Raw genomic sequence first — 72,089 nt, 5'->3', positions numbered from 1 at the left:
CTGCCTTTTCTGCAAATCAATGCCAAAGAGGGACTGAGTCCAGAAGACATAGGCCCCTCCACTTTCACCCAGGATGTGATTAGAACACACCCAGGACTTGATGACTCCCTGAGAAAAGTTCTTTTCTTCTGGCTTTAAACCCAGAAGGATGTGAGGCTGGAGTTTCTTCCCGAGGGAAGAGCCTGTCTGACTATGGGATGCACACAGTAGAAGGCAAAAATGAAAGTAAAGATAAATTATACCCTGATGAACCCCTAGATGCTACTGGGTCTGCAGTCCACTCTTCCCCTGAATGCTTCAGTTACACAAAATATTACTCCTTATTGTTTGTTTGAACCTGTTTAATTGGATTTTCTGTGATTTGTAAATGGAAGACAACAAACTGATACATTTCATAAACTCAGGACAATCTTTATTGTAATTTTTTTTTTGTTTTTCTACTATGTAGACTAGCATTTCTCTCCCAGAAGAAGGAAGGGAGGAAGAAGAAAGAAGAGTGAGTATTTGATAGAAGATTCTAGCTGAGCAGTCAACCTGAGAATGAAAGGGCAGACATAGATGATCTTACCATCGCCACAAAGAATGGCCACCTGCACTCTGAGTGGGATCACTCAGGAGATAAAGTGGGCTATTAGGATCATCTGTCTCTCCCATGGCACTTCTAATTAAATAACCACCTTTAAAAATCTTAGTATTTTGAAAGAAAGTACTTTAAGTAATTTAATTTAGATGGGAAATGACATGGACCAGTGGTGTTGGATAAATCAGGCTGTTCAAAATGCTGGAAACCCCTTTCTAAGAACCTAACATGCCTGAGATTCCATGCCTTAGGCCTCACGTGTTTTCCAGGAAAGAGGGCTGCTGCCCCACCATGGGGGACTTTCCAGCCACAGAGACTAAGCCTGAAGACAAGGGATGTGGTCACAACTTACGCCTGAAAACTGGGATTTTTGAGGGTTTGGACACACAGAAAAGCCACTGTAGGGCCACTCCCTTCTTTACTGTGACCTCACCTTGACTAACTCTGCAGCAACCTGATTCCAAATCAGCTCATATCCTGTCCTCAGGGGCAGCATGTCAACCTATCTTTGGGAAAAGACACAACCATTGCAGAGCTCTACCCTTACCCCAGAATTCACATTCCTTCCAGGCCCACATCCTGGCTCACTCTTCAGACTGTTGATTCACTCCATCTCTGGATGCTTCATGTGAGCCAGCACTGGGTGGGACATGGGTGAAACTCTTCCCTTCTGTAACCTGTAGACCTGGCCAGCACAACACCTAATGAGCTGCAAGCCCTGTCATGGAAGCCTGAGTTCTGGATGCCTTCTGGTTCTTCAGGTCTCGCAGCTCTCACACTCCCCTGCAGTCCCCATTGAAAGGAGCAAGGAAAGGGCCACCTCATCAGAAGGTTACATGCATCAATTCTACTCTCACCTAAGGTTAAAGAAGCAGTCCTTGGTTTTTAGTTTGTTTGTTTCTCACAACCAATTCAAGCTAAAATACACTAGTATCACTGTAGTTTCAAAACAAAATATGTTTCTAAATAATAAAAACAATATGTATACATAAACAAATAAATATAAAATAAAAATATAATATTAGATAGTTTTTTTCCTGGATAATTATCTTGTACATATTTCCTTTTAGACACAGTTCTAAGAACAAAGTTTCACAAATAAGACACAGATCCGGGCTGGTGATGTGGCTCAAGCGGTAGTGCGCTCGCCTGGCATGCGTGCAGCCCGGCTTCGATCCTCACCACCACATACAAATAAAAATGTTGTGTCCACTGAAAACTAAATAATAAATATTAAAAATTCTTTAAAAAAAAGACATGGATCCTACATTGCTACACAAAGTAATTAATGCACATACTAAGAGCTTGATATAAAACTTGGCATAGAGACTTAAATAAGTAGAGAACACCATACAAAATTATACCTAAATACTCAGCAGCAAATTTATAGTCTTTTAGTACATAAAGAGACAAGTTATCATAGTATATTTTATAACACAGTTGCTGCCAATATACAGACATAGAGATATTTATTAAGAGATGATTTTATGCAGATTTTTGGTTTAAAAAGGGAAAGATCAAATAATGTAGGTAATTTAAACCTGAGCAATAATATTTTTGTGCATTCAGTATCTTTTTCACAGATATATGAATTTTAATTAATTCCAACCAGTAAAATGGAGAAACAGTGTAAATATTATTCACCATGTGTAAAAGTACTTAAAAATAGTATCAAAACTTCCATTCCTGTCCAATGTTTATTCCTGACAAAAAAGACTGCTACTTTTGAGCCATTTCTATAGATATTATTTTTTTGTAATAAATATTTTTGTAATTTTTTTGCACATTACTTGATATATTGATGCTTCAAATTGTCTCTTTGGTGTAAAATATAGACCTAAGAAAGACTAAAATCTCTGTTGCCTCCTCTTCAAAGACTCTTGTCTTCCTTCCAGCACATGTGCCATCAACTTATTTTACCACCTATATTCTGAAAGAAAGAATTTCTAACTCCTAAACTCCCTTGATACCTCCTTGATATTTGAGCTATCTTTTAATTTAATGATAAGCTTATATCACTTCTATAATGAATATAGTGCTTTCAGTAAAGAATGGCTATTATTATGCACCTGGCTCATTTACAGGAGTTTTTCTTTAGGTTTTATTTAAAGTGAAGTTAAAAAAAAAAGGTTAATGTTGAACCAAAACACAAAGAAAAGACCACCAACTCCAATTTTAAATTAAATCAAATCAAGATTGTATTGTGTACACAAAAGCTGGCCAGGACTGTCTCTTACAAAATCCCATGCTAGAGATCATCACCCTGATCTTCAGAAAAATGTTTTTAGAGCACAAAAAGTTAAAAACAAGGTGGGTGTCTAGGGTAGTTACAGCTAACAAGATTTTGACAAACATAATACAAAGACAGATAGCAGGTTAAGGATCTACATGGCTAACATTACAAGGTAGGGAATAAATTCAGCTCCAGACATTAGAATTTATGAGCTGCCACTGAGATTTAGAGAGAATTGTTATTTGATCTGTGGGAGCCAGAATTTATGAGGCACCAGTAAGGTTTTAGAGAGGGTTGTTTTCTGGTAAGGGATAGCCAGGCATAGGTGAATTCAAAACACAGATAGAAATTCCAAGCAAGTTTAAAACATCAAAATATTGTCAGGCCAAAGAGAAATTTTAGTTTTCTTACAGAAAACAGAAATAAACTTTTTACCTCTAAAAGCTCTAAGAGAAGATTTTATTTTTTTGTATTTTCTCACGTCTGATGGCTTCTGGCATTCCTTTGTTTGTGACCCTAAATGCTTCTCTTCTGTCTTTATGGGGCTTCCAAAACAAACAAAAAATATATATAAGCCCTTCTCATACAGAAGATGTTTCTAACATTGCAAGTAACTACCCTTTAACTCCACAGGGTTTGACAACCATATTATAGGATATGGAAGACCCTTCATTATGCTTGTTCTTCCAACCATTATATGCAAAGATTGACAAAAGTCAAATTATTGCACAGAATGCATGAGGTGGGTCTCTGCTCTGCAGTCTAGAACAAGTGGTAAAAGAGCCCCCAAAGTGAGTTTAGGACAGGGTTTTACATGACATAGCTGACAAAATCCTAAAAACAAAAGAAAACATTAATTCAGAGAGAACCATACCCACATAATCTCATTTGACAGTTTCAAATTCATAAGAAGAACAGAGGACAGAGGCAAATCTAAAGGAATTTATCTATATTTTCTTTTTCTAAATTTCTACTAATGTATCCCACAATTATAGAGTTCTAAATCTCCTCAGTTACTCCTTAATCATTACCTTCAACCTACAATGCATGAGGCACACTGAATTTATCCTCATACTCATGTTCTTATCACTTATTTTTTTCTATAGAAATGCATATGTATATGAATATATTTTCCCCACATTTCCAAGATTCTATCCTAAAATTTTCTGTGATATCACTTCCCTGAAATGCATTTTCATTATTTTACTTCAGTTTATCTAAGTATTCCATATCATGTGTTGGAAAAGATGAGACAACTCTAAGACCCTTCTTGTTTGACTATTAATAAACTATTATTAAAGGTCAACCTCAGTACCTCCACAGAATTTAAGTCTCATTCATCTTTCTCATTCATAGTGCTTTATTTTTTAAGTAGGTAGCAGAAATTTTATTCTGAAGAAGAATAAATGATTTAAAGCCATTCAGGGTACTGTAGAGGATCACAAAAACCTATAGTTGTGGTTCTTAAACAACCTTATCACTGAAAGATCTGGATTACACTCCAGGTTAGACACTGATACTATGCTTCCATGGGAAATGGTTCCTTGGTTTTGAATATTGTTCTTTCCCTTTCCCCTATAGTTTTGGAAATGTGTAGATTGTGTGAATTTTGGAATCATTATTTTCAACACACTTAGCACAACCCATTTCATAATAGGAGACACTCATATTCTGAAAAAAAAGAAGACCCTTCACCAAGCCCTGAAGAAGTAATATAATAATCTCTGGAAAAAAATAACAGTCATTCATTTGATTATTTTTTAAAGATACTAAGAATAATTTAATTAGTAATACATTACTGTACTAGGAAAAGTGATATAAATGCAATTTTAATTTTTAAAGTTGTTTCTGATTACTACAAAGAGAGTATAAAAAGCTGTGTACATGGGCTGGAGTTGTGTTTCAGTGGAAGATTACTTTGCTAGCATGTTCAAAGCACTGAGTTTAATTCTCAGCAATACATAAAAAGAAATCTTTTTGTTTTATTTTTAAATACATGAAAGTGGAATGCATCAAAATTCTTATTACACATATTGAAAGAAAATTGACCACAACATTCAGAACAACCAAGAGATCTTTATTGCTGCAGTGCAACAGAGGAGAAAAGAGAGAAAGAGAAGAGAGAGAGAGAGAAAGAGAGAGAGAGAGAGAGAGAGAGAGAGAGAGAAAGCAAGAGAGATAGCAAGAGAGAGAGGGGGGACCAGCAGGAGGGAGTTTTTAGAGCCCAAATCTAATGAGGTCTCTGGGTCTGCAAGCTGCCTTGTTGGCACAAGGGGGATTATGTGTTTGGCCTTGAGCAGGGTGTTGAGTGTTCAGCCTTGAGTGGGGGCTTGGGCATTTGGGCTTGAAGCAAACAGGTGATAAAGAGCCAGACAGGAGGTTTGAGTGACCAGGTCATCCTGCAGCTAACTTTTTTTGGCATGTCCTGCAGACAGCTTACTCAGCCTGTCCAGCACCTAACACATCTAGAAAAATTTTTCATACCTCTGTTTATATATAAAGTATGTTCATATCAATTTGTGTCTTCATATATGTACTTTAGACAATAATGTCCATCACATTCCACAATCTTTGCTAATCTTTACACAACACTCCTACACTGACTACTTCACATAATCTTGCCTCAGGAATTTAATTCATAAATCAAATAGATTTTCTGCAGCCTATGCAGTGCTGTTGGAATGGCTATTATAAAAATCAAAAATTGTCATGTATGGTGGCATATGCCTGAAATTCTAGGAGCTATAAAAAATGATGCAAGAGAATTGTTAATTCAAAGACAGCCTCATTAACATAGCAAGGCTACAATAAACTTAGTGAGAGCCATTCTCAAATTATAACATAAAACGTAATGTGGATGTGTCTCAGTGGTGTGCATCCCTGGGTTCAATACTCAGCACCAAACCAAACAAAACCAAGCAAATATCTCATAATTAATAGGGATGCCAGGGTACACAAATATGTAAAAATGTTGGTGACAATATAAATTTAGTAAGTATATTTTTAATAAAAGTGTTAAGGTTCTTTAAAAGCCCAAAATAAAAATGCCACATAATCCTCTAGTAATAATTTGGGATAGCAGTGCAAGGTTGTACATGCCTGTACTCCCAGTAGCTTAAGAGGATAAGAGGTAGAAAACTAGGGGTTTATTCTCAAGTTAAAGACCAGTCTCAAGATCTTGGTAAAACCCTTTCTCTAAAATAAATAAATAAATAAAAGTGTTGGAGACTGGGTATGCAGCATACTGGTAAAGTGCTCCAGGGTTAATCTCTAGTATTTAAAAAAATAAAAAGATATACATAATAATTCTTGTAAAAAAATGTTATACAATCCACTAATAATAACTGTGGATATATATGTAAAGGAATTGGAATCCTTTTTGCTAAATATATTGCTACACATCTATTTTTATTGTATCTTTATTCACGGTAACTAATAAAAGGAAACAAATGAAGTGCCTTCTAGATAGAATGTATTTCAGAAAATGCCTTCCAGCTGCAAAGCATCCAATTAGTCCATCCCTTCAGAAGCTACACACTTAAAATTCAAACTGGTCCCTAGAAGACAAGACTCAGAAAGTGGTGTGTTCTAAATACTCCAAAAAAAATTGGAATCTCTTGGAAACTTGTTTCAGATATTCTAAAACTGAGAACTAGGTCATATGGAAGGTCAGAATGAGAACACAAGACATAGTAAATTCTTTAATTTGGAATCTTTACTCAGACATTGTCATAACCAAAAGCAGTGTTGGAAATAAAAAATAGATTTTGTTTCACTGATTTCTGGGTTATGGATTCAAGGAAAACATATATTAGAAAAAAGTTAAGGCTACTGGTTAAAATCTATGTAAAACAGGTATTAAAAATGTACCAGGGGCTGGGTGTGTTGGTGCAAGCCTGTAATCCCAGTTGCTGAAGAGACTGAGAAAGAAGTATCAAAAGTTCAAAGCCACCCTTAGCAAAAGTGAGGTGCTAAGAAACTCATTAAGATCCTGTCTCTAAATAAAGTAAAGAAAAATAACCCTGGGATGTGTCTTCATAATCAATGTTCCTGAGTTCAATCTCCAATAACCCCCATAAAAAATGTACCAGGCTAGGGCTGGGACTCAGTGGTAGCTCACTTGTCTGGCACATGTGCAGCACTGGGTTCAATTCTCACCTTCACATATAAGTAAGTAAAAGATTGAAGTTGGCCAGGCATGGTGGTGCATGCCTGTAATGTCATCTGTTTACTAGACTGAGACATAAGGATCATGAATTCAAAACCAGTCTCAGCAATGGTGAGGCACTAAGCAACTCAGTGAAACCCTTTCTCTAAGTTAAATACAAAATAAGGGTAGGAATGTGGCTCAGTGTTACAGTGCCCCTGACTTCAATCCCTGGTCTCCCCCCCAAAAAAAAAATGAGGCTGAGTAAATAGCTCAGCTTATAGAGTGCTTGACTTCTAAGCATGAGGCCCTGGGGTCAATCCCCAGTAGAGAAAGAGAGAAAGAGAGAGAGAGAGAGAGAGAGAGAGAGAGAAAGAGAAAGAAAGAGAGAGAGAGAGATTGAACTTTAAGTTAGTCCCACTTTTATTTTTTCCTGCGACACCAGAAGAAAAGGGTTTCCTGAAATGTTTGGAATGTTTCTGTGGGTTTTATTTATTTATTTATTTGTTTGTTTGTTTATTTATTTATTTTTATGTGGTGCTGAGAATCCATTCGAGGATCTTTCACGTGCTAGGTGAGTGCTCTATCACTGAACCACAACCCCAGCCCCTTCTGTGGGTTATTTTAATAAAATGATCTGACCATAACTAAATAAAGAAACAAATCAATTAATAAAATATAAACCCTCAATTGATGACCCATTACAGTTTTTAAAATTTCTTAATTGGGATACATAAACCTCATATAGGTGAGATTCATTCTTTTTAATGTCACCTAATTTTATTCTGCTTTCTTCTTGTGTGAAAATCTCAGAATGATAAGTTAAAATCTTTTAGAAATTCCCATCAGTTCTTGTAGAAAAACATAAGTGATGCATCCATTTGAAATAAAACATTGGAAAATAATGATTAATAATGCTGATAGTGGAGTTTTGAGATGAGCCAAAATTTCTCAGTTTGCCAATTGCATCTGGGTGCTTGTCTCATAAATTTTGAAGAAAAAAATCTAAGAATTAGAACTATAAAAGACAAATGTTAAGAGGGAATTATGTTGAAAATAAAAGCAGAATATTCAAATAAGACACTCTCCCTCCATCTATATATATATTAAATAAAAAACTAGTATGAGTGTCCCTTTGGAAAAATCATAAATAAGTAGAGAGATTTAGATATACTGGATATTAGTCTTGTCTTGAACAAAGTTCCACAATTACCATCATCACCTATAGTAAACAGAAATGTGAGAGAGGGGCTGAGGATGTAGCTCAGGTTTTAGAGCACTTGCCTTGTATGCACAAGGCCCTTGGTTCAATCTCTAGCACCATAAAAAAAAGAAAGAAATATGGGGAAATTGATACAAAAAATAAATGTGGTAATATATAGGATCCATAAAAGCCTTTGCAAGTGTTTCATCAGCTGTGATCAAGACACAGAAATACCAAAATATCAAAGGTGTCAATTTATCTCAAAAAACATCTGCCAGCATATTTTTCCAAATGCTGTTTCTGACAGATGAAGTTCACTCTAGCTTGTATTTTAAGTGAAATAGGGAGGAATCCAGTAAACTACTCTTTGCTTGAGTGAGATTTTAGCACTTCCTGAATCCTGCCCCAATAATAATAATGCCAGAACTAGCAATTTCTTCTGGAAAAAGTTTTTTTCTGTGTGTGTGTGTGTGTGTGTGTGTGTGTGTGTCTGTGTGTGTGTGTGTTTGTATGTGTGTACTGAATTTGTCAACTTTAAAATATTTTGATTACATTACTATGTCCTGAAGTTTCAAGCTCTGGAACACAAGATGACTGAGCTTATGTAAATCTTTGTAGATTACAAACAAATGAATTTACATTCTTTTCCCAGCACTTTTATGAACTATGATACCCAACAGTAGTTCAGAAAAGAGGTTAAAAAACAATGATCCCTGTTTATTCCAACAAATCTTTACAGAATAGTCCTATATTGGCTACTTTATATAAACTTTCCATAGGTATAAAATGCCTTTGATAGTTTCTATTTTATTGGAGTACAAGTTTTCAAATAATTTCTAATTATCTTCTGAGTTTTTATTGCGTCTGTTGAGATATTTCTTTTTTAAATCATGTATGTTAGTGTGTTAGAGTTTTTTCTCTTCTTCTCCTTATTAGTATGGCTAAGAGTCTGTCAATATTATTTATTTTTTAAAATAACCATCTTTTTGTTCTGTCAAGTTTTCAATCATTACTTTTGTTCAATTCCATTAATTTCAGCTTTAATATTATTTCCTGTCTTCTATTGCTTTGGGTATAGATTTTTTCTTCTTTTTTTGAGATATAGAGTTAAGTCATTCTTTGGCTTTATCTTTTTTAAGGAATGAACTATATGCAATGAACTTTCTTTTTAGAACTGCCTTCATAGTGTCCCAGATATTTCAAGATGTTGCATCTATGTTCTCATTCATCTCTAAATTTTTTGTATTCTTCTTCTAATGTCTTCTGCAACTTATTGTTCAGGAAGCAGCATATTATTTATTCTCCAGGTGTTGGATTAACTTTTATTTGTTATTTGATGATTGATTTTTAATTTCATTCCATTATGATATGATAGAATGCAGGGTAGTATCTTTACTTTTTTATATTTATAAGAGTTGCTTTGTCATATATTGTCTATTTTAGAGAAGGACCCATGTGCTGCAGAGAAAAAGAGTACTCACTTTTTGAAGAATAAAATATTCTCTATATGTCAATTAAGTCTATGTTATTGATTGCATTATTGAGTTCTATAGTTTCTTATTTCAACTTTTGTTTGGAACATCTATCCATTGATAAAAGAGGTATGTTAAAATCACCAAAAATTATGTGTTATCGTCTATTTGGCTCATAAACTTGAGAAGAGTTGGTTTGATGAACATAGATTTTCCATTGTTTGGGGCATATATATTTATAATTGTAAAGTCTTGTTAAAGTATGGTTTCCTTGAGCAATATGTAGTGTCCTTATTTATATTTTTATTAACTTTAGCTTGAAGTCTACTTCATATGTTATGAAGACAGAAACCCCTATTGCTTCTGCAGTCCATGTGACAAGTATTATTTTTCACAACCCTTCACCTTCAGTCTGTGGATGTCTTTACTCTTGGAGGCACTGTATTTTGGAGTCTTTTTAAATTCAATCTGCTAGTCTATGTCTTTTGTTTGGTAAGTTTTGGCATTAATATTCAAGGTTATTATTGAGACATGATTTGTATTTGCAGCCATGTTTGTTTATTTTTGGTATTTAACATGACTTGTTTTTTCCCTCTGATTAGGTTTTTCTTTAGTGTGATACCTTACTCTGCTGATTTTTATTCATGTTTTTAATTTCCTTTTCATGGAATACTTTTCTTAGGGTGTTCTATAATTCAGACTTTGTAAATTCTTTTAAATTTTCTTTATCATGGAAGGTTTTTATATCATCATCAAATCTAAAGCTTAATTTTTCTTGACATATGATTCTTGGATGGCATCAATTTTCTTTCAGAGCTTGGTATATGTTATTTTATGATCTCCTGGCTTTGAGTGTTTGGGTTGAAAATTTGCTGAGATATGAATTAGTCTCCCCCTATATGTAATCAGACTCCTCTCTCTTGCAGCTTTTAAGATTCTATTCTTATTCTGTATGCTACACATTTTCATTATAATGTGTCCTGTTTTAGATATGTTTTAATTTTGTACATTTGGTGTTCAGTAAGTGTCTTTTATTTGGCTTTCCAATTGATTCTTAATGTTGAAGGCTGGGCTCCAGTGGGTGTCTTCTTATGGTGGGATGGACTAGGGCCTACTGTGAGATTGAGTCTTGCATAGGCTGGTGTGGGCTCTGTAAATACTTTTAAATTGTGTATTTTCATATGTTTTATATATCTTATTAAAACTGACAGACTTCCTCCTTTGTTGGCTAACAGTAAGAAAAATGAATAAATTCTAATTAATACTTCTTCATACTTTTATTTTTAAATGTGTGGAGTAAGATAATGTCATCTAACTGAATGTTTAACATCAATAGTCTCTTTCATTTGCTTACTCATATGGCGCCCACTATTATGACGACAAAAAATACCTGGTAGTCACAAGAGAGCCATAAAACTTTTATTCCAAAATGTCATGGGTAGTGAAGGTAAACAATTCCAATTAGAGTTCACAGAGGAGAGGTAAGAAAAGAAACTTTGCAATCCTGAGTCCCCAAAGGTACACTAAAGAGAGCTGTCTTCATTCAAGCCTTAACAACAATGGCTAAGGCTAGAAATATTTTGTTGTTGTTGTTGTTGTTATTGTTTGAAAATTAATCCACTCATGATATGAACAGAGTGGAGGTGTGATACATATGTGGTTAACAAACCAGAACTTGCACTTCATCAAGATATGACATAGCCTAGGGTTCATGCAGAAATATTACTAGTTAAAATATACATTCAGTGTTATATAGTTAAAATCACTGACACTTGTGAAAATACTTATGAAGGCAAAAACTAGGCACTGATGTTTTCTGGGGTCTTTTGAAGCTCATGTGTAACACTAAACACAAATATTTGTGATGAATAGAAAATGTGACAGTATAACATTATTCACATTTCTTAAAGTTCATACAAATCTTACACTCTTAAAATAGGGGAACATAAATATTTCCCTACAAATTGATAAGTTGATTAAAACCAATACACAGAAAAACAGAAACAAACAGAATAAGTAATGATTCTGGAAAAAATAGAGAGTTCCTCAGAATAGCACACAAAATCTTCTAATTTGACACAAGTTATCACTTTGATATAATGTTTTTCACCTCTATTTCTGATCAAGCTCTACATCTTTGCTCACTGTCATTTTGTTCTTCTCAAGAGATTTACTTCCCCTCTGCCTACAAAAGCCTATCTTGAGTTAAGACCTGACCTCTTTCATTATCTCTACTAAATTTTTCTAATGTACTTAATATTCAATCTATTGCGGTGTTTGCAGAACATAGATGTCTCACAAAATTTCTTCCTACACTGAACTTACAAAAAACTTAAGTATTTAATAAAACATTCTGGCAATTTTTTTACTCATTTGATTTTTATTTTTATTTTTTTGGTAATCCTAGGAATTAAGACCATAAGAGTAGGAACTGTATATTTAAATAAAACTATTTAGCTTAAATTAACACTTGTTTACTTAAAATGAGTTGAATATTCATAACATGTGGGTTAGTGGTCAAATTATTTCTCTTGGCTTAAATATCTTGGGTTGAGTCACAGAATCACCTGGCCTCAAAGAAGATTGTGTCTCTACCAGAAATGGCACACAGTAAAAGGAGCAATTCAATTCTACGAACATAACAGTTTCAGAACCATAATCATCACAGACACACTAAGAACTAAGAAATAAAAAGAGGCAAGATTAAAAATCAACCAACCTAGACAATGTTGTTTAGAAAAAATATGCCACTTGATTCTTTAGTTTTATTTTTGTGTACTCTGTACAACCTAATAACAAGTGTCGTTATTTTTCAGATTCTCACTTTTGTTGTCCCAAAACCATTTAAGCTAAAGTGCTTTCTTAAGTGACATCTAGACTCACCCTGTAAAATCTACTTTACAAATATGATTTGAGTTTTATTCACAAAAGCAAACATGATTTTACATCATTCTATGGAGAATAAAAATTCTTATCCTTATTTCTTCAAATAGCTGTAGGGCTTCCTTCTCTGGGATAATTTATGTTAGCTTTGGGATAATTTATGTTACTTCAGAAGATGCTAATGTACCATCAGGGTCTGAAAACAGTCTTCAGGTTGAACAGATGAGTTTTTCCTCCAGAATTTTTATGCTGGCAAATTATTTCAGCTACACAGAAAGGGGAAAAAAGCACACACATTTGCATTTTCTCTCACAAAATGTAAATGATTTCCAATGGTAAAATAAATAGAGCCAATAACATTCTCAATGTGATTTCAATAGGAATTCAGAAACAGAATCTTTAAAATCAATTTTTAAAAAACGTGAAAAAATAAATTCAGGAACTATCCTCCTAAAAGAACATAAAAATTTGAACAACGTCAAAAGACTTTCCTTCTTATCTTGAAACAATTTAATTATTGCTTTCAGGTTGTAGTAAAATTTAGCCTTTGCTTTATACAGAAAAAAAAAAAAACACCTAAGTACGTTTTTGAAGGGAAGTTGTCTAATTTAGTGAAGACACCCAATTGTACATAGTTTCCTCCTTTCAGTCCACATCCTGGCAAGTTCTTAAATGGCATTAATCTCTTAACAAGTGTGTCTGTGTATTTATGTGTGTTGGGGTGTGTATGACAGGACATAGTTAGGAATTGAATTAAATTCTACATATATCTTCATAGACTGTTAGCCTGATAACATATTCCTCCTTGTTCAGGCTGGTTTGTTTTGAACTTTTAGAAGATCTACAGAGCTGAGTGTGTTCAAACTATAAGAAGTAAAGCTAGATTTTTGTCAGAGTGGGGTTTACCTACAAGTAAATGAAATAGTTCACATATGTTTAAAAATAGCAGAACATCTAAAACATTTTAAAACCATGATCAATCGATCTGTGAATTGTTCTCATGGCTACTTACAGTGAGCTCTTGCTTTTACAACATATACAAGACCCAAACCTATACCACTGATTATGATGGGCTGTAGTTACAGATAATTCTTGAATTTGATTGACACTAAAAATTCACTTTCTTCTTTGCATACGTAGCTAATGGCCATCATGTTAAAGCATATATACAACACTTCTTATTTCAGAAAATTCTGTTGAACCGCTTGTTCAACAATCAAAAAAAATCTGACTTCTAATAATTAAAAAGTCACAGTGATTACTATTCCTTATAAGTGTGGAACTAAAAATTTAAAAAAAAAAAACCCTCAACAATAGCCCTAAAGTGGATATCAGAGATCTAAAACAGAAAGATATATTCCACAGTTTAGAAAGCTGGAAGCGCAGTCTTAAAGTCAAAGAATAGATTACCAGAGTCTCAGTAATGCTCAGATCATAAGACTCATAAATCACAAAGCCAGAGGACAGCTGAATTAAAACTCCAGAAGCAAAAAGCCCAGCCCTAGATAAACTGGAGATCTAATCCACTCAGCCTCCTGCAACTCACCACAGCCTCAGCACACTATCAGTCTAAAAAAGGGGCATGGATTTTAGAAGTCAGAGGGAATATACCTTACTTCAGTCCCCGCTTGTATTTTATACACTATCTACTGCATGAATATTGCTAGACACAATAAGGAAGGAGCATGATGGTGTGACCCATGGTTAAAATCAGTAGAACCAGAGGGGCCCTACATATTGTAATTACTATACAGGCAGTTTAAAATAAGAAAATAAAAAGACATTATTTTAGAAGTAGATTTAAAAACATTCTTTAGAAATAAACACTACATGACAAGTTAAGATTTTATTACATTGTCTGCTCAGTAACCTGGACATAGCTGAGGAAAGAATTTGTGAACCTAAACTCATAATCAATAGAAAGTATTTAAAATAAAAAGAGAAAAAACATAGAGAAGAAGAAAAAAAAACATAAGATCTGAGATACAATACAGAAGATCAAAAAAGAATTATAATTAGGGTCTAGAAGCAGAAAGTGAGAATGGGGTCAAACAAATATCTAAGAAAATACACAGAGAATATTGACTAAAATATGCAATACAAAACCAAGAATTTAAGAAAAATGCAAAAAGAATACAAATGTTTAATTAAGTAAATCCAAGCATGTAAACATTCCACAATTTGCTGAAAATTAAAATTAAAGGAAAAATCATAGAAGTGCATTAAATAAATAAAGACATTATATAGATGTAAAAAATGATCTAATGTAACATCTAATACTTCAACAGAAAAAATGATAATGACAACAGCTATGAAAGATCAAGAAATGGAGAATAGATTCTTTACAATCTGAAGAAAAAGTACTGCCATGGGATTCTGTACCTAATAGAAACCTCTTTCATGTATACAAGCATAATAATAAACTTTTCAGACAGACCAAAGTGGAGAAACTCTATCTTCAGCACATCTAAACTATAAAAGTGTTAAAGCAAAAATTTTAGGCTAAAAGGAAATAAGTTCTATGAAAATAAATTGAGGGCAATAGAGAATTAACTAGATGTTTGTGATAAAAGGTTAAATATACTGCATAGTACTTATTTGTTTAACAATAAATAATTACATAGGCAGTAATTATATGGGTACATAGAAAATGTACCAAGTGGTAAACAGAATGTATTAAAATAGAAAAGTGGCATCTGATTAAATGATGTAAATATCCTCTACTTTGAAATTACCTAGAGACAAAAGTATCTCTACATAATGTATGTGAAGAATTTTCTGTCCCTATTTATATTTGTAAAATCATTTTGATTTTTGTTAAAAATACTGGGAGATGAGAATGGAACTGATTTCTCTGAGTTACTAAGTTAGTGCTATCACTTCTGTGCAGTTAATATCAATTCCTGAGCAAAGAAACTATCCTGATTCTTCACACAAAGTGAAAATTGATTAATATTCCAAATTTATAATAAAGCTAAATCATATATATCATCACTAATGCAACAATGATATTATAATTAAAACATCAATAAGTATGATGAGTCAGTTCAAACATTTAAGCTACTATGTAAATGCATAACCAAATTGATCTATCAAAGATAAATTTTTGTAAAATTTTAGTTTTTTTTTTTTTTTTTTTTTTTGCAGAGAGTACCAGAGATTAAACTCAGGGGAACTTGGTTACTGAGCCACATCCTCAGTCCTTTTTAAATTTTTATTGAGAGACAGGGTCTCACTGACTTGCACCTCACTTTTGCTGTGTCTGGCTTTGAATTTGTGATCCTCCTGCCTCCTTAGCCACTGGGATTATAGGTGTGAGCCACTGTGCGTGGAAAATTTAGTTTCTAATCACTAAAAACCCTACTTTAAAAATAAAAATTTCTCTAAGTCATGAAAATAACAATGGCTAATAAGTACTGAACATTTTCTGTGTTTCAGGTACCAGCTAAGTTTGAAATGCAGCAACAATTAATACATTTTGTTTAATCTTCAGAACAAACTCCATTTATAAATAAAGAACAAGCTCAAAAATTCTTCCTAAAATAAAAAAAAATTAATGTAGTATTTACTTCTAAAATAAATCAAAGGCAAAAAAACAATCTGTTGTGTTTTATCAGTAAAACCACATTTATAAAAGTAAAATTTTAAAAATGTAAAAATAACAATAAAATAACATTAGAATATCTTTTCCATTTGCTTTAGTGTCTAAACCTTTGGGAGAGGTTGGATTTTACCAAAGTGGAAAAGATAAATTGAATATCACTAGTGTATAGCTGACCAAAGGCAAGACAGTAAAAATTAGCATATTCTTTTTCCAGTTTATAAATTAACAAAGGCCCATATAGAAAAATAAGATATGAGTTCAAAGTATGATATCAGCTCTCACATTCTTGATTTAATAATTTTATTGATTCTTCCTGATTAGAAGGGTCAAAGAAAAATAAGGCAAGAAACATAGGAGGAAAAGAAATACAATAGTCTTTCTCATACTAGAACTGTAAGCTGACCCTGTAAAATACATTGAGCTTACAGAAAAGTCACACCCAGTTAGCATCACAAAACACAAGAGCAAACTTTAAAAAAAGTTTCGCACATAAAAAATATAATAGAAATAACTATGGTTCTGACTAAGAAATTTATCTTGTATTTGGCTGTTTTCTGGTATTTGTCAATTGGCTGGGATAACTTATGTTTGTTTCAAAATCTGTGTACTCTTTATTTTCATATAAAAATCATTTTTATATAGAATTCTTTTCATAAAATACAAACTCAACCCAGGCAAATAAAATACAAAAATTATTCACATTAAACACACAGACAACAGACAATTCCATTATAATTTTTTCTCTGAGGTCATATACCACAATTAAGCCATTTTTGTCTGAGTCTGGGCATACTTAGCTTTATAAATTTTTTATGAGATAATCACTTATCTTCAGGGAAAACTAAATGAGCACCCTACTGAGTATGACCTCATACTAAGTAATCACACTGATAATCAGTAATGACAACTTAAATAAAATTAAGTTAAACAACAACAAATAGGCTTTATAAGATTATTTAGATTTTAATCTATAGCATATTGTACTAGCAAAAAATTCAGTGTTTCGAGTTTTCACTTTTACAACACTGTAACTACCAAAAGAACTGTATGAGGTTTTTCTGAAAAAGAAATTACATTTATCAGTCATTTTACAATTTCACTAGTTTGAAAAATTATGTATGATCATAAACATATTTTTTAAGAATCCAGGAGTGAGACTATTCATGAAATCCAGGAGAACTTATTCAGCAAAGAGAAGATCCTCCTAGCTATGTAATCAATTCTAACCAAATATGCCTAAAATAAATATTGCTTAAAATTATCAATCTTATATAATCTTATATATGTATCAACAAGCTGACAATTAAAATAGCCTAATTCATAAAGTTAGCTTACTAACCTGATGACTTCCTGATGAAAAACATGGCTACCGTGTGTGCCTTCTGAATCTTCCTGGCCCGGGGCTTGTTGTAGTAATAATCACCACACCACATAGGCTTTGCATGACACTTCCTAGCACAGAGTGTTATCAAGAAAGACGACTGCCCACTAGTGGCCTGAGGGCTGGTTGTTCCAGTTGGTAGGCAGCTGGCAAGTCGGTCTCCAGCAGGAGAGAAAAGGAGGAACTCATGCAAGTGGAAGAGGAGAGCGGGGAATGTGTTGCACCCAAAATTAACAACAGTATGGGAATATGGGAAGACGGAGCACCTTCTAGTCCTTGATGCCAAAAGGCCCTGCTCCTTAACACAAGCTCTCCAATGGAGAGCTAGGGGTTTTAGCATCAAGGCTGAACAAGCATATGTCTCACAGCCAGAAAAGCCTGAGCACTTGTGTGGGCAGCTGTGGGGCTAGAGACCCCTTGCAACCCTTTATCTTCTAAAAGGGACGTAGAGACATTGCCTTGGCTAAATGCAGTTACACTTTTTGTAGGATTTCAGATGTCCCACGGGTACCTATATCAGGATGTCTTTATTTTGTACTTTTTCTCCTTTACAAGCTAAAACTTTGCAATTTGCTCAGTTCTGCCCATTCTGCCTTATTTTCCTAACCCCCTCCCTTCTCTTCATTACCCATTGTCTAATCTACCACACTTCTATTCTACATACTCCTACTATTGTTGGTTAGCTTCCCCATATCAGAGAAAATATTTGATCTTTTTTTTTCTTTTTAGAAAATGACTTAGCTTAAGGAAGTACGATAGTCTCCAGATTAATCCATTTAAGGAAGATAGCATAGTAATTTTGTTTTTCCTGCAGATTGGTATCCTTGTTTTAAATATTTTGTTTTAGTTGTAGATGTGCACAATATATATTTATTTTATTTTGATGTGGTGCTGAGGATCGAACCCAGGGCTCTGCATTTGCTAGGCAAGCACTCTACCACCGAGCAACAACCCCAGCCCATGTTATCATTTTTTAATCTACTTTTAAAAGATTTGTTCTAATTCTACCTGACAGCAGAATGCACTTTGACATATCATATATGGAGTATAATTTCTCATCCTTCAGGTTGTACATGATCTAGAATCACATCAGTCATATAGTCATATATGTATATAGGATGATAATGTCTGATTCATTCTATTATCCATTCTACCTGCCATACCCCTGAACTTCCCTTCACTCCTCTACCAAATCTAAAGTAACTCTATTCTTCCCTAGCCCCCCCAACTGTGATTAGCTTATTCATATCAGGGAAAACTTTCCACCTTTGGTTTTTTGGGCTCATGCTAATATCACTTAGCATGATATTCCCCAGCTTTGTCCATTTACCACCAATGTAATAATTTCATTCTTTTTAAGGATGAGTAGTATTCCATCATATATATGTATATGTATATATATATATATATATATATATATATATATATATATATATATATACACACACACATACATATATATGTATATACACACATATGTATATGTATATATTTTTATATATACTTCCACACACCACAGATTCTTTATTCATTAATCTGTTAAAAGTCACCTAGGTTAGTTCCATAGTTTAGCTATTATGCATTGAGCTGCTATAAACATTGTTGTGGCTGTGTAACTGTAATATGTTGATTTTAAGTCTTTTGGGTTTAAATTTAATAGTGGAATAACTGTGTCAAACGTTGTTTTCATTCCAAGTTTTCTGAGAAATCTCCATACTGCTTTCAATAATGGTTACAGGAATTTGCACTTTCACAAGCAATATGTGCATGCATCCTTTTCCACACATCCTTGCCAACATTTATTGTTACTTGATAATTGTCTTCTTGATAATTGCCTTGGTGGTTGGGATGGGATAAAATCTTACAGAAGTTTTGATTTGCTTTCCTCTAATTGCCATGTATGTTGATCAGTTTTTTCATGTATTTGTGGGTCAGTTTTATTGCTTCTTCTATGAAGTGTCTGTTCAGGTCTTTAGCCCATTTATTGATTTGGTTATTTGTTTTTCTAGTGTTAAGTTTTTGAGTTCTGTATATAACCTGAAGATTAATGCTCTATCTGACGTGCATATGGTGAAGATTTTCTCTCATTCTTTAGGCTCTCTTTTCACATTATTCATTATTTCCTTTCCTGAGAACATGCTTTTTAGTTTGAATTTATCCCATTTATTGATTCTTGATTTTACTTCTTGGAATGTAGAAGTCTCATTAAGGAAGTCAAATCTTAAGCTGACATGGTAAAGATTTGGGCCTATTTTTTTTTTTTTCCTATTAGGCACAGGGTCTCTGTTCTAGTACCGATGTCTTTGACCTATTTTGTGCTGAGTTTCATGCAGAGTAAGAGAGGGGTTTTTACTTCCTTTTTGTTATATGTGGCTTTCCAATTTTCCCTGCACCATTTGTAGAATAGGCTTTCTTTACTCCAATGTAGTTTTTGGCACATTTGTCTAGCATGAGATAACTGTGTTTTTGTGAGATTGTCTCTGTGTCTTCTATTCTGTACCACTCATTGGTGTATGCATCTGTTTTGGTGCTGATACAATGCTAATTGTGTTACTGTGGCTCTGTAGTACAGTTTAAGCTAAACTATTATGATGTGTTCCACTTCACTTGTCTTGCTGTGTGTTGCTTTTACTATTCTGAGTCTCTTATTTTTGCAAGTAAATTTCATGATTGATTTTCTAGTTCAGTGAAGAATTATCATTGGGATTTTTAAATTAATTGCATTAAAATTCAAGCCCAAGCACAGATTAGTTATAACTATGAAAAAGAATCCTGGCTTAACATTGACCTGACAGCTATCTGGTCACGAGTGTCTGTTGACCAAGGAGCTGTCCCCTGCACTCGGTGATGGGTAAGCTGTCTGCATTTCAGTATTAAAAGTGTCTTAAAGTTGAGTCTACAAAATCTGCATGTTGGTGCTGAGGTCTGGCTTCAGTCACACTTTGCCACCACACAGACAGGGATACTTTGCGGGGTTTTAATTGTGTTAGAATTTTGGGTTTTATGTGGTATATTCATTTACATATAAGAATGTAATTTTGTCATTAAGTGCTTAACAATTTTTGACCAAGGGTATTGTCATTTTGCAGGGGGTTGTTGTGCCACCAAAGTGGTCCTCTCTGTTGAGCATCTCCTCATGTCTCTGTGTCAAAGCACCTGGCGGCTTTCAGTTAATACCAGTTGAATGGGACTAATTCCCCCTGGAACCAGGGCACACCTTTCTGTATTTGTTCTCATATGCCCGCTGCTGGGTGGTATATGCTGAATATGGCTGTGGGGAGAAATCAAGGCCAGGTGCACCATGCCTAGCCAGTCTTAAAGTCCTGTTGGGCCCTCTGGAGACATTAACACAGTCTTCCTTCACAAGACCTGTATATTTTGACAGGAATTAGCAAAGACAGCTGCAGCAGTAACTGGAGGCCTTGCTGGAGCTACACTGGCAGCCTGACCGTCATCCTGGCTCACAAATCTGGTTCTGAAGATGGAGCTGACTTCTGCGTGAGGGTGAGGTAATGGAACAAGTTACACCTGGGGCCCCTGAAGGTGGTGTGCAGGGCTTTCCCACAGACACCTTGCTCTGCAGAGTATAGGTGCCCATTGGGCAGACTCTGAAGGGGCTCTTGGTGTCTTCCTACAGGAGGGTGAGTCATCAGAGCTCATGCGGAGTACCCTGAAAAGCCAGAACCCTTCTCCACGTGGCAAACCCAGCCAGGCAGGCACAAAGGTCTTTTTTCCAGCTCAAATTAGTCATCACAAGGTGAAGCCAAGAGCTTTCTTTCTTGGTGATAATGACTATCTGGGTTGCCTAGTCTGTTCTTTCAGAGATTGTACTAAAAATTACACAAGCAATGTCGTGTTTGCTTCCAGTAGCTCTGGTGGCTTGAATGCCTTCTGGATGTTGGCCCCTTAGGGGAGACAACATGGTGGGCCATGGAGTGGGGGAACATTCCAAGAAGCCCTTGTAGGCTGGGTGTCTTTGTTGCTCAGTTCTGGGTTCTTCTATCCTCTTTCCCTCAGATGGGCTCAAGAGGGTTCTCTTGGGCTGAAGGCTCATCCCTTCACAGTTACCTTGCAGCTGACAGGCTGGACAGTTTGGAGGACTGGAAATGGCCATCCTGAAAAACCAGCTGCTGAGTTGCTCACCTGGGGGGAGTTGAGTAACAAGCCCCTAGTTGCTATTTAGCAGCTGTAGCTCTGAGCATTGGTGTGTGTCCCAACTCACACATGCAGCCTCACGGAGCTCCAGTGAACATAGAAAATAGGCCCAGGAAGATGGAATAACTTGACAAAGGTTATCCAGCCAAGAAGCAGAAGAACTAGGACTTGAGCACAGATTTGGGCTCACTTGCCTCTTGGTTTTTTGGGGGTCATAGGGACTGGGGTGACTGGGGTATCATCCCACATACAGTCTTCCTTCCAGCAGTTGTAGCCACATTGGGGTGAAGGCCAGCTCGGGCCACTAGAACTAATGTCTCAGAAGAAGCCAGGAGTCTGTGTTCTTAAAATGTAAAATACTCTTATTTTAACCAAGATAGAATATTCTGAGTGGGTCAACCCTCAGAGAGCTCAGATGGTCTTGGAACATTAGTTTATCCTGGGTCCAAAATCTGCAGAGTGTCATCTCCAGAAGGACCCCCTACCCTCTCTCTGCCAGGCTCTAGGGGCTTCTCTGTTCTTTCTGTCTTTGGGGAAACTGCCTTTCCAGGTCCTCTCTGGATTCTACTGTTGTTTTGAGGACATCTAACTTCTCCTCTAGGTGACAGTCCTGTAGAAAAACACCCATGATCTTTGTAGCTCCTGCTCAAGACTCCTTGAGAAGAAATCAAACCTCAGATTTCTTCCTCGGGCCAACCTAGTACATCCCCTCCTGCCTGATTCTGAACTTCTCTCCCAGCCTGATCATCCCAACCTTCCTGCTTTTCCTCAATGCACCAGGCTAAAGGTTCTTTTCTTCTTAAAACTCCTTTATTTTGAACAAATGTCGAATGTGGAGAGAAATCACAGAAAGAGTACAGAGAGCCCCGCACACCTTCCTCTGCCTCCATGTGGCTGCTTCCTAAAAGGAGGTGGGCAAAGGCCACCTAGAGGAGGTGGCCCTTCAGCTGGGAGCTGAGTGATGAGAAGGAGCCAACTACTGTATGTAGAGACCCATGGAGGGATCAGGTAGTGCAAAGGACTTGTGGCTTCCTCCTTGTTCCTGGTGTGACTGGCAGAGGGCTGGAGACATGAGGACTTTTCAGCATGAGCTGCAGAGCAGGCTTCTCATCAGAGGTCAGTGCCAGCATCCCCACCCAGGACAATATTTGAGAAGATCAAATTAATGGCAAAAGATTTCACATGAATAGCTAAATTTATGACTTTGAAAATCTATTGAAGGGGCAGAGTAGTGTCAGCCTGTCCTTTTGGCCCAGGAAGACACGTGTGTTTTGTACAGAGGGGCACAGCTCCCAGGCCACTCGACTCTTTTGAACCCATCCAGCCTGCTGATGCCTTCAGCTGTGCCTATGATATCTGCTGATCAGTGACTCTGAGTTTCTATTTTCAGGGTGAGCCCCCTGGGTTGGTGGGAAACTATACCACAGAGGCCACTGGAGTGTAGGGGAGGGGCCAGGCTCCTGCCAGACTGCCTGGGTTCAAGTCCAGGCCCCACTCCACCCAGCTGTGTGACTCTGCAGGTTGCTTACCCTCTCTGAGCCTCAGCTTCCACATCAAAGGGAGCAAGTAATAGTACCTGTCGTTGTTGGGAGGATTCCTTGGGTTTGGTACTACACAGGGATGTGGCAGAATGTGCCATGTGAATGGGGAGGAATCTGGAGCACCACCCCTGGGGCATCCACAGAAGGAGGCTCCCTGCTGGACTTGGGTGTGTAAACATAACACAATAAGAGAGGTAAATAGGGAGCCTACACCATGGGAACAAATATTTACTCCTCACACTTCAGATAGAGCCCTAATATCCAGAATATACAAAGAACTCAAAAAATTAGACAATAAGATAACAAATAACCCAATCAACAAATGAGCCAAGGACCTGAACAGAAACTTCTCAGAGGAGGACATACAATCAATCAACAAGTACATGAAAAAAGCTCACCATCTCTAGCAGTCAGAGAAATGCAAATCAAAACCACCCTAAGATACCATCTCACTCCAGTAAGATTGGCAGCCATTATGAAGTCAAACAACAACAAGTGCTGGCGAGGATGTGGGGAAAAGGGTACTCTTGTACATTGCTGGTGGGACTGCAAATTGGTTCGGCCAATTTGGAAAGCAGTATGGAGATTCCTGGGAAAGCTGGGAATGGAACCACCATTTGATCCAGCTATTGCCCTTCTCGGACTATTCCCTGAAGACCTTAAAAGAGCCTACTACAGGGATACTGCCACATCAATATTCATAGCAGCACAATTCACAATAGCTAGACTGTGGAACCAACCCAGATGCTCTTCAATGGATGAATGGATTAAAAAATGTGGCATCTATACACCATGGAGTATTACGCAGCACTAAAAAATGACAAAATCATGGAATTTGCAGGGAAATGGATGGCACTAGAGCAGATTATGCTTAGTGAAGCTAGACAATCCCTCAAAAACAAATACCAAACGTCTTCTTTGATATAATGAGAGCAACTGAGAATAGAGCAGGGAGAATGAGCAGGAAGAGAAGATTAACATTAAACAGAGACATGAGGTGGGAGGGAAAGGGAGAGAAAAGGGGAATTGCATGAAAATGGAGGGAGACCCTCATTGTTATACTAAATTACATATAAGAGGTGGTGAATGGAATGGGAAAATAAACAAGGTGAGAAATGAATTACAGTAGATCGGGTAGAGAGAGAAGATGGGAGGGGAGGGGAGGAGGGATAGTAGAGGATAGGAAAGGTAGCAGAATACAACAATTACTAGTATGGAATTATGTAAAAATGGGGATGTGTAACCGATGTGATTCTGCAATCTGTATCTGGGGTAAAAATGGGAGTTCATAAATCACTTGAAGCTAATGTATGCTAATGTATGAATATGATATGTCAAGAGATTTGTAAGGTTTTGAACAACCAATTAAAAAAAAAAAGACAAAAACATAACACAGGACACTTGTATTCACTGCACTTGCAGAGAGGCACAAGCAAGAAGCACATGTGGGGAGGGGGATGCATTATCTCCCACCACATGCGTTACCTCTTGCCCACATGACTTTCCCTGCACTTGGAGACAGGCTCTGGATGTGGTTCTATCATCTCTGTGTTGGTAGACTTTGGCAAGTATTTCCATGATGGGCTCCCACCACTGGCCCCAGGGTCCACCTGGGAGGTAGGCATGGCTTCCAGGACTGGACCCCTCCATTTCCAGGGAAAGTGGGGATGGAGGTGTGAGCAAGGTTAGGTAGGGTCTAAGAGAATTGCTTTCTGAGGCACAGACAGGCACTTAAATCTGGAACAATTTGAGTACCCTACAGAAGAAGAGCCCCCTTCTGCATTCCCACCAGTGGAGCTGTGAAAGGCAGAGAGTGGGCAGGTCCAGCGATGGCTCCATGGATGTGATTTGACAGGCACAATGTTGAGCACAAAGGACCATCACAGACAGACACAGGGTAATGCTGTTTATATGAAGCACAAAAGTCTAAAAACGAATATTTAGCAACATAAGGAGACATTACTATGTGACAAAAATTAAAGTCCCCTGGGGTCAACAGGGAGCACATTTATGAGGAAGGTTTTCCAGGTCGGTGGTTGGAACCTGTGTTGCCACTGTGTCCCACATAACTCCTGTTAATCTTAGGTGTTGTGTATAGATTTTAAAATGTTTTGTTTGAATGAAAATACGCATAGCTAAAAAATAGGCCTCTAAGTCACTGGGCTGGATGCTCTACAATTTCCTTGCTGTACCTGAGACTCTAGGATTTCCTGGTTTTCCTCAGGCCATCAAGGTGACCCTAGGTTCAGGTTGGCCAGGTGGTACTGTGGTAAGGGAATCAGTCAGAAGAAGCTGAAGACCTGACTGGGTCCTGGTGGTTTCAGACAAGAGCTATGTTCCCTTGAGTGTCAGTTTCCTCTACTGTGAAATGGGGAGAACTTAGTCATTGATCTCCCAGAGCTGGCATTAAGGTATTTGGAGGTGATAGTGCATGGAGTGAGTTCAGCTTTGTTTCAGGGTATATGCCATATATCAAAGACTGCTGAGAACAGCACAGTGAGGGCCCAAGTAGAGGGCAGGAAGAGGTGGGGTAAGAAGGACATGGTCCTTCAAGAGAGGCCTTGCTTTGGTGACTCCTAGGGCTGTACATCAAGGAACCTTGCATCTCAAATTCAAGCCCAGAAGGACCAGCTGGCCTTGAAGCACATGAACTCAGAGCCTTCTTCTGTTCTGGTCATTTTGCAAAGCTTTCCTCGTTGGCCACAGGCTCACTATGACCCATCAGGAGCTCAGGGCTTGCTTTGACTTTCTGCTGACCTCCTCCCTTTTCTAGATGGCATGGCTTGGGACATTCCTACTCACATGGGGTGATGGTGCAGCCTGTCCCCCTTGGATCCATGCACTCCACCCTCTGCTGATGGAGGGCTGAACCCATAAGGTGGGGTGCCACTAATGGCAAGAGCAAGCCCAGGAGGCGTTTGCTGTGCTGGTGCAGTCAGGGCCCAGGAGTAAAGCTGTTTTGGGCGTCACTTATGTTCCTCTTTGTCATATAGTAGGGTCTGTCTCCTGTTGTGCTCCGGGTGCAAGGTGAATCCTGCGAGTCAAAGATGTGCATTTTGTGCATCTGTAACAAGATGGAGCAAGGGACAGTAAGCAGCCTGCCGGATGGGCTTTCTCGGGCTGCTGGCGCCAGGCAGGGTGGACTTAGCACAATGTTTGAGGAAGCCAGCAGCCCACATCTGGAACCTTGAAGCTCAGGAAGCTGAAGCAGGGCTGTTCTTCCAGCTAAAGAGAGTGTTTTATTCCCCTATTTGCTGGCTCCTGTGACAAATTGTCAGAAAGCTGGTGTCTTTAGAAAACAGAAACTGGTTTTCTTATATTCTGGAGGCCAGAAATTCAGAACTATGGTGTTGGTGGATTGGCTCCCTCTGAGGCTCAGGGAGAGGACTGGGACAGGCTCTGGTGTCGGCAGCAGCACTTGCAGTCCCTCTTGGTCTCTCCATCTACACTTGAGGCACTCTTGGGACTCTGTATGTCTCAAGCATGCTGTCAGTTCTCTTATGAGGACACTGTCATTGGCATTATGATGACTCATCTCAAGACCCTTAACATAAACACATAGGGAAAACTCTATTTCCAAATCAGGTCACATTTGCAGAAACTGGGGTTGGGACTTGGAAACAGCTCTTTGGGGAACTGCTGGGGCTTGAATGTATCCCCAGCATTCATGGGTTGGAAACTTGTTCCCCAGTGTGACTACATTGAGGGAAGGAATTTTGGGGGTTTGATGGCCACAGGGGCTGTCCCCTGAGCAATGGATTCATGTGGTCTCACTGGGGTGGGCTCCTGATAAAGGGAAGATTTTGACCATGTCCCCTGTCCCCATGTGTGGGAGTACACTCTTGTGCTTCCACATTCCCTATGAGGGACAGAGCATGTAGGTCCTTGCCATTTGTCAGCATCCTCATTGTGAACTTTCAGCCTCCAGAACCATAGGAAATAAATCTCTCTTCTTTATAAGTCACCCACCCTTAAGTATTCTGCTACAACAGCACAGACCAGATGAGACAGGGACATGCTTCCCCCCATTGCATGAGGAAAATCATGGTAATACCTTTCTGAATCACAGGTGTCTGATTCCAGCCACCACTCATGCAGGTCCTGAAATTTTGCATCCATCTTCCAGTCTGCTGTCCTCAGTGCTGTTCTCATCTTTAAGGCAGGAGGAACAGGCCTGGTACACATGTGAATGAGAGAGCTGGGGTGAGTGTCAGGGAGGGATGGGGCCTGTGGCAAACTTCATGGAGCAGGCACTAGTTAAGTGCAGTGACCAAGGCTGTCAAACTGTGGCTGCTGGTCAGGGCATTTATCCAGCTGGCTCAAAGCTTATTTTATTTTTACAGAAAACCCAGAAATATAAATATTGTGTGACCAATTTCATTTTTAAAAAACTATTGAGTAGGTTAAGAAAAAAAAACAACAACTTTGTGAGTCTGATGGAGTCCCCAGAGACTGCTTTTTAATCTTCTGGACAAGGTGTCCAGAGAAAAGTGGGGATGGTGGCCTGAATGTATGCCTGGGGTAATTCCCATGCACTCAGAGCCCAAGGAAATGCAGTCTTCTGTTTAACAATGACAAAAATGCCTTTAAAAGGAGAGAATATAAATTCTTTCCCTCCTTCTGGGTCTCTCTCCTCTGTTATAGAATTTATATTTGCTCTTTAATGATGTTCTAAATAAGAAAAATTAAAACCCTAAATCATAGCATAATATTTCCCATTCATTTTAAGTGTGAAATATAAACTTTCAATACAAATGTCATAGCAGTTAACTCTTATGTAAGTGCCTCAGATTTACACCATTCCTGCTCTGAAGCTCATGCCTGTGCAGGTATTTTGTCCCCACTGGAGCAACAGAAGTACTTCCCTGAGCCCATTCAGCAATTTTATTTGACGTCTCAAAAAGTTCCCATCTCACCAGCCTCATATCCATAGGTGGCCAATGAGTTGGGAATGAGTGGAAGCTAATGGCTCGGGGTTTCCCTGTCTCTGTTCTCCTCGTGTGTGACCATGTTCAGCAAAAGTGCTTTGATGCTGGAAGAAACATGGGTGGTAAAGGATGTGATGGGTTCTTTGGTTGTTGCAATTTTGTAGAACATCTTTGCCTTTTCTCTTCATTTGGAGCAAGCTCTGGTTTGAACAGCCAGCAGGGTTTCTCAAAGCAGTGGATTCCCCACTTTCTCATCATAGTTGCAGCACATTTTCTTGTAATCACTTTGATATCAGCAGCAAGCATGTGGCCCACTGCTCTTCTGCTGGTGGGCATTGTCCTACCAGATGTCACGCCCAAAGAGCATGTTCAAAGTCAAAGTCTTCAGAATTCAGAAGTGGCAACCCTATGAGCAGAGTTTAGGCCCAGCACTTTCCCTTCTGGTCAGGAGGCCCTGTGAGAATGCTCAGATCACAGGCACAGAGCTGGTGCTGTTACTGCCTCTGATATCAATCTTGAAGCATCAAAGGAGTGCTTCAGTTGGGATTGGCTTGCTTTGGATCCTGTGTTCTGAATCTCCAACTTGTCTTTCAAGTATAGTGCATCATCAAACTGCAAAGGCACTACTTTCCCACAGGGTAGCTGCTAAAATGTTTTTTGGACACAGCAATTCTTCTTTCTCTTTGCAGCCCCAGTGGTTTTGCGAGCAGCATTGGCTGGAAAACATGCCTGGACTTAGGATGAACAGGAGCAGCCAGAGACAGTGGACTTTGTGTTGTTCTGTACCTTGAACCTCCTTGTCTTCTTGTCAAAATAGCATCTTGATGATGCTTTGGGGGGCCCTCCCAAATTTTCAGCTAAGGGTGACTCCATCTCCAGGCTAATGAGGAGGGACCATGAATGCAGTTGAGCCAAACTGAAGAGACAATTTCCTGATCATAGTGATTGATACAGGGATGGGCATATGTTCCAGGCTGAGCCAATCAGAAGAAGCCATTTATTAGCCATAGTGATGGTTCAAAAATTGGCAGATGACCAAGACTGAGCCAATCAAAATAAGTCATTTCCTGACCATAGGGATTAGCCCAGGGATTGGGCACATGGCCCTCAGAGCCAATGAGAAGCCCTGATAATAGTTTTCCTGAGACTTTGGGGAACAGAAAGTTTTCCCTTTACTTCCACTTAGATTTCAAGGAAGCAAAATGTGAGCCTGGAGTTGCTGGTTCCACACTTATGTGGAAGTTGAGAATCAAGTCAGCTTCATGGATGATAGTGAAGAGTGATGATGATGATGCATCTTAAAAATCACTTTATTCTTTATTCAAATACACTTTCTGGTGTATTTGAGTGAAGAATACAGGACACACAGCAGCTTCATTCCCACACCCCTGTTCTGTGCTCTGACTTTTTGTAGCCAGAGCCTCCCCAGCCCTGCTCTCCTGCAACAGCCAACCCATTCTCCACCCATGCAGTTTTGAGTTTTCAAGAGCAGTACTAAAGGGAATATACATTAGGCAGCTTTTTGAGGTCACCCTCTTCTGCTCAGCACAATGTATTCGAGATTTAGCTTTGTCATCATAGGTGTCCATCATAGGCTCTACTTTATTGCCAGATAACCCACTCCATGGATGCACACAGTTTCTTTTGCATACATCCACCAGGATATTTGTGAACATGCACCTTGTTTAAATGATGAATCCAGCCAGGCCTGAAGCTTAGCCAAGCTGTAAACTCGCCAACAAACATATCTGCCCTTCTATCCCAGGTTTGTGTAGACTTACATGGTTTGAGTGTTCTTCGTGTTTAAGGAATCATCTTTTATTCCCCTAGTGAACTGATGAAGAAAGTCTCACTTGAATTAGTGAGAAGTCCAATGGCAAGGGGCTTTCTAAGTGACATTCCTGTACATCCAGTTGCATTGTAATGTGCCACATTGCTGGGTTACCTCATGGAGTGGCCTTGGAAGGTGATAGAAATTGACACCCCACTTGACACACAGTGAATTTGATTCTCAGTGGGGATGAAGTGACTCATCTTGAGAAATAACCTAGCAGTCTGGCTGCAGCCCAGGTGTCTCCCTGCCTCCTCTGAGCTCAGCTGCCTCCCCATCAGATGGCAGCAGAGCTGGCAGGATTACTTAGTGAATTTTTCTCTCTGATATAAACAACCTCCCAGGTGTTCAATTTAGAATAAATAGAAATAGAAATTAGAACAAGGTCATCAAAATTTCCTGTTGTTTAACAGCTGACAGTGCCTATAGGAACTCAAAATTACTGTCACTAAGAGGTCCATATAATCCATTTGATAATGCACATTCTACAACTGGGATGCACCAGAAATCCTTCACATTGGCTCAGCAGTTTTTTATATTTTTTCTGTCATTATTTTCTCCTTGCTAACAAAACAGTTTGCATTGAGAAGGAAGTGTGTAGAGGGTTTTGCTGCACCCCTCCCCTGACTCTGGCAAAGGCAAGGCCCTACTGAGGTGGATGGTGCAAGATGTCCATCCTCTGGAGGAGTGCAGAATGTTTCTGGGAATGGGAGGTTTGTTTTTGTATTCTTGTTGATAAGTATAGTTGCAACTTCTCATATGATCATTAAGTATGAAGAAAAAATATGACTTTCCCAATTAATGCAACTATTTCTAAAGAATAAATCTGTTTGCTCTAAATGCAACGATTCAGCTGTGGAATGTAGATTGTTAATGTTTAATGAAAAAACCCCCTGTAGGAAAAACAGTCAAGGAAGTTTTTGAGAAATTAATTTAAAATCTAGAGAAGAAAAATTAATGTTAAAAAGACAGATTAGTGCTTGGTACTGGGTAACTTGTTCTTGTTCCTGTGCACAATGATTTGTGCTCTTACTCTTGTTTGATTAAATTAGTAGCCTCTCTATCTAGTTAACCACTTGTCATAACCTCAGTGCCGGTTCTAGTCAGTAAGTCAAGAAAGAATACTGAAGGTATAGGCCAATAGTCTGGGACATTTCTAACTATTATTAAAAGCTAACTAAGCAGAAACAGCTCAAAGCAAAATGTGAACTGAAAGAAAAAATGCTTGCTTATGCATAAGCCAAGATACATTCTTCTTATGTAATCATAGCTATGTAATATTTTGTTTCTTTGATTAATGATTCCTGTCTTGTAATAACAAAATACTGTGAGCCTGCCAAAATGAAAAGTACATATGATTAACTTCACAAGTAAAGATTGGGATTCAGCACCTACACTTTTGTGTCTGTGTTGTTTCTCTGCTGCCTTTTCTGACTCCTCACCATCTGTTAATCTTCTGAGACACCATGGTAGAGCTGGACTCTGACAGGTTTTAGTCTTTTTAGTAGGGGCCTGATATGAGTGTCATCATGCGACCAGACCACGTGATGGCATGTGGTGGTTTCTCACTGATGGCTGTGACTGCTCCACCTGTGGCTCAGCACTACCTAAGAGGACTTCTTGCTCAGATCCCATGTGGGTGTGCATGTATGGCAAGCAGGGTCCTCCATGTGGGTATTAGGGACCCAGGCTGCTTCTAGGTAGTGGCTTTGCCATACTCTAGGGCCTCTGTGTCTGCAATTTGTCCCTAGTGGAATGTGACAGCAATTGATTCTGCCTTTCAAGTGATGTGTGACACTTGGGCTCATAGTTCATTGGCCAGAAGTAATCCTACGGCCACACCTGAGAACAAGAGAGGCTGGCTAGGTCCTTAGCTGTGGAGCTTTGAGCAGTGCTCTGCAGAGCAGGGGTTTGTGTGTTTATAAGTCCTGACAGGTGGCAATCTCCCTGACTGACGTGACTCCTCACTCTCTTTGTTCTACACTCAGAATCCAGTATTATTTACAAGACTGTCTATGCCTTGAGGTTCCTGCAGAACCCACTTACTCACCCTCAGCCAAACCTGGAGACAGTGGTTAGGGAAAATGTTCAAAGACAGATAAGAGCCTTCTATTGCACCATGATCTCAATCTCCCTCTCCAAAGTCTTCAGTTTTCTGTGATTACCTCTAGAACATGTGCTACTCTCCTACCTCAAGCATTTGATATAAAACTGTTGCTATAAATTAAAAATGAATATGAGGATTAGCTTATTTACCTGCCTTCTGTTTTTTTTTTCTTTTTTTCAGTTAGTATTTATCTATAAGTAACAGAATCTTAGGCCACAAAGCTCAACCAAGCAGGAATCTTTTTTCTCATGCTGTGGCTTGCTCCTCTGACTTCCTGCTTTGTGTTCTTATCATTTAATTCTGGTCTTCATGGTCACACAATGGCTGCTTTGTCTCCATCTCAATAAGAATGGAGCACAAGCATTCACAGTTGGACACCTCATATTTTTCAGTGGGTTATTTCAAGGGTTCTTTGGGAATAATTTATCTTTTTTTTGGAATGTCTACTGGGGATAAATATCAAATATCTTGCCTTTTGGTTAGGGTGTGGGCATTGGGATGGGTTCTTCCTGGAGAGGGGGCTCTCATCTACAGGATGTAGACAGTGCTTGATGTCAGCCCCATGTCCCACTCCTCACCTCATGGTATTTTGCCATAGTGAGTTAGGAACACTTCTGGAGGCCAGTGGCAGCACAGACCCTGAACTCTGCAGAAACCCCAAGTTACAGCTTGAGGTGGCCTCTGCTGCCTGCTCCCCAACATTCACCCACCTGCTTCCTCTCTTGCACATGTTGAAATACTTATGGGGATACACCAAATCTCTGAGCTTTTGCTCCTGGATCTCCCCCTTCCTTCCTGTGTCTCTGTGCTTTCAGGGGGATACCTGTGGTCAGGCTGCAGCTTATGCTGAGCTCCAGGTCTTTCATTATAGAGGTGACATGGAGCTATGTAGTTGGATGGAAAGAGCAACATCTGCTCCTTCTAGGAAACTATAAGATACTTGATGGGGGTCCTGTGGTAGGGAGTTGAGGGGCACTGCCACCCCAATGTGCAGGCCTCACCTCCAGCGGGCTGTCTGGGGGTTTTGGCTTGGGCAACTGGACACGTGATTCTAACATTGATTTGGAAGACAGAAGACAGGCTAGTCCAGCTGACAGAAATATAGTAAAGAACAGCAGTCCCTCCATTAGCCTGCAAAGGCTGCTGTCCCCAAGGTCACAGGCTGGAGGACTTCCACAACAGAAATTTGTTCGTCAGAGTTTGGAGGCTGGAAGTCCAAGATTGAGGTGTTGGCAGGCTGGTCCTATTGTGGCTCATACTTGGTTTCTGGGGGCTGCACTTCCTGGGTCCTAACACGGTCTTCTTGCATGTGTTGGTGTCCTCATAGTCCCTCTGTTTATAAGGACACCAAGTATTAACTTGGTTTCCTCTACAGAGTCCCTGTTCCCCCCATAAAGCTGGGCTCTGCAGGGCTGTGGGTGATAACTTCTTGGGAGAGGGAACCCCACATGGTCCCCAGCACTTTAGTGGTAGCTGTGTCCTCAGTGCTGCCCTCAGCCCTAGTGCATTCATGTGAGAATTTACCTGCAGATGAAGAAAGCTGGATGACTGAGCAGCAGGTGGGCCCCTTGGGTGACAGGACTCAGGGAAAAATCAAAGCCCCAGGAATCACCTAAAAGGGGAAAGTAAAGCCACAGATACAGTTGTCTAGCCACATGGGACAACAACCTCATGATCAAGGCAAGACGTACCCCAGAAATGACTGAGGAGAGCCATGGACATTCATGTTGGTGACCAGGAGTGGGTGGAAACTGGGCACTTGATGCAAAATGTTCAAGTTCCCTGGATTCCCAGCAGTGGAATCCAGCCACAGAATACTCAGCTCCCAGGCCCCAGCTTACATCAGGTAACAGGAAAAGCCCCTTTTGGCTCCAGACTGAATGTAAAGCTGTGGGACACCCACAACCACAGAGGCAGAGGCCATGTGTCCTGTGGGTGTAGGTTGGATGGTTCTGGCACATAGCAGTGGTGGCCATCACACTAGGGCACAGACCTGCTTTTGGTTCTCTTTTAAACTGTGCCTTTTCCTGTGATTGCTGGTGGAGCACCTGAGGCTTGGGCTGTGGCCTGTCTCCTCCAATCCTCAGTGCCATCAGGGGCCAGAGTGTGTGGTGTGGTCTGTGGTTAGTCAAGATGTCACTTGTCCACCATGCCAGGCCACACAGAAGCCCTCAGCTGCCTGACTGCATCCTGCTGCTGCCCTCTGCCTTCTGGTCCTTCCTGCTACAGCCTGGGCAGGCATCAGCCCAACTGGATTATTGCATTCTGTGGTGAGGCTGCCCTGGCACCCAGGGACTGCTGAGAGCACCCCATCCTTGTTTCCTGCTTCATCACAGGACAGTGTCCAGCCAATGACCCACATGTGGCCCTTAAAAGCCACACTCACAACTCGCTGCCATACTTACTGGGCTCCTTCCGTGTAGAATCTGTATAACAAGTGGCCTCTGGCAGCAGAACACAGTGGCTACCTGGATCTGAGCCATTTGGATCAACTACCTCCTCTGGCTATTGTTGTGAATGAGGGCAAGTCACTTAACCTCTCTGACTCTGTCTCCTAATTTATAAATGGGATGCTAATCAATCCCTCACAACTGAAAGACTGTTGAGATTGACAGCATTAATGCCTGTAAAGTTCTCATAACAGTGTTTGGTCTGTAATAATGATTATGCAAATAATGACTATAATCATGATAATGGTTTCAGTGCCTATCAAATATTCAAACCAATACTTTGTTGATGATGGTGGTTTTATTATTGCTTTCCCTTTACTCCAAAAAAGTGCTGGACTGTGGTGTGTCCCTGCCTTCTCTCTGTCAATGGATCTGCTGCTCCACATTTCAGGACCTGTGGCCAGAATGGGCTCCCCCTGACCTGATGTTCATTTATATGTGCATACACAAAGTGCTTACTATGTGCCCAGTAGGGTCCTTGAACTTTTAGAGAAGTGGTCTTCCTGCTGTTGTTCATTTGCATCAACAGAGGACCATAGGGACACTCAAGACCCATGGAGACCATTTGAGTAGTCTCTGGCCCTGAGTGTAAGGCATAGCTCATCCTGCAGTGAGAGGAGAGACCTGTTAAATAACAAGGCAGCTCTGATGTGTCCTCTGGGGTTTTCCTCTGTGGGGAAGCCTGTGGGAGTTCATCCTATTGTGCCATCACTGATTCAAGTTGTCCTGCTGTCCATGTCTGTTGAACTTGAATATGAGTAAACAAACCCCCCACTCTCCCTCATGCCGCCCCCATGGAGCTTCTACAGACTCTGGTCGCCTCTGTTCTGTCCTCAGCTCCATGGATGCACACCCAGGGGTCTTCCAGGATGGCAGATGCCATGCACAGACTATGATGGGCTCTGACATTCTGGGTTCCTGCTTCTGGTCTCAGAAGTCTGGCCTTGGAGGTTGCCCTTCAGATGCCCCTTAACACCATCATGTCTACTCTAGAGTCTGCATGATTCCTGCCGCAAAACCACAATTTATTTGTTGCATGACTTAAGACTTTCATGCCCCAGTTTCCTCTTCTGTTGGATACTGTGTGTGTGTTATTAAGTTTTTACTCTTTGCTCTAAACATGTCCTCTTATCTCTGATGTGCAATGCTAGGGCCATGACTCTGAGCCACCTTTCCTTTTGCCAGCTGTCCTCATGTAGGCCCTGCAAGTAGAGGACACAGGGTACTGGATCAGTACATGTTCTTCCCTTTTTCTTCCTGATTACTTCCTGTCTAGTTCTGTTTGCTTCCATCTAGCTCCTTCCTCTCTCCTCCTCTTTCTGTTTCTGTTGAGCCCCAGCTGGCTTCTAGGGCCACCCAGCCTGAGAGTCAAAAAATTTGGTCATGGGAAAAAGGCAGGCAGGCATCACCCTTCCTGCCAGTCACAGGCACTGGCACCCATGCTGGACTGTGGTGTGGCCCTGCATTCTCTCTGTCCAGTTTGTGTTACATGTGGCTGGAAAAGGAAGAAACTTATCTGACTGTTTCCATTTTATCTTTTAAACTGGCAGCATTTAAATTCAGTAGTTGATTATTTGAAGTTTTTCTCTTTTTGCTTTTGTAATGAGTTTTTCCAAGGCTGAGATATAGAAGGACCTGGCCTTGGGTGCCATGGGGCAGGGAAACCTGCTCACAGAGTTGGCTATTCACAAATGCAGGGTGGCCTGCAGCTGGCCTCCTTCATCCAAGGTTCAAGTTGCTGCACTGCTGTTCCTCCTGAGGCTCTGAGATTTGCAGGGGGCTTCCAGGGAGTAGCGTTTTCCTACACTCACTTTTGCCTTGAAGGTCTCATCACTGGCTCTTCTGCCAGCAGCTGTGCTGAGATGCTCTGAGACAGATGCACCTATTTTCCTGAATGACCTGGAGATCCAGGATGACAGTGGGCACCTTGGATAGGGGACACAGTCATCTGTGATTTTAGAGTAGTGAAACCTTCTGACTAGTGCAGGGTTCATGAACTTGGCCTTGAGCACTGAGTCCCAGCTCCTTCACTGTAGATCCACCAGGCCAGGAGAAACTCAGGGAATTGACAGAACTGGAAAGTTTTGGAGGTGGAAAGAACAAGTGTGAATCCTGACTTTGACTATGTTCAGATTGGAGAACTTCCCTGTGGCTCAGTTTTATCATTTTTTGAAAGTAGTTTTGAGACTACACATCTCAGAAATATGGTAATGGTCTCCTGACATGGCAGGTGTGTGGACCCAGGTGGACTGGCACCTCAATAGTGTGTTTCTCCTATTAATTGATATTATCCCTTTTTATATGAAAATTGCAGCACCTTTCTTGGCAAAACTGGTTGCCAGACTAACAACCCAGTGACATGATGTTGCAGAAGGAAATGAATGGCATGAGAATGCAAGAGGCAAAGGCTATGTTAGTGTAAATGGTGTCTGTTCACAACAATGAGAGGAATCCAGAGAGACTCAGAGCAAACACAGTATATTTATTCTCTCAAGCACAGAAACCTTGTAATCATAATTGGTGGACATGAATTCTATGAGCATTTGTTTAACTTCTACTAGGAAAGACCAGAGACCCAGCAGTAAGCAGGACACCAGTGTCACTGTTAGGGAAATCTGAGACCAGGGTGGAGCACTGTGAGAGCAGAAGGCATAGGACAATCAGGGAGGGGAAGGGTGACATGCTGTGGCTCTCATGGCCTCCTCCCTCCAGTCCTCCTACCAGAGATTTCCTTTGGCTGTATATGGATTATAGAGTGGGGAGTTGTGTAGACAGTTCCCTGCCAAGTAGAGAAGCTCAGAGGAGGGCTAAAGTCACCACCTCCAGGCTGAGGAAGAAGCCTGCTCTGCCTTGTGGTGGGAGGAGATTCCCATCAATTGGAGAGGATGGGAAGAGGGTGAGATGACAGTGCTGAGTGGGCTGTGGAGAAGAGGAACCTGGGGTTGGAGAGTGTGCAGATGTTCTAGTCCAGACCATCACTTCCACAATTTCTGTACCACCTGCCAAGACTTCCTTCCAGACACGGGCCTCTGAATACTGAAACATGGAGGGTAGTTGGCTCACAGTTCTAGCCAAGGCAGCAAATGGCCTTGTAGAGAAATCTTTACACACTCCATGCCACCCCAATAATCAGAAGGAGAAATTTCTAATAGTAGAAGTGTGAAGCCAAAGATTTGCCCTTCTTTTAATGATTCTGGATATATCTCAGCATCTGAATTTTGTCTCCTATGGAAAGGAAAGAAGCATGAGCTGCCAAGTCCTAGAGCTGGGTGGGCCCCACGTGGATCATGGGCATGGTGGGTTCTGTCTGGTCTGCAGGGTAATGAGCCATGAAGATGACCCCATGCTTGGATGTTGGGCTCTCTCTGTGAGGTTGAGATCTGGAGGAGTAACGTTTTCCCTTTGAGGAGGCAGCTGTGTGCATCAGGGCCATGGAATCAGTGACCATCTGGGCTCCTTCCCACTTCACATGGTTTTGGGGATGGTCCTGAAGAACATATTTTTGTGGAATTATAAGACTTTCCCTGTGGCCATCACGTGGCTCACTGGGTGGCAGGCAGGGACTCCATTGGGTCATCTTCTCACACAGCATAACAGGGTCTCACTCTTGTTTTGCTGCCCTCCTCACAGAGGTCAAGGGTCCAGTCACCATAAATGGCCTGCAGAGGTTCTCCTCACTGCCCACCTTCATTCCCTTCAGCTTGCACATCTCCAACTCCTTACTTGAGGAGGCCAACCAAGACCTCAGGTGCAACTCCTGCCTACAGCCTAGGGGGAGTCCTTCTTGATCCACAGAGCCTGGAGCCCCCTTCAGTCAGCACCAGCTATGGCCTGTTCTCCATGGAGCTCCTGCTAATTCCCATGGCCTTCAGTAACTTGGAGAAGTTTCCCTTCAACTGGGAGGTGAAGTCCCACATCTTCCACAGCTCCATCCACTCCAACAGACCCAAAATGCAGTTCTATGTCACTCACATGGGCTGGAATGACAGTGACCCTGCTGAGGATCTAACCTGCATCAAGATGTTTGCCATTCTTGAGTCCAGGGAGATGGTGGCCAGCTGCTGGCTGCAGGGGGGGCCCTGACTGTGCATGGCTGAGCTGGAGCTGCTGCATGAGTGGATTAGCTCCAAACTGGACCTGGAGCCCAAGGAAGAGATCCTGACCCTGCTGGGGGGCATGGCCATGGAGCTCTCCTTCAGCTTCTACCTGGCCAATGAGGCAGTCCAGCATCCCCTAGAGGAGGAGGGTGAGTGGGAGGACAAGATCCACTTGGGCCAGGACAGCCCCACACAGGTGCCTTCTGCCTGAGAGTGCATCTGCAGCATTGCAGTCTACCTGACCCAGGACAACCTGTAGAGGTCCCTGTTGAGCCTGGATGAGAACATCACCTTCTCTGTTCTGCTGAACCTCATCTGTGAAGGGGATACAACCACCTTTCAGATCTCTGACCAGCGGCAGCATGGCAGACCAGTTCACTCTTCAGTTAGAGGCTTTGCCATGTTGGGTTGAGTGGCAGTCAATTCTTAGAAACCCCAAGCTACAGGCTGATAGATGGTGTCCGTCATTGGCTGGGGTTTGTCATCAACAAACATAGCCAGGAATTAAAGTGGCCAGGACAACTTTTGTCTGGAAGGAGGGAGCTAAGGCCCTCACGTGTGTGCAAAGGTGGGCTGGGTATCAGAAAGGGACCATGAGGGAGGGGAGCACAGGAGTTGAGACAGAGAGGTGACCCAGCACCAAAGGTTTGTGGCATGGACCCAGTACCACCTCTGTCTACCTACACTAGCTGTGACCTAAGTTAGTGGTCTGTCCTCCTTTGGAGTCCAGAAGACAGAGCTTGTCCTTTCTGATGGTTCTCTTTTATGAAATTCTTATACCTTGCTCTGAGTTGTCAGTGACAGCTACATACTATTGCAAGCCATCATTAGAATATTCTCCAAGAAGGAGGGTTCATGGGCCAGTTACCACGTGTGCTTGGCTAAACAAGCAGCAGACCTTCCCTGCCAGGCCTGCTGGCATCATTCCAGGGGCCTGTGGGGTCGGCTAGTGCTGTGTGTGCTGACCTGTCCTGGGCTGAGAATACTGCAGTTCTCCATGTGTGGGGAGTGAGCCCCTCAGGAACAGGGGCTCACTCTGTTTTATTTTTGATGTCCATATTTTCTGAGCCCAACAGGTGCTTAAGTACTTGTTGATGTTTAATAGAGCAAGAGTGCAGAGGGATCCACAGCAAGAAGTAGGCAAGGTTAGATGACTGGAATGGACGAAAGGCCAGACCAAGCTGTGGTCAGCACATGCACAGGCACTGGGGTAATTGGTACTTTTGAATACTGGAAAGTGGCATACTGAGATTGAATTATTGTATGTATAAAGAATAATGTTGTAGCAATGACTACTAATAAAAAATGTCCGACATACTTGAGAAAATGAATAGATTCTGCTTGCCTTTGCACCAGAAAGAGTGATGATTTATTTGATCAACATTGGTCTTGTTTGAAACACATCTTGAGCTCTCTGAGACCTTAGGCTTCTTTAAATTTTATTTCTCTCGACAGGCAGTATTTGCAGGCTATGCCTAAAGACTATCAGAAGTGGTGGTGTACATTTTAGGAATCCGGAGCATAGGGTGGATACTGTCAAAGCAAGAGGGTCCTGAGCTTTTTTGGCTTGAACATTTAGAGAGAAGTTTTGAATATGAGCACCCAAATTGGTTCTCTGGGTTATTGAATAATTAAGAATTGTTTGGTGCCTGGTCTGTGTGCAGATGATGGACTTTGGCCTGGCAGGAAGGCCACTCAAGGCAATGTCAACCGGTGCTTGGTTTCCTTGGTCTTTGTGTGCCCCCATGTAGATTAGAACCACCACACTGTGCCATTCCTCAGTGATCTTTTCTTCTACTTTAGGCTGAAAGCTACTGTTGGTAACTTTTGTGGCTGCAGTAGCAGATATAGCTTTTATAATCTTGTTTGTAATCTTAGTTTGTAAATATCACAAACATTGTTGTAGATAGTCATTCATGGAGCTGCTGTGACTGGATCAGGTAGGACATTGGAAGTCTGGAGTAAAAAATGATAATCACTCTAAGAGGCTTATCCTTGAGATGGAGAAATACCTATCTCCATCTGTCTGTCCTTCTGTTTGACTCTATCCATCCGTTCAACTACCATCCATTTATCATTCATCCATCCTTCCATCTACCATCCATCTATTCATCTTTCCATTCATCATCCATCATTTATCCCTCTATCCACCCATTTATCTATCCATCCATCCTACACCATCCATCCTTCCATCCACCATTAAAGTTTTCTGTCAAGTGTGGTCTCAGGAGGTATACCTTAGACTGTAAAAATAGAGAAGAATTGTCCTGGAGAATAGTCAGAAGGACAAGGGCAGGAGCTTCTCTGAGACCACCTCTGTAGAGGGGGCCCCAGCTGCAGCTCTGCTGCCTAGTGGTGTGAACAACATGAGAATGGCAGGTCCTGTTGCCAGAGAGCTGCTTCCTTTCCAGGTTGAAAGGGGCCTGATGCCACTCAGAGGGGCAGCCTCTGGATCGAGATTTGTGAATGTGATCACCAGGTTTCCAGTCTCTACACTACCTGCCTGGCCCATGGAGGCACTGGAGATTCGTGAATGTGATCACCAGGTTCCCAGGCTCTACACTACCTGCCTGGCCCATGGAGGCACTGGATCTTCCCAGGGTTTAGGGAATGGGACATTGTGACCTAAGAAAATCCTCTGGCCTGTCAGGTGAGTATCAGAGCCCCCTTCTCACCCATGGCTGACCTGAAAGATCAGGAGGCATAGTGCTGAGGCTGCAGGGCCTGTGTGTGAAGATGACAAAAGTCCTATTGGTCTTCTCTTTCTCCTCTTTGTCCAGCCTCAGAACTCCGGAACTACCCACTGCCTTTGATCCCCAAGAGGATGCAGAAAATCTAGGAAGATATCTCTTCCAGCTTTATTTTAAAAACTAGCCTGACCAAAGGGGCTGAGAATCAAAACTGATTTGAATAATAGAAAGTTACAAAAATGATTTCTGAGTTTATGGCCTGGGAGACATGCCTGCTCTGGGCTTTTCTCTTCACCCAGGGACAGAGCTAGGGGCAGGGTGTAATGAGATTTCTACCCCTCTGAAAGACTGGAAGCATGTAGTGGGGATAGGGAAGCTGGACATGGTTGGAAGTGTGTCAGTCAGCTTTCTGTAACTGCGATACATTCCTGAGATGATTTCAACATATGGAGTCAGAAGGTTTATTTCAGCCCACAGCTTTGGAGGTTTCAATCCTAAGGATTGGGCTTGTTGCTGTGAACCTGTGGTGCTGATTGGTGAGGGATTAAAGCTGTTGCCCTTATGGCTGTGAGCACAAAGGAGAAAGAGGAAAGGGCTGGGACCCAGCTCTCCCCTCAAGGGCACCCCTGATGCTGGACTCCCTCCCACCAGGCCTCCCATCCTAAGAGTACCAATGCCTCCCAGTAGTTCCCCACTCCCAATGTCTTCCACGTGTGCCTTTGGGGGACAGGCAGATTTACACTAGAGCAGAAGGAGGGCCACGTAGGCATTTGCAACAGTCAAGGCAAGTACTGTGCTTCAGGTGTGTGTGAATGTGTTAATTCAGTGCCTGGGGGGGTGCCACCCACATTTGCATGCTTGTCCTCATCTTGTAGAAAGGGACATTGAGGTCAGAGAGACTGAATAAATAGCCTCAGGTTCAAAGGTCCAACAGGGCAAAGCTAGGCTTTGAACCTGGATGTCAGGGCTTGGGGACACTGTTTTTGGCCCTTCTGTAAGCTGCCTTTTCAGAAACTGTCACAGGGAGAGGGGTAAAACGAAAGCCTAGATCTCACCTCCAAGAGGGTGCACAGCTGTGTGGCCCTGGCTGGTTAACTCTTCCTGGGTCCTCCTGGCAGGGTCCTATTGCAGCCCGGTTCTGTATCAACCCTGGGAGATTGTGAGCATATGGATTGTTTCTCTGCTTCAGTCATCTCTTTTTTTGAAGGGCAAGTAAGGTAAAGTGAGACCACTTGGAAGCCTTCATGGTGGCTGCCTTGAGCCGCCCTCAGTGGTGGCAGTAAGGAGTGGGATGGGAGGGCAAGTGAATGCAGTCCTGAGGCCCTGAAGACAACCTCCATCCCTTCTCCCTGGCCTGCGTTTGTGCCCAGATTTGCAACATTGGCTCTAATAAGACTTCAAAAAGGCGTATCTCTCATTAGCAGCTGTAGGCCATGGGTGGCAGGGGGGCCATCATCCCCAAGCTGGGAGACCTGAGAAGTTGCCTTCAACGGCAGTTTGCCAACCTCTTCTGAGCAGGAAAAAGTCCAGATATGTCAGTCTCAGGGGCCCATGGCATTTGTTGTTTAATTTGATAATTGCATCCTGAGCACCAAGTGTGTGCAGGGCATGGTACCAAGTGGAGGGTGTGCAACAATTAGCAAGATGAGGACTCGCAGTCCAGGAGGGGAAACACTAATGAAGCATGCATGGTGGATGTAGCATGGTGGGTGCTCCGAAGGAAAGCAGTTCATGGAAGCAGCAGACAGCCTGATCTTATGCCCTGGGAGGGCTTTCTGGAGGAGGGACCATCACCTTGAGACTTGAAGGATGGACAGTGAAAGTCCAGACAACCAGGGGCCCCCAAGTGTGAGGGGGAAAGGCTCAGAGGGCCTAGAGTGTCCTTGCAAAGGCAGGCAGCAACTGGTGCACACTGAACAGAGCACAGTGGGGGGATTTAGCTAAAGGTGGGCCAGAGGCACCCATGATCAGGAAGCAGGGTGATTTACAGGAAGAAGGATGTCAGATGAGAGGTTCCAGCAGAGCCAAGTTCCTGGGGGATGAGCCCTATTATCTATGTAAATCAGCCTGCCTCTGTGTCCAGCCTCCCTTCACACTGGCTTCCAGCTAGTTCTGCCAGAAGGGGCATAGCACAGGCCCCAAAGCAGAAGACTCCAGTGTGATTTTGACTGTGGTAGGATGGCTTGAGCTCCAGCAGACCACCCTGAGGCTGCATGGGGTGTGGCTAGGAACCTGGGTGCTTCTGGGGACATGCATGGGAGGACAGTGGCAGGGAGCATAGGGACACACACATCCTATGGTGCCAGTCACTTGATGTGAGCAGCACCTTGAGACTACAGTGGCTGGTGAAGTCCACATAGTGGTTGCTGGTCATTTCTAAAAGGGCACAGAAGGGGGAGTTCTGTGTTTTTGTTTGGGTGGGTTGATCTTGAGTTTGGCTTGGGCTGTTTTATTTTTCTTGGAAATTCTAGGAGGCAATATTGGTGTTCCTTTGCCTATGAATTTGGTACTTGGAAGAAAGTTCTGTGCAGTTCTAATGACCATCTTAGTACAGATGGTAGGTGAGCTGTGAAGGTGTCACGGTAGGCGTGAGTACCCAGGTGTCCGACAGCTCTTCAAAGATAGGAGTGCCTAGAGCACCAGGGCAAAGCCCGAGTGTGTTTGAGTGAGAGAAAGAAAAGTGACAACATTTCACCCTGGCTCCTGGACTACTTTGAATCACCACAATGAAGTGGTTCTTTCTTGAGCATTTGAAAGTTTATGTCAGCAAGCATTATACAAAGAGCAGGTTGGACACAAAATGAGTTTAATTGTATAAAAGATCATATTGCTTTGCAGCTATAAATTGATTTTTTCTATCTTAGCTTTGTTTATTAATATTTATTCTTATTGTGATAAATATTGACAGGAGAGGCTCTCTGGCTATTTCCATGGATCCCGTTTACTTAATATTTTCTCTCTGTATTCACAGAAATGATTGGAACAATAAATACCCACTCACCATCTGTTTTATTTATTTATTTATTTTTAAATTTTACCTTGAATTGCAGGGCATACACTTGTGTGTGTGTCTTCTGTGGACCTCAGGTGGATTTTGTCTGGTCTTCTGAGTGGTGAAAATTTCAGTGCCTAACTGTTTTTGCTAGTGAACTTTCAATTTCAAATAGAATAAACCCAACCCAATGTGGCTTAAGGGAATTTTCTGGCACATATAACTGAAAAGCTCAAGGATAGCCTCGGGGCTTGCTGGGAGCCATCAGCCAAGTAGGTATGACAAATTCCTTGCCAGCTTACTCCCATGCTGTCTAGTGGAAGGACTTCTGAAAGGTGACCTTGCTCAAGGACCAGGGCAGGATCCGTGTTTAGGGTGTTCCCCCTTTAGAATAGGGCAGTTTAGCATAATAGGAGAGTAGGGTGTTTCCCCTTTAGAATAGGGCAGTTTAGCATAATAGGAGATTAGGGTGTTCCCCCTTTAGAATAGGGCGTATCCTGCTGCTGAGTTCCTCTTGAGTGCTTAGGGTCAGACAGTATTTTTTGAGAGACAGAAGCCCATGCGGTGGATTTAGGCAGGAGAGGATTTGGGCAGAGAACGGAGTGGATTTGGGCAGAGAACGTGGATTCCCCCAGAACGTGTTTGTAGACGGCCGGTGTGAGTTCGGGAATAAAGAATTGCTGTTTGAATCTACAAGCTGTGTGGAGACTCGTGATTTGTGCCCAGCCGAGAGACTGCGGCATCTGGTGGCCCGTACGCGGAACGCCTGAAGCTTGGGGGTAAGTGAAATTGCTCGCCCCTGAGGGAAGGCAAGAGAATGGGTGACCATTTCAAAAAACAATGTGTTCTCCTTTTGATTTATTTTGTTTTTGTTTCAAGCTGCCTATCCCTAGAAATTTCTCAGGCAAACTGGAAAAAATGGTTGACTAAAGGCTTGAAGTTTGTCGGCCCTGAGGAAGAGAAAATTGATACAACGATTTTTTATTCCGTTTTTGCTTCATTCAATTTCAGTTTTGTTTTGTGTTACCTTATTGGGTTGTGTTATCTTTATAGTAGATTAAAACAAACTGAAAAGATGTTAAGTAAATTGTTAGAGGTTCAGAATATGGTGAAAGACATTTTAGATCAAGCAAAAGAGAAGGTCTCTCCAGCTAGTCAGACAGAGGAAGAAAATTTAAAGGAAAAGGGGTTGTTAGAAAAAAGGCCACAACAGGAGGCTGTTACTAACTCCGTTTTATCACAAGAGGCTTTAATTCAACCAACAGCCCCACCGATAGAGACAGCTGAGTGGCCCTCAAACCCCGTAGTTGATAAATGGGATCCTGAGACAGGACCTCAAAGATTAGCATGTCCTGTACTTGAACAGGCAGGAGGGCAGCGAATTCACCGTGCTTTAGATTTTAAAACAGTGAAGCAGTTAAAAGAGGCTGTAACAACCTATGGTCCCCAAGCTCCCTTCACGGTGAGCATGGTCGAGTCTATTACTAACTTGGACATGACGCCAGCAGATTGGGCTAGCATGTGTAAATCTGTGCTAAATGGAGGACAATATTTGTTATGGAAGGTTGCCAATGAGGAATTTTGTACAGAGACAGCTAGGAGAAATGCAGCAGCCGGTTACCCTCAAAGAAATTTAGAAATGTTGCTAGGAAAAGGACCTTATGAGGGTCAGCGGCAACAAATTGAATATGATCCTGCTATATATGCACAAATTGCTGCAGACGCAGTTAGGGCATGGAAGACTTTACAAGGACATGGAGATTTACAAGGTCAGCTATCTAAGGTAATACAGAGAGCTAATGAACCTTGCGCTGACTTTGTAGATAGGCTAATTCAAACGGCTGCCAAAATTTTTGGGGATACGGAACAAGCAATGCCATTAATAAAACAACTGGCTTATGACCAAGCAAATCGTTGCTGCAGAGAGGTTATTAGACCATGGAGACATGAAGATTTAAACACATATATTAAATTATGTAGAGATATTAATGAACAAGGGCAAGTCTTGGCAGCTGCAGTACAACAGGCTTTAGATACCAGGCCAAAAACATGCTATGATTGTGAACAAACAGGACATTTTAAAAGGAGTTGCCCCATAGGAGGAGGATTTAACAAAACTAGGTATCAAAGAAATAGAATACCGGGTATTTGCCCACGATGCCGTAGAGGGAGACATTGGGCTAATGAATGCCGTTCTCAAACTACCATAGAGGGTACTCCCTTACCAAAAAACGGAAAAGGACCAGGTATTTACCCACGATACCGTGGAGAAAGGCATCAGGCTCCGTTGCCAAAAAACGGACAGCCGGGCCCAATGCTCCGGGGCCCACAACCACAAATATACGGGGCAGTGGAGGAACCCAGCAACACCATCAGAGTAGTGCCCAGGACACATTGTCCATTAAATCCCTCATCAGACAAACCCGAGGGAGCGCAGGGTTGGACATCTGCGCCTCTGCCAGAGCAGTACTAACTCCAGAGATGGGAGTTCAAATCATTCCCACAGGAATAAAAGGACCTCTTCCCCAAGGGACAGTAGGCTTATTATTGGGACGTAGTTCATCTACATTAAAAGGACTTATGATAAGTCCCGGGGTAATTGATCCCGATTATGTAGGTGAAATAAAAATTATAGCTAGTTCTCCAAGAGGTATATCAGTAATTTCACCTGGAGACAGAATAGCACAGTTGTTAATAATACCCAGCCTACATAATAAATTTCCTAGTCATAGTGTAAAAAGAGGTTCCAGGGGATTAGGCTCCACAGGTGTAGATTGGGCTATGTTGTCTTTAAATTTAGATTCTCGCCCAATGTTAAAACTAAATATTCAAGGACACGACTTTAATGGGCTACTGGACACAGGTGCAGACCTTAGCATCATATCTAGTAAGGAATGGCCAAAACATTGGCCATTACAACAAGCCACTCAAACGCTTCGAGGCCTAGGAGTGGCTACTAATCCCCATAGAAGTGCAATGATATTAGATTGGAAGGATCCTGAAGGTTGTGAGGGAACTATACAGCCCTATGTATTGGATCATCTTCCTATAAATTTATGGGGACGAGATGTCCTAGATCAATTAGGTTTGACGTTAACAAATAACATCAATCCTAATGCCCCCACTACTAGGGCTAGACAAGGTTTTAGGAAAGAAAAAAGATTAGGAAAACAAGGACAAGGTATAGCAGCACCAATTCAAATAGATCAAGGAACAGACAGACATGGGTTGGATTTTCAGAAAGGGCCACTGAGACAATCAAAATTACTTGGAAATCAGAAAGACCAGTGTGGGTTCCTCAGTGGCCCCTGACTAAAGAAAAGATACAAGTAGCCCATGATCTGGTCAAACAACAATTAGCGGAAGGACATATACAACCTTCCATATCTCCCCATAATACTCCCATTTTTGTCATTAAAAAGAAATCTGGTAAATGGAGATTATTGCAAGATTTAAGAGCCATTAATAATGAGATGGTTATTATGGGACCTGCTCAATCAGGGATTCCTCAATTGTCTGCTTTGCCAAAAACCTGGCATGTTTTAGCCATAGATATTAAAGATTGTTTTTTTTCAATTCCAATTCATCCCGAGGATAGTCCACGTTTTGCATTTACTATCCCTGCATTAAATCATGAAGGTCCTGATCAGAGATATGAATGGAAAGTACTCCCTCAAGGGATGGCTAACAGTCCAACTATGTGTCAAATATATGTTAATAAAGCAATCCAGCCACTTAGAAATCAAAATCCTGAACTACAAATATTTCACTATATGGATGATGTATTATTGGCACATAAAGATAAAAACATATTGCTGGAATGTTATGCCACACTTACAAACTTATTAAAAAATTATAATCTAGAGATAGCAATAGATAAAGTACAATTAAATTTTCCAATTAATTATTTAGGAGTTCTATTATCCTCAACCATGGTCCGTCCACCAAAAATTCAAATACGAGTAGATCAACTCAAGTCACTTAACGACTTTCAAAAGTTATTGGGAGACATAAATTGGATAAGGCCTTATCTAGGCATACCAACAGGAGAGTTGGGACCTTTATTTGATATTCTAAAAGGTCCATCAGATCCAAACTCACCTCGCATGTTAACTCCTGAAGCAAGAAAGGCATTGAAAATTATTGAAACATATATGGAAAATATACATTTGGATAGAATTGATATAAGTTTGCCTTTATTATTTATTGTACTACCAACAAAAAATATTCCTACAGGAGTATTTTGGCAAGAAGGTCCATTATTGTGGATACATTTATCTTATTCTCCTAACACTATTCTTACTAGGTATCCTGAGGCTGTAGGACAATTAATACTCAAAGGAATAAAAGCAGCGAAGGGAGTGTTTGGAATTTCTCCCAATAAAATTATTACTCCATATACTATGGATCAAATTGATGAGTTAGCTAATGAGTTAAATACTTGGGCAATAATCATGTGTAAATCTAATGTTTCATTTGATAATCACTTACCATCTAATCCTTTGTTGTCTTTTTGGTCTAAGCATCCTGTAGTTTTTCCAAAAGTGACAAGAAAAACCCCTATCATGAATGCTCCAAATATATTCACTGATGGGTCAAATAATGGTACAGCAGCAGTAGTTACCCCTGATCAAACTTTTACATTTTTAGTACCCAAACAATCAGCTCAAAAGGTAGAGCTTAATGCAGTATTACAAGCCTTTTTAATGTTTAAAGATTCTGTATTTAATTTATTTTCTGATAGTCAGTATGTAGTTAATGCTATAGTATCTCTTGAAGATGCTGGTAGGATTTCCCCTTCTTCTACTGTTTTCTCTTTGTTTTCCACTATACAAAGTCTAATCTGGGACAGAAAAGATCCATTCTTTATAGGACATATTAGAGCACATACAGGATTGCCTGGAGCCCTTAGTTTGGGCAATGATTTAGCAGATAAAACTACACATGACATACATATTTTCTCTACACTAGAAGAAGCTACGAATTTTCATAAAAAATTCCATGTTAATGCTAATACTTTACAAAAGCATTTTAAAATAACTAAGGAACAAGCCAGACATATAATAAAACAATGTCAAAATTGTGTGACCTTTTTACCACAAGTTAATCTTGGAGTCAATCCTAGAGGACTGATACCTAACCATATTTGGCAGATGGACGTCACACACTTGCCAGAATTTGGAAAATTAAAATATTTACATGTTACAATTGATACTTCTTCCGGATTTTTGATGGGCTCCCTTCATGCCGGAGAAAAAACTAAAGATGTTATAGCTCATTGCTTACAAAATTTTGCCACTGTGGGCGTTCCTAAACAGTTAAAAACTGATAACGGTCCTGGCTATACCTCTACCTCTTTTAAACAATTTTGCTCATCATTTGGTATTACTCATATAACAGGAATTCCATACAATCCACAGGGACAAGGCATAGTTGAAAGAGCTCATCAAACTATTAAAACGTACTTACTAAAACAAAAAGAGGGAATTGGAAAGGGGTATATATCCCCCAAAGATAAACTTAAAATAACACTTTTTACCCTAAACTTTTTAAATTTGGATTCATCAGGACTTAGTGCTGCAGAAAGGCATATATATCCAAAAAATGTGCATAAGCCTAAAGTTCTTTGGAAAGATATTCTAACAGGACAATGGAAAGGTCCAGACCCAGTGATTGTCTGGAGTCGGGGCTCTGTTTGTGTGTTTCCACAGGGAGAACAGCAGCCGATTTGGATTCCAGAAAGACTAACTAAAACAATTTCTACAAATCGAAAAGAAGATGATTTGACTCAAATCCATAACAGCTGATATCCAGAACTCCAGCTTGGCCATTCTTACATCTGCAACAGTGATTAACAAGGATGCTTTTTTCAATATCTATTTTATTATTGCATTTTTCCCACATCATAAGGTTCTATTTTTATTTTTTGAGCTCACACAAACCTAGGTTAATGTTTTTCTGATCAGTTTTATTTTTTTTGACTATAGAGTTTTCAAACATTGCAATGGAGATTTCACCTAGGTAAAGCTACAAGGCCTTTATTATTATCTTATGTGTTGTACGTTTGTTTGCACATTTGTGTTTTGTGTTGTATGTCTGTGTGTGCGTATTTCATATATGAGGAGCGCTCATGAGAAAATGGATCCAAATTATTATTATTATTTTTTTTATTCACGTGATTTAAATGGCTTAATTTAAATTAAGTAAACAGCTGTTAAAGATTCTTTTTAAAGGTGGTTAACAGATCTGCTTGTTTACTAATTTAAATCAGGTAAACAACTGTTAAGGATTGTTTTTTAAGTAGGTTAACAGATCTGTTTGTTTACTTTCACCTTTCCTTTTCATTATATTTAATAATTCTTTTCAGGTTAATGTCTTTTTAGCATCATTGCCAGAATTCCTATCTTCATCCCAATGAATATAACTCAACAAGTATGCTCAATCAAGGAGTCAACTTACTTTGGGAGGAAACGGACTTTGGGAGGAGACGGACAGATTGATAGATTCCTCCCCTTTGAACTGCTTACAGAACTTGCCTGGACTATGTAACTACGTTTAGTGCAGCAAATTGTGGTAATGCTGGCATATCTTTGCTGATGGTGTCACCAGTGATCTTTGCTGATGGTGTCACCAATGATGCAATTTTTCCAAAGGAACTGTCAATTGGCTTGGTGTCGTGGCATTTCTGTATCCTCCTCCCTTCTGCTAGTGATGGTCTAAATTTGGGGGCCAATGGCTATATGCTGGACCGGCAGTCAGTGACGGGTATGATCCAATTGCAATGGTATCAACCTAAGACAGGAGGCTGACGCCTAAAGGTCAGTTGCCTAAAGGTCAGTTTTTCCATGACGGGTAAGAACCATATGTTGAATTGGACAACCTACCAGGCGCGGTCCTTAAGCCACATTAACCTCACTCCCCCACTGGCACCAAGGCCAAATTTGGGGGCCAACAGAGGTGAGGCAAAGAACCTCACCCCCCCACTGGTGCATAGACCTATCCACAAGTATGGCTGTATGCTGGACCGGTAGTCAGTGACGGGTATGATCCAGTTGCAATGGTATCAACCTAAGACAGGAGGCTGACGCCTAAAGGTCAGTTACCTAAAGGTCAGTTTTCCAATGACGGGTAAGAGCCATATGTTGAACTGGACAACCTACCAGGCACGGTCCTTAAGCCACATTACTTGTTGTTTAATTAATCAGAAGGGGGGAGATGCTGGGAGCCATCAGCCAAGTAGGTATGACAAATTCCTTGCCAGCTTACTCCCATGCTGTCTAGTGGAAGGACTTCTGAAAGGTGACCTTGCTCAAGGACCAGGGCAGGATCCGTGTTTAGGGTGTTCCCCCTTTAGAATAGGGCAGTTTAGCATAATAGGAGAGTAGGGTGTTTCCCCTTTAGAATAGGGCAGTTTAGCATAATAGGAGATTAGGGTGTTCCCCCTTTAGAATAGGGCGTATCCTGCTGCTGAGTTCCTCTTGAGTGCTTAGGGTCAGACAGTATTTTTTGAGAGACAGAAGCCCATGCGGTGGATTTAGGCAGGAGAGGATTTGGGCAGAGAACGGAGTGGATTTGGGCAGAGAACGTGGATTCCCCCAGAACGTGTTTGTAGACGGCCGGTGTGAGTTCGGGAATAAAGAATTGCTGTTTGAATCTACAAGCTGTGTGGAGACTCGTGATTTGTGCCCAGCCGAGAGACTGCGGCAGGGGCTGGCTAGATCCAGGTGTTCAGAGATATGGCCAGAAAGTGATCTATGTCCATCTGTTGCCTTTGTGTTCCTCTGTTGGCTTTAGTCTCTGGCAGGTGCTGGATACTTGGAGCAATCAGTGCTTTGTAGAAGGACAAATGAGCTCAACAATTCCTGACAAGTTCTGGTCACCTGTCTCTTTGTGAGTCAATCAACTGTGGCCAGAAGATGAAAAATCTGATTGGCTTGGGTGATTGCACAGTTCCTTCTTAGACCAGTCTCTCTCCATAAAGATGTTGTGCTTTGGCCACACATGTCAATCCCAGAAGCTGGAGTACAGCCGGCCCAGCCTGAGCTGCCTGGAATGCACAGGGTGCCCCTCCCCTGGGAAGCCTTGGTGCTGAGTCGCTGGGTGTGGGCAGGTGGCACTGTTCCCAAGGACCCTCTTTATGGAGAGACACAGAGCAGGAGCTGTTGATGATTCATGAGAGATTCTCTCCAGGTCTGTGTGTCCCTGAGGCAGGGTGGGACTGAAGGTGACTGAAGTGTGGCAGGTGGACAGGAATGGCTTCTGAGGGGGCAGTTCCTGGACCTCATCACCTATCACCATAAGCCTGTGTGGTACAGATTGCCTGGCAGAGTCTGCAGTAAGTTCTTTGCACATAAGATCCTGATCCTTGCAGAGATGCTGAGAGGTACCTGTTGCTTCCAGCATCCCAATTTTACAGATGAGGCATTGCAAGGCCAGAGGTGTGGTAATTTCTATGGCTTTATGCTGGAGTCTGACCTCAAGGCAGGTGTGTGGTCCCAACTTCACTAAGCTACCCGGGTGCCTCTGGGGATGGCCATTCCCACAGCAAAAAGTAGGTAGTCAACTCCTGGTGTGTAGCAGGGTCTTGGTGAATGGACATCAAAGTAAAACACATGGTTTAGTGTTGTTCCTGAGTTCTTCCGAGCTGCACCTGCCATATTTGACTTTCTCAGATGGACAGTTAGGCTGAGTGGTAAGACCAGAGCTGACAGCCCCTCCTAGGAGCGAGGGCACTTTTGGGGGTTCTCACCTGTACCCAGATCCCTTCCTGCATTACCCTGGAGCTGTGCTCTGGCCTATCCAGCTCATCTTTTTGGCAGATGCATTTTCTCAGCTCCCGTGGTCTGCTGGTCCTCCTGGTCCCTTTCCAAGTCAGAGGCAAAAAATTTACATCCTCAAGGTTCTCTGCTTCCTGGGAAGGCACCTACAGAAGAAAGATCCACTGGGCCAGGACTTCCTGGCAAGTGTGAAGAGAGATCTCCCCGCCTGCTCTCAGGGCTCCTTACTCTGTCCTATCATCTTTCAAGTTTATATCCCATTTTGAAAGGCACACCCGGCAGGGCACACATTGCCAGCCTCCATATCCCTATTGGGATGCAAGGGGCTCTCTGCTAATTGATCATAGGCAGAGTGGTTGGCCAAAGAGACAGAATCTGTATGCTCCCCTTAACCAGAGCAGAGGCACTGCGCCTGGGGCTGGGCTTAGCTCTGGGGCTGTGAGGTGATCTCACCTTCCTCCCACATGATGGGATTCCCTTAAATGTGCTCCAGATCACACTGCCTGGTGAGGGCTGCCAGGAGCCCATGGCAGAGTCACCCCCTGAAGCCCATGTGTCCTCTTTATCAGCTCAGTCTCAGCTCTGGAGGGTGGGCACAGAACTCTGAAGTATCCCTGGTGGCACCAGTGATCCTGTGTGCTTCTGAATCTGAGGATTGCTGGTCCATGGGATCCCTCCCTCCCTACAGTGTTGGTGACATTCCTTACTGGGGCCTGGGGGGAGGGCTCAATGGAGGTGATGGTCACTGATTCCTGCCCCAGGTATGTGAGGGCAGCCCCTGGAGGCCCTGAGACTGAGAAGAGAGGCCAAGGCTCAGGATTGCACAGGGAGGACCACTGGGGCACATCCTGCTGGGACCATCATCCTGGGCACAGCAAGCCTAGTGGGTCTCTTAAATCTGAGTAAGAAGAAGGGCTGTCTACATGTTGCTGGTGCATGGGCAGGGGTTTCCAGGGGGCACCTGGTCCAGGTTCTTGGCATCCCAAACAAAGAATGGAGTAAGATGTGGGGCTGGTGGGCAAAGCTAGTGGGGGTTGACGAAGGGGAAAGTCCACACTGTGGCCCCAGAAAAGGCTGAGCATGTAGCTCAAGGCCCATGGACACAGTGAGCTCCTCTGTGCTGGAATGTGCTGGATCCCCTTTCCCCCCTAGCAGATCTGGGGATAATGTGCACTGATCGATCACTTCCTGAACTTGATGTGAATGCTATAGTGCCCATGAATTTTCCCCCAGCAAAGGCACAGGAGAGGCACATAGCTCAGGGCTAACCATGTATATACAAGCAAGCTGCAGGTCAGTGCCTCGGGCCATGTCATGCCCAAGATAGGGACCACCCCCTGCAGGGTATTGACTTGAGGGTCATCATCTGACTTCCTCCCTTAACCACAGATGCCTCAGTTCCCCTCACAGGAAGATTCTAGCTGGGGAAGGGGGGTCCTGGCCCTGCCCATCCCCGTCTTCGACACCACAAACAGGACTGAGGTGCAGGTGACTTCTCTTGACTGAAACCCACCTCAGATCACCTTAGGTAAATGTCAGACAGTCAGACTCATGCCTTAGCAAGGCTGGCAGCAAACTCCACCCAGCACACAGTGGTTTTGTCAGCATTTATGGTGCTGAGAAATGACCTATGTCAGTACTCTGGAGCAACCATGTTGTTATGTCTCCACATGTCATGTAAGCTGAATCCATAAGGTGACACCTACCCAGACATGAAGGAGACTAGGGAGTGAGCCCCACATGCACCCATGGGAGAGTATATCTGGAAGAGGGAACAGCATGTACAGAGGCTCAGAGGCAGGAAGGAAGGTGCTATTTTGGGAAGGAAGGGAGAGTTCTTTTCTTCTCCAAGATAGAATATTCACATATTTTCACACAAAAAATATGCATTTTCATGAGCATTGCCATTCAAAAATAGAAGGGTATTATGGGAAATTATTCTGTACCCAGAGAATATTTGCCTAATTAAAATGGAAACCAAGATTTCACAAGAATTACAAAAATTAAAAAATGAGAAAAATGTTGATTGGGTGTATTCCTTGAGAAATGAAATTCAGATTATTATAATAAGTTTACTTGATCTTATGTTAAAGAAAACACAGGTTTAATAATTTGCATGTTCTAATATGCAGAACAAAGAATTTATAGCATGCAGATCATCTGTGACTCTTCTTCAATTTTATATTGTCACATAATATTGAATTTTTAACTTCACATTTGACATTGCCAATATGATCATTGAAAGGGTCAATTCAGCAGAAATATTCAAGGGCTTCAGCAGTCCCCAGCAGCTTCACTGTGCCTGGCAGTATAAGCTGCTCTCTTATAAAGCACTGCTCTCCTTGGTCTTCTCCTCTCCACTTGTTAACTGTCAATGACTCTCCCTTGAGGAGTGACTATAGACCTTGCTGCATTCTTGTTGCCAAGCACCCTCCTGGCATGTGTCAATCCTCCAGGATCACAAGACTTGCAATAAAGATGCACTGCATGAATATTTTGTTTGAAGCTGCCAATAAGCAGAGCCCACACAACCAAGATGGCAGAGATGTCAGAGTAGTGGGTGGGATAGATCCTGCTGTTGTCCAAGGACAATGGCTAAGTGAGGGCAGACATTCTTCCTTCCTTCCATCCTCAACCCCCAACTCCATCCTCCCTTCCTTCTTTCCTTTCTTCATTTTTCTTTAAAAGAAAATTCTTGGAATGGTGGTATAAGGATTTATAAGAATTTTTTATTATAATGGAAGCCATGTTCCTTTTTTTGTGTGTGCACCAAATGTGGGACCATATGCAGAGACTTGAGAAATTACATGTAGTTTTTACTTTAATGATGCCAGGACATATTTAACAGATGACACCGATTGGTATTGAGTTCTTAGCAGGGAATTTTTTTGAGAGCATTGTAGTACTTTCTAGTAGTTTCATTCATCCTGACAAAGTCATAAATGCATGGGATTTGATTTCAGCTCATAGACTCCCTTCCCCCCTCCCTTCCCCCATTCTACTTTCTCCACTCTATAGATGTTTCTCATCAATTTATTTATATTGAGTGGTTCTCTGTACTTACATATAAAGTTGAAATTTCCTGTGGTGTACTTATATATGCACATACATGGTTTTTCAGAATTCACTCCCTTGTCCTGCCCTTGACCACCCCTACTCCCTCTCGGTCTATTTCTACTCCACTGACCTTCCCTGGACACTCTGCTCCCTCTTTCCTTTATTTCACTCTAGTTTCCACATGTGAGAGAAAACATTTGACCTTTGATTCTCTGAGACTGGGCTCATTTTCCTTGGCACAGTGTTCTCCACTTCCATGATTTCATTTTTTCTTATGGCTGAGAACAACTCCATTGTGGGGCTAGAACACATTTTCTTAATTCATATATCTATGACAGGCATCTGTGTTGATTCCATGACTTGGTTGTTGTGATTTTTGCTGCTGTAAACGTTGATGTACCCACATCATTGTAGTATATTGATTTTAGTGTTTTTTGGATAAATACCAGGGAATAGGATAGCTGGGCCCATGGTGGTTCCATTCCTAATTTTTGAGGAATCTCCATCCTGCTTCCCAGAATAATTATGCTAATTTGCAGCTCCACCAGCAATGTGGAAATGTGCCTTTTCCCAAAAATTCTTCTGAGCATTTATAATTCTTTGTGGTCTTGATAATTGCTATGCAGATGGAAGGAGATGAAATCTTGATGCAGTTTTGGTTTTCATTCCTCTGACTGCTAGGGCAGGTGAGCATTTTGTCATATATTTATTGTCATTTGTTTTTCTTCTTTTGGGAAGTGTCTGTTTAGTTATTTTGGCCATTTACTGATTTGGTTATTTGTTTTCTGGAGGCAGTTTTTTGAGTTTTTATGTGTTATGGGTATTGATCTCCCTCACAGGAGCAGCTGGCCAGGGTCTTCTGCCATTACATAGGTGCTCTCTTCACACTCTTAATCATGTCATTCGCTGTGCAGAAGCTTTTAATTTGATGTTACCTCACTCACTGATTCTTGTTTTATTTTGGGGGGTGTAGGGTTTTTTGAGAAAGCTGGTGCTGCATCTGTATGTTGGAGTATTGACTGTATGTTTTCTTTGAGAAGTTGCAAGGTTTCTGTTCTGATTCCTAAGGTTTGGATCCATTTAGACTTGACTTTTGTGAAGGGTGACAGAAAGGGCTCCAGTTTCTTTCTTCTACATATACATATCCAGTTTTCCCAGCACAATTTGTTAGAAAGACTATCTTTTATCCAACATAAATTTTTGGAAACTTTGTCAAGTATACAATGGCTGTAAGTGTGCGGGTCTATTTCTTTGTCTTCTAGTCTATAGTATTCGTCTTCATGTCTGTTTTTATGCCAAACAATGCTGTTTCTGTAACTACAGTTCTGGAGTATGATTTGAAATCCTCTACATCATTGTGATGCCTCCTATGTCACTCTTTGTGCTTAGTATCACTTAGACTATTCTGTGTATCTTATTCTTTCAAATGAATTTTAGGGCTGTTTTGTCAATTTCTGTGAAAAAAAATTGACATTTTAATAAAGATAACATTGAATGTGTATATTACTATACTGGTAGTATGGCCATTTTGACAGTACTAATTCTGCCAATACAAGAACATGGGAGGTCTTTTCCATTTTCTAGGGTCTTCTTCAATTTATTTGTTCAGTGTTGCATGATTTTAATTTTAAAATCTTTCACCTTCTTAGTTACATTAGTACTCAAGTATTTTATTTTTTTGAGGTTATTGTGAATGGGATGGTTTTCTTGATATCTATCTTGGCTGAATCTGTGTTGGAGTCTGGGCTTAAATTGCTCAAAACAAATATAACCTAAATTGAAGGAAGATTTGGACCAAGGACTGTGATTAGGAAAAAAAATAACTTGTGTTAAAGAAAGGTGCAAAATGTCAATAGTTTGGCATCAGGCTTATACTTTTGATACACAGCACTCCACTTTAATTATAACTTCAATCTTCTTTGAGGAGCTTCTCTTTGATAACCCTTCATGGATGATTAAAATGGGATTAACTTTGCCCTTGGTGCAGGAATAAAAATTGTATACTCAATAGGATTCATCTCATAAAATTTGGCTCCAGAATTTTTGTTATGGGCAAGAGAGTTATGCTTTCTTTCTTTATGGATGTCGGTATAAGATCTGGAGCTGTGGCAGGCACACTTTGACCATGAGAAGCCTCAGGTGTAAATTTAATAGGATCAGCTGCCTGAAAGAAATGGAGGCATCAATTAAACCTCAGTAGTGAGCTGCACTGAAAATGGCTCTATGAATAGAACTTGAGCAGTCATGAAGCAGAGTTAGTGTTTGTGTGTGTGTGTGTGTGTGTGTGTGTGTGTGTGTGTGTGTGTGTGTGTTTACAATTGCAACCACCATAAAATTACTGCGAATTTTCATATATGCACTGAGGTCTTATGGGTCCAAAGGTTTCAGAGTTTAATGTTCTCTAGAGCAAAATATTTTATGAAAGAAGTGGAATTGCCATGCCAAAGTGAGGAGTTTTCCCTGCCTTGGTGTGTGGGAAGAATTTTCTGCCAAGAAACATGAGGTGGATAAGGAAATCATATCTCGACAGCAGGTGGTTGGGGTGATGCTGGGGTTTTAGAACAGTTCCCAGAGGACCTCAGGGGAGGTGGTTGGGATGCTGCTGGGGTCTTAGAGCAGCTCCCAGGGACTTCATAGAGGTAGTTGGGTGCTGACTGGTGTCCTAGAGCAGTTCCCATGGAACCTCATCAGGTGGGATCAAGTGCTGAGTTTGTCCTCTCTGGGGAGTATCTGGAGGTTCATGTTCAGAAAGTATCAGTAATTAACATGGATCAGTTTCTAATACTCCACGCAGGGCACATGTGTGGCTCATTTAACATTCATCATGGCAAGGAGGGTGAGTGTCATCACTTACTATTCATGTACATGGATGCCAAGTCCCAGCAGCTCAGGTACACTGCCCAGGTCTCACTGGGAGTCAGCTGAACCCCAACCTGCTCCCAGTGCCTCTGTGATCCTCTCTGGCCCAACTGCCTCCTTCATCCTGCATGACTCCTGCTGTCCTGGGGGCTGGTGGATGGCGTGTTTAGGGCTTCTTAAGCCTCCACGGCAAACTCATATCATTCATTCCTCCTCACCTGCCATGTTGTATTATTTGCATAGTTGTTGTCCCCTAGAAATTCTTGACACGTCCTCTGTGCATCATATGTATAATAACATGCATGCCAGGACCTGCCCTCTACCTGTTCTCTACTTGCACCACACCTGCCCTGCCCACATCTGCCCTCTTCCTGCTCTGCACCTGCATCCCACAACACCATCGTAGGACTTCATGAAACAGCCCTGCACAAGTGGCCTTCAGCTACCACACCAATGACCAAGGAGGTGGTGGTTAGAGCAGTGGGGATCTGTGCTCTGGGCATGGGGTGCCAAAACTCACAGTGCAGATGTTGTGGGGTGGAGAAGGTGCTCCAGCCTCTGCTCTTCATCTTATCCATGACTCTGTGTCTTTTCCTGTTTTGCCTCAAAAAGACACGACTCCCTGGACTCAGCACCCACACTAAAACAACAAGCCTCCTCTGAAGATCCTTAAGGAACTCCAGGGGTGGAGGACCCCCCCTCTACATAAAGCCACATCATGGGTGCTGGGTGGATGTGGGGTTGGGGAGCTCTCCAGACACCACTGCATTTTACTCTCAGCACTTTCCATTACAGTCTTAGCTACTGGCAGAGCCAGGGCCTGGGACTGGCCCCTGTGTGGCCAGCCATGCTCTGCCTCCCAGGGGAAGTGTCTGGGCTTTGGCCTGCTCTGCAGTAGGTGTACTTTCTGGTCATGTTGCTTGGCTCCCCAGGCTTCTCATCTGGGAGGCCAGATAATGAGTCCTGTTGCTGTGCTGGAGGGGTCAGCCTGGTGCAGGCAGGGCCTGAGGCAGTCTGTGCAGAGCCCACTGGTTTGGCCATGGCCCCCATGGATTTTGGTCCTGGAAGCTACACAGACCCATGAGAGCCCTGTGGGCCTTCAGCTGCTGCTGTCCTGTTCACACTAGACATGGTGTTCTCACTTGTGACCTGGGTTGGTCGTGGTGCCTTTGCATTTGAATCATGAGTGCTTTTCCCGGGGGTCATGGGGCCTTGATCTAGTGGATGCACTGACTTCACTCTCCTGCCTATTGGCTACCAGTAGAGATGGTGGCATCTGCTCTCCAAATATGAGCCATCTTTACTTTTGCTGGCTAAAGTGGACAGTTTTCTCTTTGGCCACCCACATAAGAGCCCGTCCAGTGACACCTCAGCAGTATAATTACATGGAAAATGGGAGCAGAAAGCATGCCTGCCACCCAGTGGGATGAGGGTGCCATGGATCTATGAGAGTCTTCAGGCTGAGTGGCCTGTAGCAGAAGGCCAGAGGCATGTTGTCATTGGTTACTAAGTCATTTTCCTACTGTTAAATTGGTCCTGGGAATGTGTGTCCATGGTCTTGGCCTGTGGCCCATGCCATCTGAGACTCACAGTCCAACCTTAGCTCTGTGCCTTCTTATTTCCTTGGGCTATGTGCATAGCACTTGATCCCAAAAAGTTCTTAAGTGTCAGGGGATGTTGGAAACAGTGAGTGGGAGAAGGTGCTTGGCAGCCTTGAGCATCACTGAGTCCTGGTCAAAGGCTTCCTAAGTGATCCCTACCTATGGCACATAGGGACCACTGTACTCACCCACTGGAAAGTTTGGAGTTCTTGCCACCTGTGCACATTATTAAAAAAGCCAACAGGATACAGAAAAAGGGACAAAAGAGTCAGGGAAGATTTGTGAGGGTCTCCAGTGGATGCCATCTCTCCTGGCCGAGGTTTTTCAGAAAATGCCAGAAACAAGAGATGGCAGCCAAGCAGCTGGGAGTCTGGGGACAGATTTGTCAGAGAGAGAGGGGGGATGCAGAAGAGGGGGCATAAGGAAGAGGGAGGCAGGAAAGAAGGGCAGCTGGGGAGGGATCCATGTCAGTAAGGGGACAGCAACAGGAGTGGAGGGCAGCAGGACAGGGAGCAGCTGGAGGGGACAATACCGCATTTCCTTTTTTTAGTTAGAGAGGCACACCTGAGTCCCCAGTCCCACTGCAGGGTTCCCTGGGCAGGCAGCAGCAAGAGCTTCATACCACCCCCAAGCTCCATCCTTCAATGCCTCAAATTCTGCTACAAGAGCATTGCTCACTGGGGCCATACAAAGGTTAGGATTTTGACAAATCCTTTTAGAAATTTTTTAAAGTTTCATCCACATGGAATTATGGTGGGTCATTTACCTGTCCCCTCCGCAAACTTTTTTCTTTTTTGAAAGATTGAGTCACAATTCATGTAACCTAAAATTAACGACTTTAAAGCCATCAATTCAGTGGCACTTAGCACATCACCAAAAAAAAAAATAGTTTGTACCCACTAGCTAAACAGTACCTCCCAATTCCCCTGCTGTTCCTAGACCCTGGAGACCACTGATCTGCATTTCTGTCTCTGTGGTTCACTTTCTGTATGAATCATACCACTCAATATGTTCACTTTCCCACACTTCATAGAATATTTTTTTGATGGGCATTGTTGGAGCATGCATCTTTCTTCAGCCATTTAAACAGCTCAGTAATACTCCAAGTTCATGAATGAACCATGCTTTAGTTTTTCCTCAACAGTAGATGGACATTTGAGTTCTTGCCCACTGTGCACATTATAAACAGCACTGGCCAGGTGGTGATGCACAGCTTTAATCTGGGTGGCTTGGGAGGCTGGGGAGGAGGATTACAAGCTCAAAGCCAGCCTTAGCAACTTAGGAAGTCCCCAAGCAATTTAGCAACCCCTGTCTCTATACAAAATTTAAGAAGGGCTGGGGATGTGGCTCAGTGACTAAGTGCCCCTACATTCAATCATTGGTACCATAACAAAACAAATCAAAAACCCCAAACAAACAAACAGTGCTCTTGTGCACGTTTGTATGTGTATTTTACTGAGTTCCTGTTTTCAATTCTTTGGACTCTAAGCCTAGGAGTGGGATTGCTTGGTCCTGTAGTCATTTTATAAGAAACTAATTGTTATACATATTAGGGGACCTCTTGCATCCATAAGTATGCAAACATGATTTGGTCCAGTTCATTCCCCACTCTCTCCTCTTCTGGTTTTTCATCTATTTTCATGAGACCCTCCCCAGATTTTTTTTCCTTTTTGCTTTCTAGTTTCGTAACGAGGGAAAGCATATGTGGGTCCTACAGTAGTTCTAGGTTAACGTTTTGAGAAATTGGCAAACTGTTTCCATGGCAGCTGTGCCTTTTATATCCCCACCAGCAACATGTGAGGATCTGATCTCTCAGTACCTTGCCACCTCCTTTATGTCATATTTTAACCAGTGAGTGAGTGTGGAGTGGTGGCTCAATGTGGTCTTGATTTGCATTTCCCAATGACTGACGATGCTGGGCATCTTCTCATGTACCTGTTGGCCATCTGTATGTCTTCTTTGTAGAATTATGCAGTCAAGACCTTTGCCTACTTTTTCTTTGCATGATTTGTCTTTTTGTTATTGATTTGAAAGAACACTCTGCATATTCTGGATATTAGCTCTTATCAGATGATCTGTAGATCATTCCTCCCATGTCACTGTCTACGATATCTTCACTTTTGCTCATCTTGTTTTAACCAGCAGCACCTTGGACCGTATGTGGTCTGATGATTAATCTTGAGGGGATCTTGGCTCCCTAGGTCTCAGCAGTGCTGAACATGAACTCCCTATGCATGTCTTTGCTCTCTGACTCCTGCACATGGGCCTCGTCTGCCCTTGGCATTCCTTTTTTCTGTTCATAGGAAAGACTGCGGGAGCTTTGCTGAGCAATCCCCATCACTGAGTGCTCAGTGCAGTGGCCTCCTGGGTCCCTGAGGTGGCAGCGCCTGGCTTTCCCCATCCCATGGTGACTGTTTCCCACTTGCAGGTGAGGGGCAGAGTCCATCTACTTCTCCACATGCCTATCACACCCAATGAATCCCAGTGGCAGGAAGTGACCTGTCCAAACTCAGACTAAATTGAAAATTAATGGAAATGGCCAAAGCTTTGGGCTCTGATTTTCAGGAACTCATAAAAATAACAGGACACTTTGTTTTCAGAGGAAAGCCACTCAGTGTTCTTCTTGTCTCCTGGGGAGAGGACAGTATGCCCACACTCCCCCTTATAGGGTCGTGTTGGCCTGTGGAGTTGTCCTGGGATGTTTTATTATACATTTTGTTTCCTAACTCTCAGAATTAAGGTGGCAGAAGGTGTGAAGATAGCAGCCTTGAGAACCAGCAATAGAGACCAGTAGGCAGTGGACCACAGCAGCACCCAGATAATGGCCACTTTGGCCTGCATGGGCCACCAGACACCCAGGGCAGGTGAATGGTCCAAGGCCCAAGGCAGTTGAGAGACTGGGTACTGTGTGGGAACCCAGGGCTGGTGGTGGCGTCTAGACCGATGCAGCTCCACTGAGGGGGTCATTGTTCCTTTCCACTTAAATAGTCATTTTTCTGATGTCACACCTGGGGACTGGTGCATGTCTTTGGTCTTAAGCTAGGTTCCTGGCACTGCTTGGGGGCAGCCTTTCTTTTCCAGCTGGGGCTCGAACCTCAGGTATGTGGGCTGTGCTCAGCTCTGCTGCAGAGAGAGGCCCTCACTGATGATGTTGCATCGGGAAAACTTGTGGGTGACCAAATCCCTTGCCTGAAGTCCCGGCCCCTGCCCTGTCCCATATGTGGGGCAAGCATCTTCAGTGGTTATTCAGGTTAATTACTGTGGCAGCTATGCAGCCACAATCATGGCTCAGGCCTCACCCCGAATGAGGCATCAGCTCCTTATCTGGGTACATGAGCCCCTCAGGCAACTGCTCTGTCACGCTGCATTGTCATAGTCTTTTCTCTTTCCTTTCTTCTCTATTAGATTCTTTGAGGACCACAAACACAGGATCTTTGGTGGGTGTGTGAGTGGTGGGGACAGCCTGTTCCCTGAAGTGGCATGGTGTGGCTGCCTCTTCCTGGTGACCCTGACAGCATCAGCTGGTGTTTCCCTATGCCTGCTCTTTCAGGGGAAAAAGGGCCTCAGATAAGTGCCGGTCAGAAGCCTGTTAGGAACCACTGTCTGGGTGATCTGGACACTTCTCCCTTCAATCTCATTCTAGCAGCCTCAGGTGACCACAATGTCTCTGGAAATCTATGTCTATCTGCTGCTCACCCCTAAATGTTGGGCACCCGAAATCCAGAGCATCCCCAAATCCTGAACATACCCAAATACTGAGCACCCCAATTCTTGATCACATCAAATTCCTGAGTTGTTAATATTAGCTCAGGGCATTCAGCTGCAGGTAATAGATCATCTGCCTGCATATGGCTGCTACAAAAAATTTTGTCATCTCACATCCCAAGCAATTCAAATCTGGTTGGTCTTGTTATTGGTGACAAAGTGGTACCACATGTTTGCTCAGTGTTTCTGTCCTTCTACTCTAATCCAGCCAGAGAACTGACCACCATCCTCTACCTCATCTCCTCATGGTCACAAAATGGCTGCAGCTCTTTCAGGCATTGAAAACTTACCCAGAAATATTCATGGGTTGAAAAGGAGTGGGACTTGTCCTAAGTGTCTTCTTCTACAATCAGTCTTTAGGGGAGTCTTCCCTTAAGAGCTCAACAGTAAGTCGTGGGATCTCTGCTTTTGCCCAAGAAGCAGGTGCTCGTGGGAAGTAACTGTTGGGTAGTATTTTGGGCTTTGTAGTGGGAGATGGTCTCTGCCATCAGGGAATGAAGAGGGGAGAGGGCAGATAGTACTCTTCAGAGTTGGTGTCTGTCAAGGGCTGTGGCTTTATTCTGTTTTGCACAGTGTGTGATGAAGCTTTTCATTACTGTGACCAGGATACATGACCCCCTGCAGCTCTGAGTAAAGAAGATTTACTTTGTCTTACCATTTCAGAGGCTTCAGTTCGTGGTTGACCAAATAGATTGCTCTGTGCCTGAGGTGAGGCAGAACATAATGGCTGGAGGGTGTGGTGGGGAGAGCTGCTCAGCCCCAGGCCTGAGCTGGGGATGAGAGGAACCTTGTCAGGCCACATCCCCAGTGATAACCTTCCTCCAACAGGGTCCCACTCCCAATAATCCATTCCCATCTTCAATCCATCTGGTGCATTATTCCAATGAGGAGGTCAGCACCTGGGGATGGAGTCATTTCCTATGATCCCCACTGTTTCCACTGTTGACCAGTGACGAGTCCTTGCTTCCCCAATGTTGAGAAATAACTCCAGAGAAGCATGCCAAGGCAAGGTCAGAGTGGAAAATTAGAAGCAGAAAAGCAGAAAAGACTTCTCCCAGAGGAAGAAGGGGATCCAAGAGTTGGAATCAGTTGAGGGGAGAATGTGTTCACCTTTTTATAGATTTTGGTGATGGAAGATTGAATGTGTTCCCCTTTTTATAGTTTTTGGTGGGAAGGGTTGGGACACAGGTGGACCAAAGAAGTAATCTGGGCATTTCTGAGTAAAGTTTGATGTTCATTAACATTTCTTTGTGATGGGGTATCTTCAAATCTGTTGGGGGATGTTTCCTGGGCTTCATTAACTTTCTTTTGGATGGGCTGTCTTCAAATCTGTTGCGGACTGTTTTCTGGGCTTCATTAATATTCCGAGAGTTGCTCAGCTTTTCCATAAATTCATTCTCAACATAACCTCCATTTTAGATTTCTCTTGATATTAGACCCGATTTACCTAACTACACTGACTACCTAATTTTAAATCTGGCTTCACCACCTCTGAACATTTCTGCACTGGGGACTAAGCCTTTAGGTGCATAAGACTTTGGGGGACTTTCCAGACCCAAACCACAACAAACAGCACTTCTGTGCGTATTCCTGGTAGAAAAGTTCCTCTCCGGTGCTTGGTTTATCAGGTGGTTTTGTCCATTTGGTCCTGTAACAATGAAGGTCTTCAGGCAGGTTGAGTTTTTGATGGACGGGCACCAGGAGCATTGGATTGGGGCTCTAACCTTCTACTCAGAGCCTGTCCCCATGTTCCCATGGTTGTACACATCTCAGGTGCTCTCCATTCTTGAGGAGGATAGTGGACACTGACTAAATCTGCATCCATCTGTTGATGTGGTCACTCTGATAGAAGCTTTTCTTCCCAGACAGGCCCAGCAGAGGTCCTGGTCATCCATGGCCCTGGGGATATAACTATGATCATGTGATCCCCTAAGCAACTGCCATAGCCATCCCTGAAGTCAGGGGTTCCCATCAACCTCAGCTGAAGGTCTGGGATGGAAGGTGGGAGGGGATCTGGAGGCCATGGACTCTGATGGGGGACTTGAGTGAGAATGAGCCAGACAGTCACCACAGTGTCAGGGGTCCTGATACCCCCAGAGCATGCTGTGGATGCCATCTGTCCCTGCATCCTGGGACACTGGGTAGGTGATGGTGTCCAGGTTCCATGCAGAAGGGATTTTGTTGAAATATTTGGTCAAATGGCAATGTTTCAAATGCAGAGAACTACACAAATTCTTGGAGGTTGTTGTCACTGTTGTCTTCTGAGAGAAGAGTTTGAAGTTCTTAGAAGTGACTGAGAAAGAGATGTGTGATTGACAGATTCCTGGCCCCACCCTTCTCCCTAGGTCTGAAGAAGGGCAGGGATTGTGGCTGTGGTGTGATATTTTATGCTTATCTAGTATCCCTCTAGAATCCATTCCATAATATAAATAAATAACTGATTCTTTTTATGCCTTCAGTTGCATTGTGATATCAAATGAGGTGTGAAGCACAGGCCTATGGAGAAAACTTTCTGCTAACAGGAATGTTTTGAATATATCTCAGCACATCATCTGGCAGGAAGCTGTGATCTCTGAGTTGTGACAACCTTGAGTAGAACTGAGTTTTTAATAGAACATAATGTACAAACTGCCTGAAATTCTCTAATAAGAATTACACATGTTGTGTCAGGTGCCCTGATGGACACAATTAGGAGGGAAGTGCAGGTCTTAATTTAAAATATTGTAATGACTACTAATCCTGAGGGAATGTCAGTAATAAAGATGAAGCCAGAAGATAAAGGGTTATGTTGCCAAAAGACAAAAGATTAGAAAAAGAAGCAAATTGGAAAGGTTCAGTACAGATAAGCTGAAGCCAAGGGAACAAGACAGAGGACATGGCTCTCTGCATAGAAGCAATGTGCCTTTGGCCAGTGGGGGCAAGTGTTTCCCTGCCTTTACTGGTTGTTGGACCTAGACCTCAGTAGGTGAGTCACCAGGACCCATAGTTCAAAGCCCTCCTCTTCTGAGCACTGTGCTTGGGGCAGAGGGAGGCTCTGTTGTCCACAGGGAAGAGGAGAAGCAAAGACAAGGCTTTCTCCTGAGGACAGGCCCTCCCCATGCTGTCGCCATGGTCCAATGTGCACTGGGAAATGTGACCATGTTTGGAAATCTGGAATCCATCCCCAGCTCCCTTCTGGGATTTTTCTTTGCTGCTATCATCCAGACAACATGGTGACAGTTTGCGGGCTTCCATTACTGGAGCAAAGATCAACTTGCAGAGAGAAGGGGTTTGTTGGGGTATAGTTTTAGATGATTCAGACTGTGGTCAGGTTTGGGGGCTTGTGGTGAGTTAGCACCCTGTGGCAGGGAGCACAGTATGGAGAAAATGTCCACTCACTCTTGCCCTGAACAAGGGAGACAGAGGAGGGAGCTGGCTTCATACAGCCTCCCTTAAGGCCCATGACCTAGAGCCTTCTGCAAAGTCCCCAAAGGTTCCCCAAACCATCAACACAAGGCTAAGGAACCTCATCAACACCTGGCCTCTGGGGACCACCCAGATCCAAACAAAAGCAATCACTAATGAAAGAGGGAAGGGCCACCCTGTCAATCAATTTGACGAACCCAGTTGCTTTTTGATGATATTTAGCCATTGGCCATGGAACCAAAATACAGTGCTGATTAAGACAGCCAGCACATCATGGGTCATGTGGCATGCATCAGGCTGTGTCTCCCAGTGGGCTGACACTTCACACCTGAGCTGAGAAGAAGGAGGCAGCTGCCAGCTGGTCCTCATCCGGCCATGCAGCACCTCTCCACCTTGCCAGTGCAGCTGCCCCCTCCTCACCACCGTTTGGTGTTAGCTTCTCCTCTCCTAGTGTTAAAGGGCTCACTGAAAAGTGAATGAACACAGGGAAGGGTCAGTCTGTCTCTCAGGAACATCTTGTGTGATTTGGTCATCAATACCTTATTTTATGTAAAGAATTTGTTACACTTGAATCAAAGTGTGAAATATGATATATCAAGAACTATGTAATGTTTTGAGCAACCAACAATAAATTTAAAAAAAGAATTTGTTAAAATCACACACACACACAAACACACATATAGACAGACTTATATAAAATCATATATATATATATACACACACATATACATATTCATATACATGTATATATACATATTCATATACATGTGTGTGTGTGTGTGTGTATGTATGTATGTATATATATATATATATATATATATATATATATATATCAGGAGCTAGGAATAATTTTTAAAGTCTTTAAGGAGAACAACATTTCAAAAATTAGAAACCTGAGTCCTTGAAGTGGACATCTGTCATTATTCCCACTTGACAGCTCTTTGAGTGGAGGCCCAATTAAGCAACTCTCATGGTCCCACAGCCAGTTTGTGGTAGAAGCCATTGACTCCAAAGCCTGTGCTTGGACCACTGCCCGGGGCTCTGAAGATGCTTGTCAAGGGGTCCCTACATGGGTCCCCATCCTGCAGCTCTCTGTCCCACTGGATGGAATTCTCAGTAGCAGTAGCTCCCACAGTGCCAGTAGCCATCTAGCACATGGACCTAGGCAACAGAGGCTCCTCCAAAGATAGGCCCACATTCTCATCTCCAGAACTTGTTTGCCTGATCTTTGGTCAATGGGCCTTTCCAGAGGTGGTTGATGTGGGCTGTAAGGTGGCCTTCACTGAGGAACTGGCACCTCCCTCCTCGGATGAACAGGGGAGGGAACTGTCACCTTGTTCTGGGAAAGAATCCATTGCAGCTTCTCATTCAATAAGGAGCATCCTTCTGTCCACAGAGAATCCTGAAAGCTCATCCTGAGATGGGGCCACAGACAGGCAGCTTTGGGCCAGTTTCTTTGAACACTGCCATGTGTGAATCAAAGGTGGCAATCATTTCCTTGGTTGACAAAGGGGAATGGGCCATTTACTGCATTCTTCACATTATGCTAAGTTAAGTGCTTCAATCTGAACTTTAATATGTGTTTGTTTCCAGAGTAAATGGCTCAGTGTATGGGATCCTACAAGTGGGACTTTGGCATCAACAACAGCAATGGTCTGGCTGGGACCCAGCAAATCACCTGGCAAGTGGTATACCCAATCGAGGACTTCATGAGTGAGCTGGTAATTTCTAAGACCTTTATCAGCCATACCACCTTTGTGGGCATCGTCCCTCTTGCAATGGTACACAATTATGGCTTTAGGAGAAGAGGAACAGAGAAGTTTTCTCTATATACTTTGATTACTCTAATGTCATGAAGCAGAATGTCATCTGTTCTCTCGCATTCACTTGGTACATGTTGTTTAAACAAGAAAAATATTCTTAAATTGCATTTCCTTTATCTGCTTTCCATGGTGCCTCCTGGAAACTATGTACGTCTGTGTGTAAATCCCTTTTCATTTTTGGAGACTGTGGAATGGTTTCTTGGGGAGCCTGCATCCTTTATTGTCTCCATTTTTGTGCATGTCAGGACCATGTGATGTGCTGAGGGAAGATAGTTTTATTGAAATGTATGGTAGGGTGTGTGTTGGGACAGAGTTCTGTGTGCCCATTTACCAGCCCCTCATCAATTGGCTTTGCTTTGAGATTCCCCAGGTGGGCTGGGATTGGCAAACTTTGAAATGGAGGTGGACCAAAAGAATCTTGTTGGCAACTGCCCAGATGAACTTATTCAGGATCCCAGAGCCCACGAAACTGCCTGTGGTTTTGCTTCATGGGTCAGAAAGCAGCTGGGATTTTCCCTGTGTTTCAATGAAACTCGTTTCACAACTAAGGCCCAGGGACCACACTTGAGGATGGAGTCATTGATGATATTCCAGTTCATAAAAAGGAGGGTGCTGAGGGTCTGTGGGAGGGCCATGCACTCCATACTCTTCTGTCCTGGAAATTATCAAGTAAATTCTGCACTGAGTTGAACTCCCTGCCGGGATCTCACACACAGCTATTCTGGGGAAATCTGTGGCTGCTTTGGATCATTTCTCACTCAAGTTCGATACCAGAGTTGAGCCAATTGCTGATGAAAGCCCTGCTCATTAATTAATCTACTGTTATTCCCCCATCTTGAGGTCCTTGTATGTGCCCTTTGCCTGAAACACATGTTCTCTGCCTCTCCCTGGGTTTGGTTCCTTTCCTGGACCTTGGCTGCTAGAGAGGCACCTTCCCTGATCACACTGGTTTGTGCAGCCCTCAGCCACTCCCTGCTCTTCTGTTTCTGTCCATGTCTTCCTATTTCATGATCTTCAAAGATTTCACCACTTGCCATATCTGGAGTCATCTACTGACTCTCTCCCCAGAAGATGAGATCCTAGTCAGTTTCATTCTCCCCTGTCTCTGTGGCACCTATAGAAAGGCCTGGCACAGTTGATGGTTGTCGAATAAATGAATGGAGCCCGTGCTTGAATCCAAGTTCCAGGGCATTGAGGTTTTGAAAATTCTGTGATCCTGTCAGCAGTAATCCACATTTTGGTGTGGTGGAGGCATGACTTTGTAGGAAATCAGCTGCTAAGGAACAGAGGTGGCTGGTGTGTGTTTCAGGGAGAAATGAGGCATCCTTACAGCCCTCTCCCTGGGAGCTCTCCTGCAGATTCTCCAGCTCAACCTAGCTTGGGCCACAGTTGGGAAATATCTTCACTCAAGTCCTTGCCCTTTGTCCAATGTTTCATCTCTAGCCCTGAATTCCCTATGGTGCCAAAGCCTCCTGAAACTTACGAGGGTGGAATTCAGCAGAGAGCTTCATGTCTCTTCTAGAGAAGGCACCAATTTCTAGAGTTGCTGGGGAGCAAGATGTGTTTACCTGTCAGGGCCTGGGACCAGAGCAGGAGTGGAGAACAGGGCTGGGCAAGTGCAGAGAACAGGATGAATCCAGCCTGGTGCCTGATTTGTACATATAGTTGTATTGAAATCCAGCCATGATCATTGTCAGAGTCTATGGCTGCTTGGATCGTGATGCTGGTGGATTTGAGGATTTGCAACAGAGAGTATCTTTGGCTGAACTTTAATTTTAGCATGTTGTAATAATGTGTGAGGAGGCAGGTGAGGAGAGGGCTGCTGTCCTGTTGCTGTTAGGCAACATTGTTCTTGACTCTCAGCATTTTTTATTACTGAACAAGACTTTGCCAAAAGCACTCCAGCCCTCTTTGACCAGTGATCACATTGTCTTTCATTGGGTCACATGACTCAGGTGCTGGGCTAATTGAGATGTCACTCACAGGGTCATGTCCCAGGGTGGGGACAGAGCAGAACTCGGGGGAAGAGATGCCAACAACTTCATGGCTGTGAATGAAGGGCTCGGTGACACTAGTGGCCTTTGGTCAAGATGCAGGTCAGCTAGACAGTCTTTTACAAGCATTGCCCCTGTCCCCAGAAGGCTATCAGTTTCTTGGTGACTGGAGCAGAGGCCTGTGGATAGAGCTGGATGCTACCCCCATGGGTGGATGCCTGCAGCTTGGGTGAGGTGCACTCTCTGTCACCGACCTCATCATCCTGTTTCCTCCCTGCTGGTGCAGGCTGAGTGTCTTGAGGCCACACAAGGCCATGATTCTGCTGTGTGATCTTTGTCTAGTGGCTATTAACACCACTACCTGGCTGATCTTTACTCAGGGGCACTGATCATGTGGCTATCTGCGGTTGGAAAGTGCTGTGGACAAAGGGAAGTGGTGTCTGGTGTAATCACGCTCAGGACGCCAGTTATTTAGTGGAGTTTTCTGAGGATTAAGTGAGACATTACAGGTAG

The sequence above is a fragment of the Callospermophilus lateralis genome, unplaced genomic scaffold (assembly GCF_048772815.1).
Source record: "Callospermophilus lateralis isolate mCalLat2 unplaced genomic scaffold, mCalLat2.hap1 Scaffold_45, whole genome shotgun sequence".
Lineage (NCBI taxonomy): Eukaryota > Metazoa > Chordata > Mammalia > Rodentia > Sciuridae > Callospermophilus > Callospermophilus lateralis.
This window is presented reverse-complemented; position numbering follows the sequence as displayed.